Below are 70484 nucleotides of genomic sequence, written 5' to 3'. Positions count from 1 at the left end.
TGCCCGTCTCCCATGGGTGAGTGGACACTGTCAGTTCCACACAGCGCCCTGCCTGCCCGTTTACCATGCGTGAGTGGACACAGCCAGGTCAATACAGTGACCTGCCTGCCCGGTTCCCGTGGTTGAGTGGAAACTGCAAGTTCCACACAGCGCCTTATCTGCCCGTCTCCCGTGGGTCAGTGGACACAGCCAGGTCAACACAGTGACCTGCCTGCCCGTCTCCCTTGGGTGAGTGGACACTGCCAGTTCAGAACAGCGGCCTGCCTGCCCATCTCCCATGTGTGAGTGGACTCAGCAATTTCAACACAGCGCCCTGCATGCCCGTCTCCCGTGTGTGAGTGGACACAGCCAGTTCAACACAGCGACCTGCCTGCCCGTCTCCCGTGGGTGAGTGGACACTGCCAGTTCCACACAGCACCCTACCTGCCCGACACCCGTGGGTCAGTGGACAGAGCCAGTTCCACACAGTGCCCTACATGCCCGTCAGCCGTGGGTGATTGGACACTGCCAGTTCCACACCACGCCCTGCCTGCCCGTGTCCCGGGGGTGAGTGGACACTGCCAGTACAAAACAGCGCCCTGCCTGTCCGTCCCCCGTAGGTGCATGGACAAAGCCAGTTCCACACAGTGCCTTACCTACCCGTCACCCGTGGGTCAGTGGACACAGCCCGTTCCACAGAGCGCCCTACCTGCCTCTCTACCATGGGTGAGTGGACAGCGCCAGTTCCACATTGCGCCCTGCCTGCCCGTCTCCCGTCGGTGAGTGGACACAGCCAGTTCCACACAGCGCCCTATCTGCCCGTCTCCCGTGGGTCTGTGGACACAGCCAGGTCAACACAGTGACCTGCCTGCCCGTCTCCCATGGGTGTTGGACACTGGCATTTCCAAACAGCGCCCTGCCTGCCCGTGTCCCGTGGGTGAGTGGACACTGCCAGTACAAAACTGCGCCCTGCCTGTCCGTCCCCCGTGGGTGAGTGGACAAAGCCAGTTGCACACAGTGCCTTACCTACCCGTCACCCGTGCGTCAGTGGACACAGCCCGTCCCAAAGAGCGCCCTACCTTCCTCTCTACCATGGGTGAGTGTGCAGCACCAGCTCCACACCATGCCCTGCCTGCCCATCTCCCGTGGGTGAGTGAACATTGCCAGTTCCACACAGCGCCCTACCTGCCGGTCACCCGTGGGTCAGTGGACACAGCCCGTTCCACAGAGCGCCCTATCTGCCTGTCTACCATCGGTGAGTGGACAGTGCCTGTTCCACATTGTGCCCTGCCTGCCCGTCTACCGTCGGTGAGTGGACACAGCCAGTTCCACACAGCACACTATCTGCCCGTCTCCCGTGGGTCAGTGGACAAAGCCAGTTCCACACAGCGCCCTATCTGCCCGTATCCCGTGGGTCAGTGGACACAGCCAGGTCAACACAGCGCCCTATCTGCCCGTATCCCGTGGGTCAGTGGACACAGCCAGGTCAACACAGTGACCTGCCTGCCCATCTCCCGTGGGTGACTGGACACTGCCAGTTCCACACAGCGACCTGCCTGCCTGTCACCCGTTGGTCAGTGGACACAGCCAGTTCCACACAGCGCCCTACCTGCCCGTCACCCGTGGGTCAGTGGACACAGCCCGTGCCACAGAGCGCCCTACCTGCCTCTCTACCATGGGTGAGTGGACAGCGCCTGTTCCACATAGGGCCCTGCCTGTCCGTTTCCCGTCGTTGAGTGGACACTGCCAGTTCATCACAGCGAATTGCCTGCCCGACTCCCGTGGGTGAGTGGACACTGCCAGTTCCACACAGCGCCCTACCTGCCCGTCAGCCGTGAGTGAGTGGACACTGCCAGTTCCACACCACGCCCTGCCTGCCCGTGTCCCGTGGGTGAGTGGACACTGCCAGTACAAAACAGCGCCCTACCTGCCCGTCCCAGTGGGTGAGTGGACACTGCCAGTTCCACACAGCTCCCTACCTGCCTGTCAGCCGTGGATCAGTGGACACAGCCAGTTCCACACAGCGCCCTACCTGCCCATCACCCATGGGTCAGTGGACACAGCCAGTTCCACACAGCGCCCTACCTGCCCATCAACCGTGGGTGAGTGGACACTGCCAGTTCCACACAGCGCCCTACCTGCCTGTCACCCGTGGGTCAGTGGACACAGCCAGGTCCACACTGCGCCTTACGTGCCCGTCATCCGTGGGTGAGGAGACACTGCCAGTTCCACACCACGCCCTGCCTGCCCGTGTCCCGTGGGTGAGTGGACACTGCCAGTACAATACAGCGCCCTACCTGCCCGTCCCAGTGGCTGAGTGGACATGCCAGTTCCACACAGCTCCCTACCTGCCTGTCAGCCGTGGATCAGTGGACACAGCCAGTTCCACAAAGCGCCCTACCTGCCCATCAACCGTGGGTCAGTGGACACAGCCCGTCCCACAGACCGCCGTACCTGCCTCTCTACCATGAGTGAGTGGATAGCGCCTGTTCCACATTGCGGCCTGCCTGCCCGTCTCCCGTCGGTGAGTGGACACAGCCAGTTCCACACAGCTCCCTATCTGCCAGTCTCCCGTGGGTCAGTAGACACAGCAAGGTCAACCCAGTGACCTGCCTGCCCGTCTCCCGTGGGTAAATGGACACTGCCATTTCAACACAGCGCCTTGCCTGCCCATCTCTCCTGTGTGAGTGGACACAGCATGTTCAACACAGCACCCTGCCTGCCCGTCCCCCGTGGGTGAGTGGACAAAGCCAGTTCCACACAGTGCCTTACCTACCCGTTACCCGTGGGACATTGGACACAGCCCGTCCCACAGAGCGCCCTACCTGCCTCTCTACCATGGGTGATTGGACAGCGCCAGTTCCACACCGCGCCCTTCTTACCCGTGTCCCGTGTGTGAGTGGACACAGCCAGTTCAACACAGCGACCTGCCTGCCTGTCTCCCGTGGGTGAGTGGACACTGCCAGTTCCACACAGCTCTCTACCTGCCTGTCACCCGTGGGTCAGTGGACAGAGCCAGTTCCAAACAGCGCCCTACCGGCCCGTCAACCGTGGGTCAGTGGACACAGCCTGTCCCACAGAGCGCCCTACCTGCCTCTCTACCATGGGTGAGTGGGCAGCGCCTGTTCCACATTGCGCCCTGCCTGCCCATCTCCCGTGGGTGAGTGGACACACCCAGATCAACACAGCGCCCTATCTGCCCGTCTCCCGAGGGTGTGTGGACACAGCCAGTTCCACACTGCGCCCTGCCTGCCCGTCACCCATGGGTGAGTGGACACAGCCAGATCCACAATGCTCCCTGCTTGCCCATCTCCCTTTGGTGTGTGCACACAGCCTGTTTCACACTGCGCCCTACCTGCCGGTCTCCCGTGGGTGAGTGGACACAGCCACATCCACACTGCACCCGGCCTGCCCGTCTCACTTGGGTCATTGGACACAGCCAGTTCCACACTGCGCCCTGCCTTCCGGTCTACCGGGGTGAGTGGACACAGTCACATCCACACTGTGCCCTACCTGCCCGTCTCCCTTGGGTGTGTGGACTCAGCCCGATCCACTAGGCGCCCAGCCTGCCCGTCCCCCGTGGGTGTGTGGACAAGCCACATCCACACAGCATTCTGCCTGACCGTCTCCCATGGGTGTGTGGATACAGCCACATCCACACTGCGCCCTGCCTGCCCATCTCCCGTGGGGGAGTGGACACAGCCAGATCCACACGGTACCCTGCCTGCCCGTCTCCGAAGGATGTGTGGACACAGCCATTTCCACTCTGCGCCCTGCCTGCCCTTCACCCATGGGTGAGTGGACACGGCCACATCCACACTGCGCCCTGCCTGCTCATCTCCCGTGGGTGTGTGGACACGGCCAGATCTACACAGCGCCCTGCCTGCCCATCTCCCGTGAGTGAGTGGACACAGCCAGATCCACTCAGCGCCCTGCCTACCCATCTCCTGTGGGTGTGCGGACACAGCCAGTTCCACACAGAGCCCTGCCTGCTCGTCTCCCGTGGGTGAGTGGACACAGCCAGATCCACACAGCGCCCGGCCTGCCCGTCTCCCGTGGGTGTGTGGACACGGCCACATCCACACTGCGCCCTGCCTGCCCGTCTCTCGTGGGTGTGTGGACACAGCCAGATCTACATAGCGCCCTGCCTGACCGTCCCCCATGGGCTGTGGACACAGCCAGTTCCACACTGCGCCCTGCCTGCCCATCTCCTGTGGGTGAGTGGACAAGCCAGATCCACAGAGCGCCCTGCCTGCCCGTCTACCGTGAGTGGCCACAGCCAGTTCCACACAGCGCCCTGCCTGACCGTATCCCTTGGGTGTTTGGAGAGAGCCAGATCCACACAGCGCCCAACCTGCCCATCTCCGGTGGTTGTGTGGACACAATCAGATCCACACAGAGCTCTGCCTGCCCGTAACCCATGGGTGAGTGGAAACAGTCAGATCCAAACTGCACCCTGCCTGCCCATCTCCTGTGGGTGAGTAGACATAGTCAGATCCACACTGCGCCCTGCCTGCCCGTCTACAGTGGGTGTGTGGACACGGCCACATCCAGACTGCCCCCTGCCTGACCGTCTCCTGAGGGTGTGTGGACAAGCCAGATCCACACTGCGCCCTGCCTGTCCATTTCCCGTGGGTGTTTGGACACGACAAATCTACACTGCGTCCTGCCAGATCATCTCCCGTGGGTGAGTGGACACAGCCAGATCCACACTGCGCCCTGCGTGCCCGTCTCCCGTGGGAGTGTGGACACGACAAGATCCACACTGCGCTCTGCCAGCCCATCTCCCGTGGGTGAGTGGACACAGCCAGTTCCACACTGCGCCCTACCTGCCTGTCACCCGTCGGTCAGTGGTCACAGTCAGTTCCACACAGCGCCCTAGCTGCCAGTCACCCGTGGGTCAGTGGACACAGCCCGTTCCACAGAGCGCCCTACCTGCCTCTCTACCATGGGTGAGTGGACAGGGCCTGTTCCACATTGCGCCCTGCCTGCCCGTCTCCCGTCGGTGAGTGGACACAGCCAGTTCCACACAGCGCCCTATCTGCCCGTCTCCCTTGGGTCAGTGGACACAGCCAGTTCAACTCAGTGACCTGCCTGCCCGTCTCCCGTGGGTAAGTGGACACTGGCATTTCCAAATAGCGCCCTGCCTGCCCGTGTCCCATGGGTGAGTGGACACTGCCAGTACAAAACGGCGCCCTGCCTGCCCGTTCCCCGTGGGTGAGTGGACAAAGCCAGTTCCACACAGTGCCTTACCGACCGGTCACCCGTGGGTCAGTGGACACAGCCCGTCCCACAGAGCGCCCTACCTTCCTCTCTACCATGGGTGAGTGGACACTGCCAGATCCACACTGCGCCCTGCCTGCCCGTCTCCCGTGGGTGAGTGGACACAGCCAGTTCCACCCAGCGCCCTATCTGCCCATCTCCCTTGGGTCAGTGGACACAGCCAGGTCAACACAGTGACCTGCCTACCCGTCTCCTGTGGGTGAGTGGACACTGCCAGTTCCACACTGCGCCTGCCTGCCAGTATACCGTGCGTGAGTGGACACAGCCAGGTCAACACAGTGACCTGCCTGCACGGATCCCGTGGTTGAGTGGACACTGCCAGTTCCACACAGCGCCCTATCTGCCCGTCTGCCGTGGGTCAGTGGACACAGCCAGGTCAACACAGTGACCTGCCTGCCCGTCTCCTATGGGTGAGTGGACACTGCCAGTTCAGAACAGCACCCTGCCTGCCCGTATTCCGTGTGTGACTGGACACAGCCAGTTCCTAAGAGCGCCCTACGTGCCCGTCACCCGTGGGCAGTGGACACAGCCAGTTCCACACAGCGCCCTACCTGCCCGACAACCGTGGGTGAGTGGACACTGCCAGTTCCACACAGCGCCCTACCTGCCTGTCACCCGTGGGTCAGTGGACACAGCCAGTTCCACACAGCGCACTGCCTGCCCGTCTCCCGTGTGTGAGTGGACACAGCCAGTTCCAAACAGCGCACTACCTGCCCGTCACCCGTGGGACAGTGGACACAGCCAGTTCCACACAGCGCCCTACCTGCCCGTCAGCCGTGGGTGAGTGGACACTGCCAGTTCTACATCACGCCCTACCTCCCCGTGTCCCGTGGGTGAGTGGACAAAGCCAGTTCCACACAGTGCCTTACCGACCCGTCACCCGTGGGTCAGTGGACACAGCCCGTCCCACAGAGCGCCCTACCTGCCTCTCTACCATGGGTGAGTGGACAGCGCCAGTTCCACACCGTGCCCTGCCTGCCCGTCTCCCGTGGGTGAGTGGACACTGCCAGTTCCACATAGCGCCCTACCTGCCCGTCACCCGTGGGTCTGTGGACACAGCCAGTTCCACATAGCGCCCTACCTGCCCGTCAACCGTCGGTGAGTGGACACTGCCAGTTCCACACTGCGCCCTAACGGCCCGTGTCCTGTGCGTGAGTGGACACAGCCAGGTCAACACAGTGACCTGCCTGCCCGTCTCCCGTGTGTGAGTGGACACAGCCAGTTCAACAGAGTGACGTGCCTACCTGTCTCCCGTGGGTGAGTGGACACAGCCAGGTCAACACAGTGACCGGCCTGCCTGTCTCCCGTGGGTGAGTGGACACTGCCAGTACAAAACAGCGCCCTGCCTGTCCATCCCCCGTGGGTGAGTGCACAAATCCAGTTCCACACAGTGCCTTACCTCCCCGTTACCCGTGGGTCAGTGGACACAGCCCGTCCCACAGAGCGCCCTACCTGCCTCTCTACCATGGGTGAGTGGACAGCGCCTGTTCCACATTGCGCCCTGCCTGCACGTCTCCCGTGGGTGAGTGGACACAGCCAGTTCCACACAGCGCCCTATATGCCCGTCTCCCGTGCGTCAGTGGACACAGCCAGGTCAACACAGTGACCAGCCTACCCGTCTCCCGTGGGTGAGTGGACACAGCCAGTTCCACACCGTGCCCTGCCTGCCCGTGTCCCGTGGGTGAGTGGACACAGCCAGGTCAACACAGTGACCTGCCTGCCCGTCTACCGTAGGTGAGTGGACACTGCCAGTTCCACACCGCGCCCTGCCTGCCCGTGTCCCGTGGGTGAGTGGAGACTGCCAGTCCAACACAGCGCCCTGCGTGCCCGTCTTTCCTTGGTGAGTGGACACAGTAAGGTCCACTCAGCCCCCTACCTGCCCGTCACCCGTGGGTCAGTGGACACAGCTCGTCCCACAGAGCGCCCTACCTTCCTCTGTTCCATGGGTGAGTGGACAGCGCATGTTCCACAATGTGCCCTGCCTGCCCGTCTCCCGTGTGTGAGTGGACACAGCCAGTTCAACACAGTGACCTGCCTGCCCGTCCCCCGTGGGTGAGTGGACAAAGCCAGTTCCACACAGTGCCTTACCTACTCGTCACCCGTGGGTCAGTGGACACAGCCCGTCCCACAGAGCGCCCTACCTGCCTCTCTACCATGGGTGAGTGGACAGCGCCAGTTCCACACCGCGCCCTGCCTGCCCGTATCCCGTGGGTGAGTGGACACTGCCAGTACCACACAGCGCCCTACCAGCCCGTCACCCATGGGAAAGTGGACACTGCCAGTTCCACACAGGGCCCAACCTGCCCGTGAACCGTGGGTGAGTGTACCCTGCCAGTTCCACAAAGCGCCCTACCTGCCTGTCACGCATGGGTCAGGGGACACAGCCAGTTCCACACAGCGTCCTACCTGCCCGTCAACTGTGGGTGAGTGGACACTGCCAGTTCCACACCGTGCCCTGCCTGCCCGTGTCCCGTGGGTGAGTGGACACAGCCAGGTCAACACAGTGACCTGCCTGCCCGTCTCCCGTGGGTGAGTGGACACTGCCAGTTCAACACAGCGCCCTGCATGCCCGTCTCCCGTGTGTGAGTGGACACAGCCAGTCCAACACAGCGCCTTGTCTGCCCATCTTGCGTGGGTGAGTGGACAAAGCCAGTTCCACACAGTGCCTTACCTACCCGTCACCCGTGGGTCAGTGGACACAGCCCGTCCCACAGAGCGCCCTATCTGCCTCTCTACCATGGGTGAGTGGACAGCGCCTGTTCCACATTGCGCCCTGCCTGCCCGTCTCCCGTCGGTGAGTGGACACAGCCAGTTACACACAGCGCCCTATCTGCCCGTCTCCCGTGGGTCAGTGGACACAGCCAGGTCAACACTGTGACCTGCCTGTCCGTCTTCCGTGGGTGAGTGGACATTGCCAGTTCCACACCATGCCCTGCCTGCCCATGACCCGTGGGTGAGTGGACACTGCCAGTACAAAACAGCGCCCTGCCTGTTCGTCCCCCGTGGGTGAGTGGACAAAGCCAGTTAAACACAGTGCCTTATCTACCTGTCACCCGTGGGTCAGTGGACACAGCCCGTCCCACCTAGCGCCCTACCTTCCTCTCTACCATGGGTGAGTGGACAGCGCCAGCTCCACACCATGCCCTGCCGGCCCGACTCCCGTGGGTGAGTGGACACTTCCAGTACCACATAGCGCCCTACCTGCCCATCACCCGTGGGTCAGTGGACACAGCCAGTTCCACACAGCGCCCTACCTACCCGTCAACCGTGGGTGAGTGGAAACTGCCAGTTCCACACCGCGCCCTGCCTGCCCGTGTCCCGTGCGTGAGTGGACACAGCCAGATCTACACAGTGACCTGCCTGCCAGTCTCCCGTAGGTGAGTGGACACTGCCAGTTCCAGACAGCACCCTGCCTGCCCGTCACCTGTGGGTCAGTGGTCACAGCCAGTTCCACACAGTGCCCTACCTGCCCGTCAGCTGTGGGTGAGTGGACACTGCCAGTTCCACACCACGCCCTGCCTGCCCATTTCCCGTGGGTGAGTGGACACTGCCAGTAAAAAACAGCGCCATGCCTGCCCGTTCCCCGTGGGTGTGTGGACAAAGCCACTTCCACACAGTGCCTTACCTACCCGTCACCCGTGTGTCAGTGGACACAGCCCGTCCCACAGAGCGCCCTACCTGCCTCTCTACCATGGGTGAGTGGACAGCGCCAGATCCACACCGTGCCCTGCCAGCCCGTCTCCCGTGGGTGAGTGGACAAGGCCAGTTCCACACAGCGCCCTACCTGCCCATCACCCATGGGTCTGTGGACACAGCCAGTTCCACACAGCACCCTACCTGCCCGTCAACCGTCGGTGAGTGGACACTGCCAGTTCCACACCGCGCCCTGACTGCTCGTGTCCCGTGGGTGAGTGGACACAGCCAGGTAAACACATTGACCTGCCTGCCCGTCTCTCGTGAGTGAGTGGACACTGCCAGTTCAACACAGCGCCCTGCCTGACTGTCTCCCGTGTGTGAGTGGACACAGCCAGTTCAACACAGTGACCTGCCTGCCCGTCTCCCATGGGTGAGTGGACACTGCCAGTTCCACACAGCGCCCTACCTGCCTGTCACCCGTGGGTCAGTGGACACAGCCAATTCCACACAGCGCACTGCCTGCCCGTCTCCCGTGTGTGAGTGGACTCAGCCAGTTCAAAACAGTGCCCTGCCTGCCCGTCTCCCGTGTGTTAGTGGACACAACCAGTTCCAAACAGCGCACTACCTGCCCGTCACCCGGGGGACAGTGGACACAGCCAGTTCCACACAGCGCCCTACCTGCCCGTCAACCGTGGGTGAGTGGACACTGCCAGTTCTACATCACGCCCTACCTCCCCGTGTCCCGTGGGTGAGTGGACAAAGCCAGTTCCACACAGTGCCTTACCGACCCGTCACCCGTGGGTCAGTGGACACAGCCCGACCCACAGAGCGCCCTACCTGCCTCTCTACCATGGGTGAGTGGACAGCGCCAGTTCCACACCGTGCCCTGCCTGCCCGTCTCCCGTGGGTGAGTGGACACTGCCAGTTCCACATAGCGCCCTACCTGCCCGTCACCCGTGGGTCTGTGGACACAGCCAGTTCCACATAGCGCCCTACCTGCCCGTCAACCGTCGGTGAGTGGACACTGCCAGTTCCACACCGCGCCCTAACGGCCCGTGTCCTGTGCGTGAGTGGACACAGCCAGGTCAACACAGTGACCTGCCTGCCCGTCTCCCGTGTGTGAGTGGACACAGCCAGTTCAACAGAGTGACGTGCCTGCCTGTCTCTCGTGGGTGAGTGGACACAGCCAGGTCAACACAGTGACCGGCCTGCCCATCTCCCGTGGGTGAGTGGACACTGCCAGTACAAAACAGCGCCCTGCCTGTCCATCCCCCGTGGGTGAGTGGACAAAGCCAGTTCCACACAGTGCCTTACCTCCCCGTTACCCGTGGGTCAGTGGACACAGCCCGTCCCACAGAGCGCCCTACCTGCCTCTCTACCATGGGTGAGTGGACAGCGCCTGTTCCACATTGCGCCCTGCCTGCACGTCTCCCGTGGGTGAGTGGACACAGCCAGTTCCACACAGCACCCTATATGACCGTCTCCCGTGCGTCAGTGGACACAGCCAGGTCAACACAGTGACCAGCATGCCCGTCTCCCGTGGGTGAGTGGACACTGCCAGTTCCACACAGCACCCCACCTGCCCTTCAACTGTGGGTGAGTGGACAGCACCAGTTCCACACCGTGCCCTGCCTGCCCATCTCCCGTGGGAGAGTGGACACTGCCAGTTCCAGACAGCGCCCTACCTGCCCATCATCCGTGGTCAGTGGACACAGCAAGTTCCACACAGCGCCCTACCTGCGCATCAACCGTGGGTGAGTGGACACTGCCAGTTCCACACAGCACCCTACCTGCCTGTCAAACGTGGGTGAGTGGACATTGCCAGTTCCACACAGCGCCCTACCTGCCCGACAACCGTGGTGAGTGGACACTGCCAATTCCACACAGCGCCCTACCTGCCTGTCACCCGTGGGTCAGTGGACACAGCCAGTTCCACACAGTGCCCTACCTGCCCGTCACCCGTTCGTCAGTGGACACAGCCCGTCCCACAGAGCGCCCTATCTGCCTCTCTACCATGGGTGAGTGGACAGCGCCTGTTCCACATTGTGCCCTGCATGTCCGTTTCTCGTTGGTGAGTGGACACTGCCAGTTAAACACAGCGACCTGCCTGCCCGTCTCCCGTGGGTGAGTGGACACTGCCAGTTCCACACAGCGTCCTGCCTGCCCTTCACCCGTGGGTCAGTGGACACAGCCAGTTCCACACAGCGCCCTACCTGCCCGTCAAACGTCGGTTAGTGGACACTGCCAGTTCCACACCACGCTCTGAATGCTCGTGTCCCGTGGGTGAGTGGACACTGCCAGTTCAACACAGCGCTCTGTCTGTCCGTGTCCCGTGTGTGAGTGGACACAGCCAGTTCAACACAGCGACCTGCCTGCCTGTCTCCCGTGGGTGAGTGGACACTGCCAGTTCCACACAGCGCCCTACCTGCCCGTCACCCGTGGGTCAGTGGACACAGCCCGTCCCACAGAGTGCCCTACCTGCCTCTCTACCATGGGTGAGTGGACAGCGCCTGTTCCACATTGCGCCCTGCCTGCCCGTCTCCCGTCGGTGAGTGGACACAGCCAGTTCCACACAGCGCCCTATCTGCCCGTCTCCCGTGGGTCAGTGGACACAGCCAGGTAAACACAGTGACCTGCCTGCCCGTCTCCCCTGGGTGAGAGAACATTGCCAATTCAACACAGCACCCTGCCTGCCAGTCTCCCGTGTGTGAGTGGACACAGCCAGTTCAACACAGCGACCTGCCTGCCTGTCTCCCCGGGGTGAGTGCACAAAGCCAGTTCCACACAGTGCCTTACCTACCCGTCACCCGTGGGTCAGTGGACACAGCCCGTCCCACAGAGCGCACTACTTGCCTCTCTACCATGGGTGAGGGGACAGTGCCAGTTCCACAACGCGCCCTGCCTGCCCGTCTCCCGTGGGTGAGTGGAAACTGCCAGTTCCACACAGCGCCCCACCTGCCCGTCAGTCGTGGGTGAGTGGACACTGCCAGTTCCAAACCACGCCCTGCCTTCCTGTGTCCCGTGGGTGAGTGGACACTGCCAGTACAAAACAGCGCCCTGCCTGCCTGTCCCCCGTGGGTGAGTGGACAAAGCCAGTTCCACACAGTGCCTTACCTACCAGTCACCAGTGTGTCACTGGACACAGCCCGTCCCACAGAGCGCCCTACCTGCCTCTCTACCATGGGTGAGTGGACAGCACCAGTTCCACACCGCGCCCTGCCTGCCCTTCTCCTGTGGGTGAGTGGACACTGCCAGTTCCACACAGCGCCCTACCTGCCCGTCACCCGTGGGTCTGTGGAAACAGGAAGGTCAACACAGTGACCTGCCTGCCCGTCTCCCGTGGGTGAGTGGACACTTCCAGTTCCACACAGCGCCCTACCTGCCCGTCACCCGTGGGTCAGTCGACACAAACAGTTCCACACAGCGCCCTACCTGCCCGTCACCTGTGAGTCAGTGGACACAGCACGTCCCACAGAGCGCCCAACCTGCCTCTCAACCATGGGTGAGTTGACAGCGACAGTTCCACACCGCGCCCTGCCTGCCCGTCACCCGTGGGTCAGTGGACACAGCCAATTCTACACAGCGCCCTACCTGCCCATCAACCGTGGGTGAGTGGACACTGCCAGTTCCACACAGCGCCCTGCCTGCCCGTGTTCCGTGGGTGAGTGGACACTGCCAGTACAAAAGAGCGCCCTGCCTGCCCGTCGCCCGTGGGTGATTGGAGAAAGCCACTTCCACACAGTGCCTTACCTACCCGTCACCCATGGGTCAGTGGACACAGCCCGTCCCACAGAGCGCCCTACATGCCTCTCTACCATGGGTGAGTGGACAGCGCCAGTTCCACACCGCGCCCTGCCTGCCCGTCTCCCGTGGGTTAGTGGACAGTGCCAGTTCCACACAGCACCCTACTTGTCCATCACCCATGGGTCAGTGGACACTGCCAGTTCCACACACGCCCTGCCTGCCCGTGTCCCGTGGGTGAGAGGACACTGCCAGTACAAAACAGCGCCCTGCCTGCCCGTCCCCCGTGGGTGAGTGGAGAAAGCCACTTCCACACAGTGCCTTACCTACCCCTCACCCATGGGTCAGTGGACACAGCCCGTCCCACAGAGCGCCCTACCTGCCTCTCTACCATGGGTGAGTTGACAGCGCCAGTTCCACACCGTGCGCTGCCTGCCTGTCTCCCGTGGGTGAGTGGACACTGGAAGTTCCACACAGCACCCTACCTGCCCGTCACCCGTGTGTCGGTGGACAAAGCGAGTTCCAGAGAGCACCCTACCTGCCCGTCAATAGTCGGTTAGGGGACACTGCCAGTTCCACACAGCGCCCTTTCTGCCCGTCTCCCGTGGGTCAGTGGACACAGCCAGGTAAACACAGTGACCTGCCTGCCCGTCTCCCGTGGGTGAGAGGACATTGCCAATTCAACACAGCACCCTGCCTGCCCGTCTCCCGTGTGTGAGTGGACACAGCCAGTTCAACACAGCGACCTGCCTGCCTGTCTCCCCGGGGTGAGTGTACAAAGCCATTTCCACACAGCGCCCTACCTGCCCATCAACCGTGGGTGAGTGGACAAAGCCAGTTCCACACAGTGCCTTACCTCCCCGTTACCCGTGGGTCAGTGGACACAGCCCGTCCCACAGAGCGCCCTACCTGCCTCTCTACCATGGGTGAGTGGACAGCGCCTGTTCCACATTGCGCCCTGCCTGCACGTCTCCCGTGGGTGAGTGGACACAGCCAGTTCCACACAGCACCCTATATGACCGTCTCCCGTGCGTCAGTGGACACAGCCAGGTCAACACAGTGACCAGCATGCCCGTCTCCCGTGGGTGAGTGGACACTGCCAGTTCCACACAGCACCCCACCTGCCCTTCAACTGTGGGTGAGTGGACAGCACCAGTTCCACACCGTGCCCTGCCTGCCCATCTCCCGTGGGAGAGTGGACACTGCCAGTTCCAGACAGCGCCCTACCTGCCCATCATCCGTGGTCAGTGGACACAGCAAGTTCCACACAGCGCCCTACCTGCGCATCAACCGTGGGTGAGTGGACACTGCCAGTTCCACACAGCACCCTACCTGCCTGTCAAACGTGGGTGAGTGGACATTGCCAGTTCCACACAGCGCCCTACCTGCCCGACAACCGTGGTGAGTGGACACTGCCAATTCCACACAGCGCCCTACCTGCCTGTCACCCGTGGGTCAGTGGACACAGCCAGTTCCACACAGTGCCCTACCTGCCCGTCACCCGTTCGTCAGTGGACACAGCCCGTCCCACAGAGCGCCCTATCTGCCTCTCTACCATGGGTGAGTGGACAGCGCCTGTTCCACATTGTGCCCTGCATGTCCGTTTCTCGTTGGTGAGTGGACACTGCCAGTTAAACACAGCGACCTGCCTGCCCGTCTCCCGTGGGTGAGTGGACACTGCCAGTTCCACACAGCGTCCTGCCTGCCCTTCACCCGTGGGTCAGTGGACACAGCCAGTTCCACACAGCGCCCTACCTGCCCGTCAAACGTCGGTTAGTGGACACTGCCAGTTCCACACCACGCTCTGAATGCTCGTGTCCCGTGGGTGAGTGGACACTGCCAGTTCAACACAGCGCTCTGTCTGTCCGTGTCCCGTGTGTGAGTGGACACAGCCAGTTCAACACAGCGACCTGCCTGCCTGTCTCCCGTGGGTGAGTGGACACTGCCAGTTCCACACAGCGCCCTACCTGCCCGTCACCCGTGGGTCAGTGGACACAGCCCGTCCCACAGAGTGCCCTACCTGCCTCTCTACCATGGGTGAGTGGACAGCGCCTGTTCCACATTGCGCCCTGCCTGCCCGTCTCCCGTCGGTGAGTGGACACAGCCAGTTCCACACAGCGCCCTATCTGCCCGTCTCCCGTGGGTCAGTGGACACAGCCAGGTAAACACAGTGACCTGCCTGCCCGTCTCCCCTGGGTGAGAGAACATTGCCAATTCAACACAGCACCCTGCCTGCCAGTCTCCCGTGTGTGAGTGGACACAGCCAGTTCAACACAGCGACCTGCCTGCCTGTCTCCCCGGGGTGAGTGCACAAAGCCAGTTCCACACAGTGCCTTACCTACCCGTCACCCGTGGGTCAGTGGACACAGCCCGTCCCACAGAGCGCACTACTTGCCTCTCTACCATGGGTGAGGGGACAGTGCCAGTTCCACAACGCGCCCTGCCTGCCCGTCTCCCGTGGGTGAGTGGAAACTGCCAGTTCCACACAGCGCCCCACCTGCCCGTCAGTCGTGGGTGAGTGGACACTGCCAGTTCCAAACCACGCCCTGCCTTCCTGTGTCCCGTGGGTGAGTGGACACTGCCAGTACAAAACAGCGCCCTGCCTGCCTGTCCCCCGTGGGTGAGTGGACAAAGCCAGTTCCACACAGTGCCTTACCTACCAGTCACCAGTGTGTCACTGGACACAGCCCGTCCCACAGAGCGCCCTACCTGCCTCTCTACCATGGGTGAGTGGACAGCACCAGTTCCACACCGCGCCCTGCCTGCCCTTCTCCTGTGGGTGAGTGGACACTGCCAGTTCCACACAGCGCCCTACCTGCCCGTCACCCGTGGGTCTGTGGAAACAGGAAGGTCAACACAGTGACCTGCCTGCCCGTCTCCCGTGGGTGAGTGGACACTTCCAGTTCCACACAGCGCCCTACCTGCCCGTCACCCGTGGGTCAGTCGACACAAACAGTTCCACACAGCGCCCTACCTGCCCGTCACCTGTGAGTCAGTGGACACAGCACGTCCCACAGAGCGCCCAACCTGCCTCTCAACCATGGGTGAGTTGACAGCGACAGTTCCACACCGCGCCCTGCCTGCCCGTCACCCGTGGGTCAGTGGACACAGCCAATTCTACACAGCGCCCTACCTGCCCATCAACCGTGGGTGAGTGGACACTGCCAGTTCCACACAGCGCCCTGCCTGCCCGTGTTCCGTGGGTGAGTGGACACTGCCAGTACAAAAGAGCGCCCTGCCTGCCCGTCGCCCGTGGGTGATTGGAGAAAGCCACTTCCACACAGTGCCTTACCTACCCGTCACCCATGGGTCAGTGGACACAGCCCGTCCCACAGAGCGCCCTACATGCCTCTCTACCATGGGTGAGTGGACAGCGCCAGTTCCACACCGCGCCCTGCCTGCCCGTCTCCCGTGGGTTAGTGGACAGTGCCAGTTCCACACAGCACCCTACTTGTCCATCACCCATGGGTCAGTGGACACTGCCAGTTCCACACACGCCCTGCCTGCCCGTGTCCCGTGGGTGAGAGGACACTGCCAGTACAAAACAGCGCCCTGCCTGCCCGTCCCCCGTGGGTGAGTGGAGAAAGCCACTTCCACACAGTGCCTTACCTACCCCTCACCCATGGGTCAGTGGACACAGCCCGTCCCACAGAGCGCCCTACCTGCCTCTCTACCATGGGTGAGTTGACAGCGCCAGTTCCACACCGTGCGCTGCCTGCCTGTCTCCCGTGGGTGAGTGGACACTGGAAGTTCCACACAGCACCCTACCTGCCCGTCACCCGTGTGTCGGTGGACAAAGCGAGTTCCAGAGAGCACCCTACCTGCCCGTCAATAGTCGGTTAGGGGACACTGCCAGTTCCACACAGCGCCCTTTCTGCCCGTCTCCCGTGGGTCAGTGGACACAGCCAGGTAAACACAGTGACCTGCCTGCCCGTCTCCCGTGGGTGAGAGGACATTGCCAATTCAACACAGCACCCTGCCTGCCCGTCTCCCGTGTGTGAGTGGACACAGCCAGTTCAACACAGCGACCTGCCTGCCTGTCTCCCCGGGGTGAGTGTACAAAGCCATTTCCACACAGCGCCCTACCTGCCCATCAACCGTGGGTGAGTGGACACTGCCAGTTCCACACAGCGCCCTGCCTGCCCGTGTCCCGTGGGTGAGTGTACACTGCCAGTTCAACACAGCGACCTGCCTGCCTGTCTCCCGTGGGTGAGTGGACACTGCCAGTTCCACACAGCGCCCTACCTGCCCTTCACCCATGGGTCAGTGGACACAGCCAGTTCCATACAGCGCCCTACCTGCCGGTCAACCGTGGGTGAGTGGACACTACCAGTTCCACACTGCGCCCTGCCTGCCCGTGTCCCGTGGGTCAGTGGACACAGCCAGTTCCATACAGCGCCCTACCTGCCGGTCAACCGTGGGTGAGTGGACACTACCAGTTCCACACTGCGCCCTGCCTGCCCGTGTCCCGTGGGTGAGTGGACACTGCCAGTTCCCCACCGCGCCCTGCCTGCCCGTGTCCCGTGGGTGAGTGGACACAGCCAGGTCAACACAGTGACTTGCCTGCCATCTCCCGTGGGTGAGTGGACACTGCCAGTTCAACACAGCGCCCTGCCTGCCCGTCTCCCATGTGTGAGTGGACACAGCCAGTTCAACACAGCGACCTGCATGCCCGTCTCCCGTGGGTGAGTGGACACTGACAGTTCCACACAGCGCCCTACCTGCCTGCCACTTGTGTGTCAGTGGATACAGCCAGTTCCACACAGCGCCCTACCTGACCGTCACCCGTGGGTCAGTGGACACAGCCATTTCCACACAGCGCCCTACCTGGCGTCTACCGTGGTTGAGTGGACACTGCCAGTTCCACACCGCGCCCTGCCTGCCCGTGTCCCATGGGTGAGTGGACACTGCCAGTCCAACACAGTGCCCTGCCTGCCCGCCTTTCCTAGGTGAGTGGAAACAGCCAGTTCCACACAGGGCCCTAACTGCCCGTCTACCGTGGCTCAGTGGACACAGCCAGATCCACAACGCGCCCTGCCTGTCCAACCCGTCTAGATGAGTGGAAACTGCCAGTTCCACACCGGGCCCTGCCTGCCCATTACCCGTGGGTCAGTGGACACAGCTCGTTCCACACATCGCCCTTCATGCCCATCTACCGTGTGTGAGTGGACACAACCAGTTCCACATCGCGCCCTGCCTGCCCATCTCCCGTAGGTGAGTGGACACTGCCAGTTCCACACCACGCCCTGCCTGCCTGTGTCCCGTGGGTGAGTGGACACAGCCAGTTCCACACAGCGCCCTACCTGCCCGTCACCCGTGAATCAGTGGACACAGCACGTCCCACAGAGCACCCTACCTGCCTCTGTACCATGGGTGAGTGGACAGGGCCTGTTCCACATTGTGCCCTGCTTGCCCGTCTCCCATCGGTGAGTGGACACAGGCAGTTCCACACAGCGCCCTATCTGCCCGTATCCCATCGGTCAGTGGATACAGCCAGGTCAACACAGTGACCTTCCTGCCCGTCTCCCGTGGGTGAGTTGACATTGCCAGTTCAACACAGCGCCCTGCATGCCCGTCTCCCGTGGGTGAGTGGACACTGCCAGTTCCACACAGCGCCCTACCTGCCCGTCAGCCGTGAGTGAGTGGACACTGCCAGTTCCACACCACGCCCTGCCTGCCCGTCTCACGTTGGTGAGTGGACAAAGCCAGTTCCACACAGTGCCTTACCTACCCATCACCCGTGTGTCAGTGGACACAGCCCGTTCCACAGAGCGCCCTACCTGCCTCTCTACCATGGGTGACTGGACAGGGCCTGTTCCACATTGCGCGCTGCCTGCCCGTCTCCCATGGGTGAGTGGACACTGTCAGTTCCACACAGCGCCCTGCCTGCCCGTTTACCATGCGTGAGTGGACACAGCCAGGTCAATACAGTGACCTGCCTGCCCGGTTCCCGTGGTTGAGTGGAAACTGCAAGTTCCACACAGCGCCTTATCTGCCCGTCTCCCGTGGGTCAGTGGACACAGCCAGGTCAACACAGTGACCTGCCTGCCCGTCTCCCTTGGGTGAGTGGACACTGCCAGTTCAGAACAGCGGCCTGCCTGCCCATCTCCCATGTGTGAGTGGACTCAGCAATTTCAACACAGCGCCCTGCATGCCCGTCTCCCGTGTGTGAGTGGACACAGCCAGTTCAACACAGCGACCTGCCTGCCCGTCTCCCGTGGGTGAGTGGACACTGCCAGTTCCACACAGCACCCTACCTGCCCGACACCCGTGGGTCAGTGGACAGAGCCAGTTCCACACAGTGCCCTACATGCCCGTCAGCCGTGGGTGATTGGACACTGCCAGTTCCACACCACGCCCTGCCTGCCCGTGTCCCGGGGGTGAGTGGACACTGCCAGTACAAAACAGCGCCCTGCCTGTCCGTCCCCCGTAGGTGCATGGACAAAGCCAGTTCCACACAGTGCCTTACCTACCCGTCACCCGTGGGTCAGTGGACACAGCCCGTTCCACAGAGCGCCCTACCTGCCTCTCTACCATGGGTGAGTGGACAGCGCCAGTTCCACATTGCGCCCTGCCTGCCCGTCTCCCGTCGGTGAGTGGACACAGCCAGTTCCACACAGCGCCCTATCTGCCCGTCTCCCGTGGGTCTGTGGACACAGCCAGGTCAACACAGTGACCTGCCTGCCCGTCTCCCATGGGTGTTGGACACTGGCATTTCCAAACAGCGCCCTGCCTGCCCGTGTCCCGTGGGTGAGTGGACACTGCCAGTACAAAACTGCGCCCTGCCTGTCCGTCCCCCGTGGGTGAGTGGACAAAGCCAGTTGCACACAGTGCCTTACCTACCCGTCACCCGTGCGTCAGTGGACACAGCCCGTCCCAAAGAGCGCCCTACCTTCCTCTCTACCATGGGTGAGTGTGCAGCACCAGCTCCACACCATGCCCTGCCTGCCCATCTCCCGTGGGTGAGTGAACATTGCCAGTTCCACACAGCGCCCTACCTGCCGGTCACCCGTGGGTCAGTGGACACAGCCCGTTCCACAGAGCGCCCTATCTGCCTGTCTACCATCGGTGAGTGGACAGTGCCTGTTCCACATTGTGCCCTGCCTGCCCGTCTACCGTCGGTGAGTGGACACAGCCAGTTCCACACAGCACACTATCTGCCCGTCTCCCGTGGGTCAGTGGACAAAGCCAGTTCCACACAGCGCCCTATCTGCCCGTATCCCGTGGGTCAGTGGACACAGCCAGGTCAACACAGCGCCCTATCTGCCCGTATCCCGTGGGTCAGTGGACACAGCCAGGTCAACACAGTGACCTGCCTGCCCATCTCCCGTGGGTGACTGGACACTGCCAGTTCCACACAGCGACCTGCCTGCCTGTCACCCGTTGGTCAGTGGACACAGCCAGTTCCACACAGCGCCCTACCTGCCCGTCACCCGTGGGTCAGTGGACACAGCCCGTGCCACAGAGCGCCCTACCTGCCTCTCTACCATGGGTGAGTGGACAGCGCCTGTTCCACATAGGGCCCTGCCTGTCCGTTTCCCGTCGTTGAGTGGACACTGCCAGTTCATCACAGCGAATTGCCTGCCCGACTCCCGTGGGTGAGTGGACACTGCCAGTTCCACACAGCGCCCTACCTGCCCGTCAGCCGTGAGTGAGTGGACACTGCCAGTTCCACACCACGCCCTGCCTGCCCGTGTCCCGTGGGTGAGTGGACACTGCCAGTACAAAACAGCGCCCTACCTGCCCGTCCCAGTGGGTGAGTGGACACTGCCAGTTCCACACAGCTCCCTACCTGCCTGTCAGCCGTGGATCAGTGGACACAGCCAGTTCCACACAGCGCCCTACCTGCCCATCACCCATGGGTCAGTGGACACAGCCAGTTCCACACAGCGCCCTACCTGCCCATCAACCGTGGGTGAGTGGACACTGCCAGTTCCACACAGCGCCCTACCTGCCTGTCACCCGTGGGTCAGTGGACACAGCCAGGTCCACACTGCGCCTTACGTGCCCGTCATCCGTGGGTGAGGAGACACTGCCAGTTCCACACCACGCCCTGCCTGCCCGTGTCCCGTGGGTGAGTGGACACTGCCAGTACAATACAGCGCCCTACCTGCCCGTCCCAGTGGCTGAGTGGACATGCCAGTTCCACACAGCTCCCTACCTGCCTGTCAGCCGTGGATCAGTGGACACAGCCAGTTCCACAAAGCGCCCTACCTGCCCATCAACCGTGGGTCAGTGGACACAGCCCGTCCCACAGACCGCCGTACCTGCCTCTCTACCATGAGTGAGTGGATAGCGCCTGTTCCACATTGCGGCCTGCCTGCCCGTCTCCCGTCGGTGAGTGGACACAGCCAGTTCCACACAGCTCCCTATCTGCCAGTCTCCCGTGGGTCAGTAGACACAGCAAGGTCAACCCAGTGACCTGCCTGCCCGTCTCCCGTGGGTAAATGGACACTGCCATTTCAACACAGCGCCTTGCCTGCCCATCTCTCCTGTGTGAGTGGACACAGCATGTTCAACACAGCACCCTGCCTGCCCGTCCCCCGTGGGTGAGTGGACAAAGCCAGTTCCACACAGTGCCTTACCTACCCGTTACCCGTGGGACATTGGACACAGCCCGTCCCACAGAGCGCCCTACCTGCCTCTCTACCATGGGTGATTGGACAGCGCCAGTTCCACACCGCGCCCTTCTTACCCGTGTCCCGTGTGTGAGTGGACACAGCCAGTTCAACACAGCGACCTGCCTGCCTGTCTCCCGTGGGTGAGTGGACACTGCCAGTTCCACACAGCTCTCTACCTGCCTGTCACCCGTGGGTCAGTGGACAGAGCCAGTTCCAAACAGCGCCCTACCGGCCCGTCAACCGTGGGTCAGTGGACACAGCCTGTCCCACAGAGCGCCCTACCTGCCTCTCTACCATGGGTGAGTGGGCAGCGCCTGTTCCACATTGCGCCCTGCCTGCCCATCTCCCGTGGGTGAGTGGACACACCCAGATCAACACAGCGCCCTATCTGCCCGTCTCCCGAGGGTGTGTGGACACAGCCAGTTCCACACTGCGCCCTGCCTGCCCGTCACCCATGGGTGAGTGGACACAGCCAGATCCACAATGCTCCCTGCTTGCCCATCTCCCTTTGGTGTGTGCACACAGCCTGTTTCACACTGCGCCCTACCTGCCGGTCTCCCGTGGGTGAGTGGACACAGCCACATCCACACTGCACCCGGCCTGCCCGTCTCACTTGGGTCATTGGACACAGCCAGTTCCACACTGCGCCCTGCCTTCCGGTCTACCGGGGTGAGTGGACACAGTCACATCCACACTGTGCCCTACCTGCCCGTCTCCCTTGGGTGTGTGGACTCAGCCCGATCCACTAGGCGCCCAGCCTGCCCGTCTCCCGTGGGTGTGTGGATACAGCCACATCCACACTGCGCCCTGCCTGCCCATCTCCCGTGGGGGAGTGGACACAGCCAGATCCACACGGTACCCTGCCTGCCCGTCTCTGAAGGATGTGTGGACACAGCCATTTCCACTCTGCGCCCTGCCTGCCCTTCACCCATGGGTGAGTGGACACGGCCACATCCACACTGCGCCCTGCCTGCTCATCTCCCATGGGTGTGTGGACACGGCCAGATCTACACAGTGCCCTGCCTGCCCGTCTCCCGTGAGTGAGTGGACACAGCCAGATCCACTCAGCGCCCTGCCTACCCATCTCCTGTGGGTGTGCGGACACAGCCAGTTCCACACAGAGCCCTGCCTGCTCGTCTCCCGTGGGTGAGTGGACACAGCCAGATCCACACAGCGCCCGGCCTGCCCGTCTCCCGTGGGTGTGTGGACACGGCCACATCCACACTGCGCCCTGCCTGCCTGTCTCCCGTGGATGTGTGGACATGGCCAGATACACACAGTGCCTGCCTACCCATCTCCTGTGGGTGTGTGGACACAGCCAGATCCAACACTGCCCTGCCTGCCCGTCTCCCATGGGTGTGTGGACAGAGCCAGATCTACACAGCGCCCTGCCTGCCCATCTCCCGTGGCTGTGTGAACACGGCAAGATCCACACAGCGCCCTGCCTGCCCGTCTCCCGTGGGTTAGTGGACACAGCCAGATCCACACTGCGCCCTGCCTGCTTGTCTCTGGTGAGTGTGTGGACACAGCAAGTTCCACACAGCGCCCTGCCTGCCCGACTCCCGTGGGTGTGTGGACAAGCCAGATTCACACACCGCCCTGCCTGACCGTCTCCCATGGGCTGTGTAGACAGCCAGTTCCACACAGAGCCCTGCTTGCCCGTCTCCCGTGGGTGAGTGGACACAGCCAGTTCCACACTGCGCCCTGCCTTCCCGTCTCACGTGGGTGAGTGGACATGCCAGATCCACAGAGCACCCTGTCTGCCCATCTACCGTGAGTGAATGGACACAGCCAGATCCACACAGTGCCCTGCCTGACCGTATCCCTTGGGTGTGTGGAAAAGCCAGATCCACACAGCGCCTGCCTGCTCGTCTCCCGTGTGTGAGTGGACTCAGGCAGATCCACACTGCGCCCTGCCTGCTTGTCTCTGGTGAGTGTGTGGACACAGCAAGTTCCACACAGCGCCCTTCCTGCGCGACTCCCGTGGGTGTGTGGACACACCCAGATCAACACAGCGCACGGCCTGCCCGTCTCCCATGGGTGTGTGGACACAGCCAGTTCCACACTGCGCCCTGCCTGCCCATCTCCCTTTGGTGTGTGCACACAGCCTGTTTCACACTGCGCCCTACCTGCCGGTCTCCCGTGGGTGAGTGGACACAGCCACATCCACACTGCGCCCTGCCTGCCTATCTCCCGTGGATGTGTGGACACGGCCACATCCACACTGCACCCTGCCTGCCCATCTCCCGTGGGTGTGTGGATACGGGCAGATCTACACAGCGCCCTGCCTGCCCGTCTCCCGTGGGTGTGTGGACACAGCCAGATCCAACACTGCCCTGCCTGACCGTCTCCCATGGGTGTGTGGACAGAGCCAGATCTACACAGCGCCCTGCCTGCCTGTCCCCCATGGGTAATTGGACACAGGCAGACCCACACAGCGCCCTGCCTGCCCAACTCCCGTGGCTGTGTGAACACAGCAAGATCCACACAGCGCCCTGCCTGCCCGTCCCCCATAGGTTATTGGACACAGCCAGACCCACACAGAGCCCTGCCTGCTCATCTCCTGTGGCTGTGTGGACACGGCAAGATCCACACAGTGCCCTGCCTGCCCATCTCCCGTGGGTTAGTGGACACAGCCAGATCCACATGCGCCCTGCCTGCTTGTCTCTGGTGAGTGTGTGGACACAGCAAGTTCCACACAGCGCCCTGCCTGCCCGACTCCCGTGGGTGACTGGACACAGCCAGTTCCACACTGCGCCCTGCCTGCCCGTCTCCCGTGGGTGTGTGGACACACCCAGATCAACACAGCGCATGGCCTGCCAGTCTCCCATGGGTGTGTGGACACACCCAGATCAACACAGCACACGGCCTGCCCGTCTCCCATGGGTGTGTGGTCACAGCCAGTTCCACACTGCGCCCTGCCTGCCCGTCACCCATGGGTGAGTGGACACAGCCAGATCCACACTGCGCCCTGAATACAAGTATTCAGGTGACATGTGTTGCCCGTGCCCCCCTCTCCCCTGTGTTCTTATTCATTTACCTCGGATGTTGTTCCAGCGTATTGTGGGGGTACCAATGTTAAGGTCGGTAACATTGCCCTCTCCCAACCTCCCCCCTCGGGTCAGAGCTTCAAGTGTGCCCAACCCCCAGTCGGTGCGCACCCACTCCATTCCTAATGGAGGTGTCTGCCCATCCCCTCCCTCCACCCGCCCGACACCCACCCGATGAAGGTGATTCCTCTCTGTCCACTTAGGTGTCCATCCGTTCGTACCAATTTGCTGGTGAGCGCGCTCACGTGGTGCTCATGTGTCCATTCTTGGGATACTTGGCTTACTGGAACGGGTTCCAGCTCTGGCCAGGAGAACCACGAGAGGTGCCCTCTCACCGCTGCCCCTCACAGCCGAATAGCACTCTGTGGTGTCCACGCCCCACATTTTATTAATACACTCCGGGATGGATGGGCACTCGGGTCGCTTCCACATCTTTGCGATTGTGAATTGTGCCCTAACTGTAACCCTAACCCTTACCTAGCCCGTCTCCTCTGCCCCTGCCTGACGCGCTCCTCCCCGGCGAGGCCCGTCACTGTCCTGGGCCCCCGCCTGACCTGCTCCTTCCCACCCGGCCTGTCACCATCCTCTGCCCCTGCCTGACTCGCTCCTCCCCACCAGGCCCGTCACCCTCCTCGGCCCCTGCCTGAGCGACACATTCCCGCCCGGCCTGTCACCGTCCTCTGCCCCTGTCTGACATATTCCTTGCCGCCTGGCCTGTCACCGTCCTCGGCCCCTGCCTGACCGGCTCCTCCGTCTCCTGGGCCTTCCAAGGGCTTGGTGTGGACGCTGCTTCCAGGAAGCCCTCCAGAAACCCGGCAGCAGGGTGGCCGCAGCAGTCTCCAGCAGCCGTCCCTAAGTCGCGTGCGGGGGACGTGCCCCCACTGTGCCTCGGGGACTCAGCCTGGTGTCTTCCCAGAGGCCCTACGGCTGTCAGCTGCCGCTCCCCGCAAGGGGAGAGCCTCGGAGGTGGGGACCGCCTCCTCGTGGGGACGTACACCCAGCTCTCCACGTCGGATTCTGGGGCTCTCTGTCCTGCCAGAAGGCCCAGCTGGCCTGCGGGTCCTTAGAGTGGCAAAAACATCCGAAAACTGAGATTGAGGGTCCGGTGGGTGTCTGCACTTTTGTGCTGGGCACCCCAGGGAGGCCCGGGGGCTGGCTGGACAACGCAGTCTGCTGGGCAGGGGGGGGGTTTGGAGGCGCAACTGATGCCCTTTGCACTTTGGGTAGCAAGTGTCTGAGGTGTCTCTGAGCCCTGCGCCATGTCTGGGGGGGGGTGGGAGGCCGGGGGGGTGGAGGAGCAGGAGGAGGAGGAGGAGGAGGTGGGAAGGGCCGTGGCCTGCAGTCGTGTTCCCAGGGTGGCTTCTGTCACAGGCTGCTTGGCCTGGGCTCCCTGCACCTGGGCCTTTGGAGGACTGGCCCTGTGCTTGCCAACGCTTCCCCTGCAGGGACCCAGAGCTGGGAGGTTGCATCTCTCAGCCCTGGGTCAGGCAGAGCCCCAGCGGGCCATGCCCACAACCTCTCTCAGCACGGGTCCCCCAGAAGGCTCCTTTGGGACCAGGATTCTCTTGCGGGTGACTCTTTAAGGTCTGGCCCCTGGATGGAGGGGCACCAGGAGTAGAGGAGCAGGAAGGGGAAGGGGGTGGCCATGCGAGGGGACACTTTGAGGCCAAGTCTCAGCTTCAGCCTGATCCTCCGGGGAACCCCGGGGTGTACGTCACACCTCCTGGTTGTCCCGCTCTGAGACAAGGAGCCGGGCTTCCCATTCCCACAGAGGCCAGTCGTGGGCTGAGGACACCTGGGGCGTTGGGAACTCCCTGGCTTCTCCTTGGCTTAACATCTGGAGCTGCTTGTGAATCGTGCCGCCACACACACCCGAGTGCAGGTGTCTTCTGCACAGACTGCGGGCCTCGCTCTTCTGAATGCCGCTAGCTCGCCACCCACCCACGGGTGAACCTGGTCAGGGTACTTTCTCTCGGGGGCAGACTCTGATCCTGGCGGGCTACCGGTGTCTCTGTTTGCTCGTTTCTTTCTTCCATTTCGGGAAAGGCTTCCTTACTGGGTGTGGAAATCTCCTATGCCTTTCCTCGCCTATTCTGTCAGCTTTAAAATTCTCTTTTAGTTGCCACCCTCACAGATGGATTAGGAAACTCTTTCCGGTGCACTCATTAGTGAAATGACCTCAATGAAGCTGGAATCCAATATCTAATCGCCGATTTTTAGCGAGTCCACACGCCAGGGTGGTCGGGGTCCAATGCAGCCCCGGCCAGGCCCAGGCCCCTTGGACTGGGCCACAGGAGGACACAGAGGAGGGTCCCGGCCCCCACGGTCGCGTTGCCGGCAGTTCTCCAAGGGCTTGGGCGTTTTCCAGAGGTAGGAGATGGAGGGGACTGATTTCTTCTGCGCCCCACAAACCACGCCACCCCACCCATGGGACACATCCCTAGAGAGAGAGAGAGACGCCCCATACACTCGCTCCCCTCCCCCATGCGCTGTGCCCCAGCCCGGGCCCGAGGGAATAGGCGGCAGCCCACCCACAGGGTGGGGGGCGCAGCTGAAAGGGGTTGTCGGGGAGGGCGGCCCCTGCCTGGGGTCAAAGGGCGGGCGACCCGCGCATGCGCAATCAGGCAGCTGCGGCGGCGGCAGCGGCCACGAGCTGGGGGTGGGGGGCGGGTAGGTGAAGGAGGCCAGGCAAGGAGAGGAAGGGGGCTGGAAGGTCTCCACCTTGGCGAGTCCAGCCGTGGAGGCGCATCTTGTGTGAGTGTGAGTGAGTGAGTGTGAGTGTGTGTGTGTGTGTGTGTGTGTGTGTGTGTGTGTGTATAGAGAGACAGCCCCCCACCCCGGCCCGCCGCTCCCTGCCCGCCCCGCCCTGCCCCGCCTGTCACCCCCGTCCCTCGGAGCCCGCCGGACCCGGCCGGTGAACTCAACATGCCTGCCCGGTGCGGGTCAGCGCCGGCGCGGGGCCTGGGGCGGGAGGAGGCGGCGGGGAAGCGCAGAGAGGCTCGGCTTCTTGAGCGGGGCAGGGGCGCCCTCCGCCGTCTAGGGCCACACCACCCTGACCGCGCCCGATCTCGTCTGATCTCGGAAGCTAAGCAGGGTCGGGCCTGGTTAGTACTTGGATGGGAGACCGCCTGGGAATACCGGGTGCCGTAGGCTTCTTCTTTTTTTTTTTTTTGTTTTGCCTCTTGTTCTGTCCCCTCTCTGGGAGCGAGGCGGCGGCCCGGGGTGGGGGTCACCCCCACCCTCAGCGCCCGCCGCGGTGCCTGGCGCCCCAGCCCGCACCGTGGGGCCTCCTCTTGTCCCAAGCCGCGACACCGCCGTCACGCGGCAGCATGCGTGGCTTCTGGACTGTCAGGTCTCAGACCAAAGGTCTGCTCTGTGGGAACCGACACGCTGGAGGAAACCTTGAGAGTCTGAGAGGGGAGGGAGTTCCAGAAGAAGGCCAGGATGTCATTTTGAGGGAGTATGTGACCAGAACTCGTCCCGTTGCTTTTGGGGTTCTATGGGCTACACGTAGGAATCTTTGGTGGTGGCACCTGATGTTGGGGGATCCGGAGTCACACCCAGACCTGCTCCACAGGCCTCCTTTTACTTTTCTCTTCGGATTCATTATTTTTTAAAAGTGTCTCTTATCTCTATGATTGCATTTTCTTTTCTCTCTCTTTTCAAGCAGATGATGGGAGTCCAAGTATGAAGGTGACATGTGTTGCCCGCGCCCCCCTCCCCCCTGTGTTCTTATTCATTTACCTCTGATGTTGTTCCAGCGTATTGTGGGGGTACCAATGTTAAGGTCAGGTACGTTGCCCTCTCCCAGCCTCCCCCCTCGGGTCAGAGCCTCAAGTGCGCCCATCCCCCAGTCGGTGCGCACTCACCCCATTCCTAATGGAGGTGTATGCCCATCCCCTCCCCCCACCCGCCCGACACCCACCCGATGAAGGTGATTCCTCTGTGTCCACTTAGGTGTCCATCGGTTCGTACCCATTTGCTGGTGAGCACGAGCACGTGGTGCTCGTGTGTCCATTCTTGGGCTACCTGGCTTACTGGAACGGGTTCCAGCTCTGGCCAGGAGAACCACGAGAGGTGCCCTCTCACCGCTGCTCCTCCTAGCTGAATAGCACTCCGTGGTGTCCACGCGCCACATTTCATTTACGCACTCGTGGGTCGATGGGCACTCGGGTCGCTTCCAGGTCTTTGCGATTGTGACTTGTGCCCTGAGTCTAACCCTAACCCTTACCCAGCCCGTCTCCTCCTCGGCCCCTGCCTGACTGACTCCTTCCTGCCCGGCTGTCTCCTGTCACCGTCCTCTGCCCCTGCCTGACACGCTCCTCCCCGCCCGGGCCGTCACCGTCCTCGGCCCCTGCCTGACGGGGCTCCTCCGTCGCCTGGGCCTTCCAAGGGCTTGGTGTGGACGCTGGTTCCAGGACGCCCTCCCAGGAACCCGGTAGCAGGGCGGCCGCAGCGTCTCGTGCCACCCAACCGTCCGCCGGCCGGCGGCCGTCGCTAAGTGGCCTGCGGGGGACGTGCCCCCACTTTGGGGCGGGCGCCCAGCCTGGTGTCTTCTATGAGGCCCCGTGGCTGCTTTTCCCCCCCGCAAGGGGAGCGCCGCGGAGGTGGGGACCGCCTCCTCGTGGGGACGTACACCCAGCTCTCCATGTCGGATTCCGGGGCTCTCTGTCCTGCCAGAAGGCCCAGCTGGCCTGCGGGTCCTTAGAGTGGCAAAAACATCCGAAAACTGAGATTGTGGGTCCGGTGGTTGTCTGCACTTCTGTGCTGGGCAGCCCAGGGAGGCCCGGGGGCTGGCTGGACAACGCGGTCTGCTGGGCAGGGGGGGGGGTTTGGAGGAGCAACTGATGCCCTTTGCACTTTGGGTAGCAAGTGTCTGAGGTGTCTCTGAGCCCTGCGCCATGTCGGGGGGGGGAGGTGGGGGTGGGGGGGGGTTGAGGAGCAGGAGGAGGAGGAGGAGGAGGTGGGAAGGGCCGTGGCCTGCAGTCGTGTTCCCGGGGTGGCTTCTTCCACAGGCTGCTTGGCCTGGGCTCCCTGCACCTGGGCCTTTGGAGGACTGGCCCTGTGCTTGCCAACGCTTCCCCTGCAGGGACCCAGAGCTGGGAGGTTGCATCTCTCAGCCCTGGGTCAGGCAGAGCCCCAGCGGGCCATGCCCACAACCTCTCTCAGCACGGGTCCCCCAGAAGGCTCCTTTGGGACCAGGATTCTCTTGCGGGTGACTCTTTAAGGTCTGGCCCCTGGATGGAGGGGCACCAGGAGTAGAGGAGCAGGAAGGGGAAGGGGGTGGCCATGCGAGGGGACACTTTCAGGCCAAGTCCCAGCTTCAGCCTGATCCTCTGGGAACCCCGGGGTGTACGTCACATCTCCTGGTTGTCCCGCTCTGAGACAAGGAGCCGGGCTTCGCATTCCCCCAGCAGCCAGTCGTGGGCTGAGGACACCTGGGGCGTTGGGAACTCCCTGGCTTCTCCTTGGCTTAACATCTGGAGCTGCTTGTGAATCGTGCCGCCACACACACCCGAGTGCAGGTGTCTTCTGCACAGACTGCGGGCCTCGCTCTTCTGAATGCCGCTAGCTCGCCACCCACCCACGGGTGAACCTGGTCAGGGTACTTTCTCTCGGGGGCAGACTCTGATCCTGGCGGGCTACCGGTGTCTCTGTTTGCTCGTTTCTTTCTTCCATTTCGGGAAAGGCTTCCTTACTGGGTGTGGAAATCTCCTATGCCTTTCCTCGCCTATTCTGTCAGCTTTAAAATTCTCTTTCAGTTGCCACCCTCACAGATGGATTAGGAAACTCTTTCCGGTGCACTCATTAGTGAAATGACCTCAATGAAGCTGGAATCCAATATCTAATCGCCGATTTTTAGCGAGTCCACACGCCAGGGTGGTCGGGGTCCAATGCAGCCCCGGCCAGGCCCAGGCCCCTTGGACTGGGCCACAGGAGGACACAGAGGAGGGTCCCGGCCCCCACGGTCGCGTTGCCGGCAGTTCTCCAAGGGCTTGGGCGTTTTCCAGAGTTAGGAGATGGAGGGGACTGATTTCTTCTGCGCCCCACAAACCACGCCACCACACCCATGGGACACATCCCTAGAGAGAGAGAGAGACGCCCCATACACTCGCTCCCCTCCCCCATGCGCTGTGCCCCAGCCCGGGCCCGAGGGAATAGGCGGCAGCCCACCCACAGGGTGGGGGGCGCAGCTGAAAGGGGTTGTCGGGGAGGGCGGCCCCTGCCTGGGGTCAAAGGGCGGGCGACCCGCGCATGCGCAATCAGGGCGGCGGCGGCGGCGGCGGCAGCGGCCACGAGCTGGGGGTGGGGGGCGGGTAGGTGAAGGAGGCCAGGCGAGGAGAGGAAGGGGGCTGGAATGTCTCCACCTTGGTGAGTCCAGCCGTGGAGGCGCATCTTGTGTGAGTGTGAGTGAGTGAGTGTGAGTGTGAGTGTGTGTGTGTGTGTGTGTGTGTATAGAGAGACAGCCCCCCACCCCGGCCCGCCGCTCCCTGCCCGCCCCGCCCCGCCCCGCCTGTCACCCCCGTCCCTCGGAGCCCGCCGGACCCGGCCGGTGAACTCAACAGGCCCGCCCGGTGCGGGTCAGCGCCGGCGCGGGGCCTGGGGCGGGAGGAGGCGGCGGGGAAGCGCAGAGAGGCTCGGCTTCTTGAGCGGGGCAGGGGCGCCCTCCGCCGTCTAGGGCCACACCACCCTGAACGCGCCCGATCTCGTCTGATCTCGGAAGCTAAGCAGGGTCGGGCCTGGTTAGTACTTGGATGGGAGACCGCCTGGGAATACCGGGTGCCGTAGGCGTCTTCTTTTTTTTTTTTTTTGTTTTGCCTCTTGTTCTGTCCCCTCTCTGGGAGCGAGGCGGCGGCCCGGGGTGGGGGTCACCCCCACCCTCAGCGCCCGCCGCGGTGCCTGGCGCCCCAGCCCGCACCGTGGGGCCTCCTCTTGTCCCAAGCCGCGACACCGCCGTCACGCGGCAGCATGCGTGGCTTCTGGACTGTCAGGTCTCAGACCAAAGGTCTGCTCTGTGGGAACCGACACGCTGGAGGAAACCTTGAGAGTCTGAGAGGGGAGGGAGTTCCAGAAGAAGGCCAGGATGTCATTTTGAGGGAGTATGTGACCAGAACTCGTCCCGTTGCTTTTGGGGTTCTATGGGCTACACCTAGGAATCTTTGGTGGTGGCACCTGATGTTGGGGGATCCGGAGTCACACCCAGACCTGCTCCACAGGCCTCCTTTTACTTTTCTATTCGGATTCATTATTTTTTAAAAGTGTCTCTTATCTCTGAGGACTGAACTCTAATTTTTTGCTAAAAACTCCTTCCTAAGGAGGCTAGCTGGGTTAGGCTGGCAAATGGTAAGGAGGCCAGCAGGGTTAGGCTGACAAACAGTAAATTCCCACTAAGCGGCTTTTGTTAACCAAACGAAGCAGTGGTTTACTTCCTGACCTGATTCTGGTATGGCATTAACATCACCTAAAAAATAAGAAGCCCCTGTCTTAACTCAAGCATCCTAGCAGATGCCTATTCTTAAATTTAAACCATCTTAAAACATCCTAGCAGGCGCCTATTGTAAATTTAAAGTGTCCTCCTGTCTGGACCTCCCAGAGTGCTCATACCCTTATCTTAAAGTAAGCATATCTTTTCTGGTCTTCTAGATAAAGACTAACTCTCTCAGCCAATTGCCAGCCAAAGAATCTTTAAACCCACCTATAACCTGTAAGCCCCCGCTTCGAGATGTCCCACCTTTTTTGGGCCAAACCAATGTATGCCTCTCATGTATTGATTTGTGACTTTGCCTGTAACCCCTGCCTCTCTGAAAATGTATAAAACTGAACTGTAGCCCAGCCACAGCGAGTCCACTTGCCCAAGGCCTCTTGGCAGTGGCTCCGGGTCATGGTCCTCAAATTTGGCTCAGAATAAATCTCTTTAAAATTATTTTACAGAGTTTGGCTTTTTTCCGTCGACAATTTTGGCGTAGCCGGCAGGATCTCAGAGAAGACTCAGGACCGCCTAAGGAGCAGCGCGGACTCGGCGCCAGGTACCGGCACGGCCCTTTTAGGCCTCCGACTCCGAGCTTCTCCTTCAGCGGGACTGGTAAGTCCTCCTGAGATCCGGACCTCCCGCTTTTGGTTGATGGTCTTGGTTTATTCTGAGCTGGTTCTTTTCCTAGGAATTGTTGTTTGGGATCCTAATTTAGGTTTGGAGGTGCACTCTAAAGGGCTTTCTCCGTTGCCTTTTTTTTTCTCTCAAAACTAGTTTCAATTGGCTTGTCTGCGCATTTGGCAAGGAACCCAACTGTCCTATTTGTAGATAGATGAGAGACTGAGTTTCTCAGCTCCGAAGAAAAGGGGCAGCTTTCTCCTCCCAGACCTAAGGCAGCTCTGGGTGACCAGGGCCCTGAATGGGAGTTGCCTGGGGCGATTCCCCAAGGCGTGAGTAGCCCCACAGGGAACCCCCCAACAAATTAATTAAAAAAAGGCTCGTTCAGGAAACGCACATAAGAGCTGATCACTCAGCGTTTTGAGCCCTCTCGGAGGTACTAGACCCCCGAGAGAGAAACTGAGACACGTAAGAGGGTGGGACCGACTCAATGGTGAAACATTGAGGAGCCCCACCCACAAGCAGCACACTGTGATCCAGGACACCAAACCCTAGACCGCAGTTCGGTTCCTTGAAGAAAAAAAAAAGAAGAGGAAGGGCAAGGAAAATGACTCTTTTGGGGGCACCCCAGTTGGTTTGTGGTACCTCTACTTGCAAGTATTTTTGTAAACAAAAAGATTCAAAGGCATGCCAGGTTTTCTAGGGCTCCAGCTGGTTATAGCTAATTCTTGTGCACAAGGTTTTAAGAAAGGGCAAAATTACATCAAGAAAAATTCAGAGCTGAAATGGTCGACCCCCCACTATTAAAATGTCTCAAGCTATCTCTCTTCCTTTCTGGCTACTCTAAAATCTGCTAACTTTTTCTAGTGATGTTAAGATAACTCATTGTTTGTGGTATTTACAATTGAAAGGCTGCCTGGAGACCTTGCAGCCAGTTCTAGCTAAAATGCTAACACAGAATACTCATTTTGCACTGAAGAAAAAAATCAAACTGCCATAGAAACTGCTTTACCCAAAACTTTGATCCACAGGTCTAATTAAGTTACCTATCAGGTCAACTAAAGTTTGCCAGATGTACAAGTTCCAGTCTCATCAGAAGAAATTTAGATCCAGCTTTCTGTTACAGACTGGTGAGTTTGTGTTACCATTTCATGGCTAACATTCTAAGGTAAAATTTATCAGAAACTTTGTGTGTATGTATGCGTCTGAGAGAGTGTATATGTTTGGGTATGTTTTATGTCTGTCCATGTATCACATGTTTGTGCTTATAGGTTTCAGACTGTTTTAAAATTAAGGAAGCGCTCATAAATTAAACCCAAATGCTTCATGTGAATTTAGTAACTGTTGGTAAATAAGCTGTGTTATTATTAATAAATAAGGTGTTATTAGTAAAGTAATAGTAAAAATGCTTTCAAACTGTCAGCATACATTTGTTTTTGCCTGGCTTTTACTGGACATTTTTAAGTTCTTGAGGTGTAAAGGTTTGATAAAAATGTAATGGGTGATTTTTGTTAAGTAAATTTAATATTTGGTCAAATGATATTAACTGAATCTGGGTTACCAACAAAAATACTTATGTGTTTAACTTTAAGGTAAAAATGCAAATGTACCTGAGTCAACAAATTAGAATAAATAAAACACCAAGTATAGGAAAAAAAAATCCAAATTTAATTGTTAAAGGTGTATAAAAAAAAAAAACATTTTGGTTTTGGTCTTTTAATCCTAACTGCAGAAATAGTTTACCTCCACTCATTCAATGCCTGTAGAGAGGTGCACAAGGTGTGTTCAACTCATTTAACAGTACTGTTAGGAATTCAAAGTTGTCCTGAAAGTTGTAAAGAACTTAAATTGAAAGCTTTAGTTTTACCTTGGTCTTGTCCATTTTTGTCCTACTCTTTACAATCTAGCTGGTTATGATTACATTGTGTTACTGTAATAGAGTTTTTGCCTAAAAAAAAATTCTAAATTATTAATTTTTATATAGCAATTTAAGATAAAAAGTGACTGATGGTTAAAATCCATGAGACTCTCAAAGTAATCTTACTCTATAAATGTGCTAAAGTTTATGCACTAAACATTGTTTTGAGATCATTTAGATAGTTTGTTTTTTTTAACAGCTTAATCTTGAACCTCATGTAAAAAGCATGTTACCACTTTGTATCATTGTTTGAGGTGCTAACAAATGGTGCTGAAAGTTTTTTTCCTCAGTCTACAGCCAGGAGATCTTATGTTGATGGGATTTAAAAAAAAAAAAAAAAAACTAGCTTAAAATAAAGGCTTCAAAAGCAAAATTTTCTGACCTTGCTCACCTCTTGTGCCAATTCTTCCCTAAAGCTAGCCATAAAACCTAAAATTATTCATGTAAAATGCCCATAAAGCAATTATCTGACCTACTTTGTTTTTACTTTGTTTTACTGTAAAACCCCATGCCAGAAAGGGCTTTGTCCTACACCCAAAAGGGAAAAATGCACACTCAAGAGGCCAAGCAAAATCTAAATATAAAATGCCTTGCTGGTTCTGCCACTAAGCCTGTTAGAATTAGCTCATATCCTTTTTGTCCAATCATCTTTCTACACAGCTGTCCATACTTTAAACATAAAAAATGGACAATTTCCCCTGCATCTTTGTGTTCATTCTAAAAACGTCCATGTATAAGTTTTAAGTCCTTCTCTTATTAATCCTATTACTTTTAATGTCAGTAGATTTTCAGCAAGCCTTTAGGAGAACAGTGGCCTTTGCTCCCAAACTTTGGGTGCCAGAGACATTCCCCTATGATGCCAATAGATTTTGTTTGGGGATGTGATGTTTTGGAAGGATCTAATTAGCAAATACCTTTAAACAAGATATTCTAAAATGACTACTATGTTTACAAAATTTAGAAGTGATGTTATATTTTGTTTAAAATAACAAGTCTTATTTAAATGCTTATTGTTTCTGATAAGATTTGAGTTTGTATTTTAATCCGTGTTCTGTTATATATATCTAATTTACAGGGTATAAAAATGGTTAATAAAGTAACTTAAACTTTTAATAGCTAGGATCTAAGTAAGCTGCTAATATAGATGAATTACGTAAATACAAATGCAATAAATACAAATAAATCTTAAAGTCATGTTAAGTTAAAAAATAATCATAAAATGTCATTATATGTCCCTTAGAAATGGGTCATTTATAAGGTAAAGTACTAGAACATCAGTTCTTAAATATAAGTTTAAGTTTATACCTTCATAGCCTTATATTTAGGAATACTAATACAATTGGTGACTAATAGTTCAAAGTTAATTTAACTTCCTAAGTTTTTCTAAGAGTTGACATTATGATTAGTACGTGTAATTAAAACTTCTAGATAAAAGAAGAACAACTCTGTACAAAAATTCTTTTAATAAAATGTTATACAGCATAAGTATTAGTTTGTTAAAAGATAATTTTGTTTATAGGCATTTATGGAAACAAACTTTCCTCTCAGGACTGCTTTAGCTGTGTCCCACAGGTTTTGACAACTTGTGTTTGATAACTTGTGTTAAAAAAAAAAAAAAATCTTTTGATTTCCATCTTGATTTCCTCATTTATGAAGTGATCATTTAGTAGAAGGTTGTTTAGTTTCCATGATTTTGTGTAAAAATGAGAGTTCCTGTTAGGGTCGATCTCTACATTTACTCCATTGTGATCTGAAAAAAGACACGGTATAATTTCTATTTTAAAAAAAAAAAAATTGTTTGAGATATGCTTTGTCCTAGGATATGGTCAATCTTAGAGAATGACCTATGAGTTAATGAGAAGAATGTGTATTCAGTGGTTTTGAGGTAGAATGTCCTATAAAATGTAAGTCAGGCCCAATTGTTCTAGAGTTCTGTTTAAGTCCATTATTTTGTTTAATTGGTTTTTTGAAACTACTTATCCAATATGTAAATGATCATTAAAAATTAAGTAGATATAAAAGTTAAAGGTTATAAAAGGTTTATAAAAGTCTTATAGTCTTATAGGTTAAAATTAGATTGATTTGTTTATAAGATTTTATTAAAATTAACTTTGATGATTAGTACACTAACACAATGAAATTTGGCTTTCTCTTTTAAACTAGATTGTCATATGATATTAATAGGAATAACAAGATTTTTTATTCATCTTTTAATAAACTGCAAAAAAGACACAGATTCAGCTTCCTTATTAACTTGTACTGCAGTCTGTCTATTTAGGTCTTATACTTGTTTGAGACACTGAGTCTCCTTTCTCTAAAAAAATAGGATTTTGGCACTTAAAAAAATATATATATATTTGAATTATTAATTTGGCTATAATTTTACAGTAACCTACAATCTTGTTTCATGACAAGTGTCTTAGGATAAACAATTCATGACTTCCTACTTTTTAAAGTTTTCACTAAAATTTAAAGTTACTAAAAATAAAAATTCTAGTCATTGTATGTAATTCTACATATAAGGTGTACCAAAGAATATAAAACAGAATGTTCTTATTAAAATGTGTAACTTTGTCTAATAAGGGCTGAATCAAAATAAATTTAGAAAGAAAATACAAAATTCCACTTGTGTAAGAAAAAGATGTAAAGGGACAATGAATATAGAAATATATTTTGGTAAGAAAGGTTAAACAGAAAGAATAATGTAAAGAAAGGATCTTGCATGAAATTTTTGTCCTAAAATGAATGGTTATTTAGAAAAAGGGAATGTTAGGACAAAATCGAAAGTTTTAAGGTATGTTTTGTAAATGGTTTGTGGTACGTGCAGGTGAGGATGAAGTTTATAAAAAATTTATTAAAAAATTTTGGCTAAAACAAAGATTTCTGTCAATATTAATTTACTCTTAATGAAATAACATGATGTGTACTCATTTTGATTTTATAACATGTTTTTTTTCCTCTTAATATAAAAGGTAGTGTAGTACAAAAGGTTTTTGTTTAATTTTGGTAATTGGCATTTTATGCTTTGGTAAAACATTTTATACTTTGTCAGATAATCTCTGTGCTCTCTTTATTAGGTTTTGACTAACTAGAAAAACTAAAAAAGGGTTAAGATTTGTATCCATATAACTTTATCACCTTTAGATTTATTTGATATCTATCTCTTTGTTAAATTATTTTATAGTGGTTTGTGATTATATATGCACAAATGCTTTAAGCCTTTGATATTTGACAACCTTTCCAAAACTTAAATTCTGAATCCAGCCTTTTGACCTTAAACTAGCTTTTTACACATTAGGATCACCAAAAGTCTAAGACAGACTTTAGATTTATTTTAATGTGTCAAAACTATCCAGGGAACATTATCAAATATAAAATGGTGTTTAACTTTCTTTGGGCTGTACTTATAAGTATATTATTAATATACTAGTATTGTAAAATATTGACATGTCTTGGTATGTGTTATCAGTAATAATTATGGTTATTAGGTAAATTGCTATATGTCACAAAATAACCAATTTGGACTCTCTGTAACCATGGCTGGTCAAGTTTTATCATCTTTTAAGTTATTATTTTACTTTGATTCATCTCAGAAAATGATTCTTTCTGGCTAAGTCTAAAATTGGCTTCTTCAAGTAAAGGCCATGGAAAGGACTGACAAATCCACTTAAATACTGGTTTCTAATAACTTTGGAGATTATATATACCACTGGACTAAAAGAAAACGAAATTCCAAGACTTTAATTAAAAATCTGATATGACCATGAGTATAGCTAATTCAAACCTCATGAGACGGAACTAAATTTTCATATAAAGACTCTTTATTTAAAACATTACTAACTCTTTTATTTTGTTTTCCAGAGTCCTGACAAATTTTAAGTAATTAGCAAGTTTACCTGATCTCTGGGACCTTAAAACCATAGAAATCTGCCAAAGCCCTGTTCAAATGTCCTCCCTCTAAGCCCAGGGAATATCGTGGAAGAGGGGGCGTGCCAGATTGTAAGGGCCAATTCTGAGGGATGGAATTAGTTTAGACCCTCCAGATGAAGGAGGGACACACAAAAGCCTAAAGGAATACTAAATAAGATACTCCGTCTTTTCAGGCCACATGCTGCAGATAGCCATCCCAATCATAAAAGTCTTTCTCTGCTTCCTATAGACTTAGAACTTACTAAGTATAATTTTTATCAGTTATGGATTTATCCAAAAAGAAATATAATAAGTAATTTATCAGCCACCTTACTATAAATTACTAAATTTCCTCCTTAGCTTAATTGTTAATAATGCTTATATTTTGCTACAAGTTGTAGGTAAATTAGTTTTATAACTTTGCCTTTAAAATATTAAAGATCAAATGTTTCTCAAGTTTAATTTATGCCCTCCTCAGGATGTTATACCTATGGAGACTAATTGTCCAGAGGAAAAATTAAATTTATTAGATTCTGAATTGGTATCAGTTTTGTAATCCTCAAATAAAATTTACCATAAAGTTCAATTGACTGTTGATACAGAGGGTAAACGCATTGTAAGTCTGATTAAAAAAAATATGATGATGCATGCAAAGGATTTTTTTGGCTGGTTAGGCTGCTTGTTACCTTCTGATTCTACCTATGACTCTTATTAAGTTTCCTGTAAATGCTATACCAGATACAGGAAAAGGAAAAAAATCAATCAAAGGCCCAGATCATGATAGCTCGCAAAACAGATCTGGTTCAAGATGTTTTTTTTTCAGAGTAGGCCGGAGGCCTGACTCTATCTGGCCCCCTTTAACAATTGGCTATTAAATCAAGTGGAGTCATGTCCCCCCCCTAAGATATAACACCGCCTATTTCACAACACCATGCGACCAGATAGACAACTCTAGGAATGAGCCTTCCTAGCACCGTGGGACCAGACATCTCTAGGAATGAGCCTTCCTAGCACCGTGGGACCTCATGCTAGTTATTGGCCTACATATGCATTCCATGGAATGATCTTTGGCCAACAGGGGGAACTGAGGACTGAACTCTAATTTTTTGCTAAAAACTCCTTCCTAAAGAGGCCAGCTGGGTTAGGCTGGCAAATGGTAAGGAGGCCAGCAGGGTTAGGCTGACAAACAGTAAATTCCCACTAAGCGGCTTTTGTTAACCAAACGAAGCAGTGGTTTACTTCCTGACCTGATTCTGGTATGGCATTAACATCACCTAAAAAATAAGAAGCCCCTGTCTTAACTCAAGCATCCTAGCAGATGCCTATTCTTAAATTTAAACCATCTTAAAACATCCTAGCAGGCGCCTATTGTAAATTTAAAGTGTCCTCCTGTCTGGACCTCCCAGAGTGCTCATACCCTTATCTTAAAGTAAGCATATCTTTTCTGGTCTTCTAGATAAAGACTAACTCTCTCAGCCAATTGCCAGCCAAAGAATCTTTAAACCCACCTATAACCTGTAAGCCCCCGCTTCGAGATGTCCCACCTTTTTTGGGCCAAACCAATGTATGCCTCTCATGTATTGATTTGTGACTTTGCCTGTAACCCCTGCCTCTCTGAAAATGTATAAAACTGAACTGTAGCCCAGCCACAGCGAGTCCACTTGCCCAAGGCCTCTTGGCAGTGGCTCCGGGTCATGGTCCTCAAATTTGGCTCAGAATAAATCTCTTTAAAATTATTTTACAGAGTTTGGCTTTTTTCCGTCGACATCTCTATGATTGCATTTTCTTTTCTCTCTCTTTTCAAGCAGATGATGGGAGTCCAAGTATGAAGGTGACATATGTTGCCCGCGCCCCCCTCCCCCCTGTGTTCTTATTCATTTACCTCTGATGTTGTTCCAGCGTATTGTGGGGGTACCAATGTTAAGGTCAGGTACGTTGCCCTCTCCCAGCCTCCCCCCTCGGGTCAGAGCCTCAAGTGCGCCAATCCCCCAGTCGGTGCGCACTCACCCCATTCCTAATGGAGGTGTATGCCCATCCCCTCCCCCCACCCGCCCGACACCCACCCGATGAAGGTGATTCCTCTGTGTCCACTTAGGTGTCCATCGGTTCGTACCCATTTGCTGGTGAGCACGAGCACATGGTGCTCGTGTGTCCATTCTTGGGCTACCTGGCTTACTGGAACGGGTTCCAGCTCTGGCCAGGAGAACCACGAGAGGTGCCCTCTCACCGCTGCTCCTCCTAGCTGAATAGCACTCCGTGGTGTCCACGCGCCACATTTCATTTACGCACTCGTGGGTCGATGGGCACTCGGGTCGCTTCCAGGTCTTTGCGATTGTGACTTGTGCCCTGAGTCTAACCCTAACCCTTACCCAGCCCGTCTCCTCCTCGGCCCCTGCCTGACTGACTCCTTCCCGCCCGGCTGTCTCCTGTCACCGTCCTCTGCCCCTGCCTGACACGCTCCTCCCCGCCCGGGCCGTCACCGTCCTCGGCCCCTGCCTGACGGGGCTCCTCCGTCGCCTGGGCCTTCCAAGGGCTTGGTGTGGACGCTGGTTCCAGGACGCCCTCCCAGGAACCCGGTAGCAGGGCGGCCGCAGCGTCTCGCGCCACCCAACCGTCCGCCGGCCGGCGGCCGTCGCTAAGTGGCCTGCGGGGGACGTGCCCCCACTTTGGGGCGGGCGCCCAGCCTGGTGTCTTCTCTGAGGCCCCGTGGCTGCTTTTCCCCCCCGCAAGGGGAGCGCCGCGGAGGTGGGGACCGCCTCCTCGTCGGGACGTACACCCAGCTCTCCATGTCGGATTCCGGGGCTCTCTGTCCTGCCAGAAGGCCCAGCTGGCCTGCGGGTCCTTAGAGTGGCAAAAACATCCGAAAACTGAGATTGTGGGTCCGGTGGTTGTCTGCACTTCTGTGCTGGGCACCCCAGGGAGGCCCGGGGGCTGGCTGGACAACGCGGTCTGCTGGGCGGGGGGGGGGGTTTGGAGGAGCAACTGATGCCCTTTGCACTTTGGGTAGCAAGTGTCTGAGGTGTCTCTGAGCCCTGCGCCATGTCGGGGGGGGGTGGGAGGTGGGGGGGGTGGAGGAGCAGGAGGAGGAGGAGGAGGAGGTGGGAAGGGCCGTGGCCTGCAGTCGTGTTCCCGGGGTGGCTTCTTCCACAGGCTGCTTGGCCTGGGCTCCCTGCACCTGGGCCTTTGGAGGACTGGCCCTGTGCTTGCCAACGCTTCCCCTGCAGGGACCCAGAGCTGGGAGGTTGCATCTCTCAGCCCTGGGTCAGGCAGAGCCCCAGCGGGCCATGCCCACAACCTCTCTCAGCACGGGTCCCCCAGAAGGCTCCTTTGGGACCAGGATTCTCTTGCGGGTGACTCTTTAAGGTCTGGCCCCTGGATGGAGGGGCACCAGGAGTAGAGGAGCAGGAAGGGGAAGGGGGTGGCCGTGCGAGGGGACACTTTGAGGCCAAGTCCCAGCTTCAGCCTGATCCTCCTGGGAACCCCGGGGTGTACGTCACACCTCCTGGTTGTCCCGCTCTGAGACAAGGAGCCGGGCTTCGCATTCCCCCAGCAGCCAGTCGTGGGCTGAGGACACCTGGGGCGTTGGGAACTCCCTGGCTTCTCCTTGGCTTAACATCTGGAGCTGCTTGTGAATCGTGCCACCACACACACCCGAGTGCAGGTGTCTTCTGCACAGACTGCGGGCCTCGCTCTTCTGAATGCCGCTAGCTCGCCACCCACCCACGGGTGAACCTGGTCAGGGTACTTTCTCTCGGGGGCAGACTCTGATCCTGGCGGGCTACCGGTGTTTCTGTTTGCTCGTTTCTTTCTTCCATTTCGGGAAAGGCTTCCTTACTGGGTGTGGAAATCTCCTATGCCTTTCTTCGCCTATTCTGTCAGCTTTTAAATTCTCTTTCAGTTGCCACCCTCACAGATGGATTAGGAAACTCTTTCCGGTGCACTCATTAGTGAAATGACCTCAACGAAGCTGAGGGGTCCAATGCAGCCCCACAAACCACGCCCCACAAACCACGCCACCCCACCCATGGGACACATCCCTAGAGAGAGAGAGAGACGTCCCATACACTCGCTCCCCTCCCCTATGTGCTGTGCCCCAGCCCTGGCCATGGAGAATAGGCGGCAGCCCACCCACAGGGTTGGGGGCGCAGCTGAAAGGGGTTGTGGGGGAGGGCGGCCCCTGCCTGGGGTCAAAGGGCGGGCGACCCGCGCGTGCGCCATTGGCGGTGGCGGCGGCCAGGAGCTGGGGGTGGGGGGCGGGTAGGTGAAGGAGGCCAGGCGAGGAGAGGAAGGGGGCTGGAAGGTCTCTACCTTGGCGAGTCCAGCCGTGGAGGCGCATCTTATGTGAGTGTGAGTGAGTGAGTGTGAGTGTGTGTGTGTGTGTGTGTATAGAGAGAGACACCCCCCACCCCGGTCCGCCGCTCCCTGCCTGCCCCGCCCCTCCCCGCCTGTCACCCCCGTCCCTCAGAGCCCGCCGGACCTGGCCTGTGAACTCAACAGACTGGCCCGGCGCGGGGCCTGGGGCGGGAGGAGGCGGCGGGGAAGCGCAGAGAGGCTCGGCTTCTTGAGCGGGGCTGGGGCGCCCTCCGCCCTCTAGGGCCACACCACCCTGAACGCGCCCGACCTCGTCTGATCTCGGGAGCTAAGTAGGGTCGGGCCTGGTTAGTACTTGGATGGGAGACCGCCTGGGAATACCGGGTGCCTTAGGCTGCTTCTTTTTTGTTGTTGTTGTTTTGCCTCTTGTTCTGTCCCCTTTCTGGGAGCGAGGCGGCGGCCCGGGGTGGGGGTCACCCCCACCCTGAGGGCCCGCCGCGGTGCCTGGCGCCCCAGCCCGCACCGTGGGGCCTCCTCTTGTCCCAAGCCGCGACACCGCCGTCACGCGGCAGCACGCGTGGCTTCTGGACTGTCAGGTCTCAGACCAAAGGTCTGCTCTTTGGGAACCGACATGCTGGAGGAAACCTTGAGAGTCTGAGAGGGGAGGGAGTTCCAGAAGAAGGCCAGGATGTCATTTTGAGGGAGTATGTGACCAGAACTCGTCCCGTTGCTTTTGGGGTTCTATGGGCTACACGTAGGAATCTTTGGTGGCGGCCATGGCTAAGTGGCCTGCGGGGGACGTGCCCCCGCTGTGCCGTGGGCGCCCAGCCTGGTGTCTTCTCTGAGGCCCCGCGGCTGCTTTTCCCCCCGCAAGGGGAGAGCCGCGGAGGTGGGGACCGCCTCCTCGTGGGGACGTACACCCAGCTCTCCACATCGGATTCCGGGGCTCTCTGTCCTGCCAGAAGGCCCAGCTGGCCTGTGGGTCCTTAGAGTGGCAAAAACATCCGAAAACTGAGATTGAGGGTCCGGTGGATGTGGCTGCTTGGCCTGGGCTCCCGGCACCTGGGCCTTTGGAGGACTGGCCCTGTGCTTGCCAACGCTTCCCCTGCAGGGACCCAGAGCTGGGAGGTTGCATCTCTCAGCCCTGGGTCAGGCAGAGCCCCAGCGGGCCATGCCCACAACCTCTCTCAGCACGGGTCCCCCAGAAGGCTCTTTTGGGACCAGGATTCTCTTGCGGGTGACTCTTTAAGGTCTGGCCCCTGGATGGAGGGGCACCAGGAGTAGAGGAGCAGGAAGGGGAAGGGGGTGGCCATGCGAGGGGACACTTTGAGGCCAAGTCCCAGCTTCAGCCTGATCCTCCTGGGAACCCCGCTCTGAGACAAGGAGCCGGGCTTCGCATTCCCACAGCAGCCAGTCGTGGGCTGAGGACACCTGGGGGGTTGGGAACTCCCTGGCTTCTCCTTGGCTTAACATCTGGAGCTGCTTGTGAATTGTGCCGCCACACACACCCGAGTGCCGGTGTCTTCCGCACAGACTGCGGGCCTCGCTCTTCTGAATGCCGCCAGCTCGCGACCCACCCACAGGTGAACCTGGTCAGGGTACTTTCTCTCAGGGGCAGACTCTGATCCGGGGGGCTAACTGTGTCTCTGTTTGCTCGTTTCTTTCTTCCATTTCGGGAAAGTCTTCCTTTTTGGGTGTGGAAATCTCCTATGCCTTTCCTCGCCTATTCTGTCAGCTTTAAAATTCTCTTTCAGTTGCCACCCTCAGAGATGGATTAGGAAACTCTTTCCGGTGCACTCATTAGTGAAATGACCTCAATGAAGCTGGTATCCAATATCTAATCGCCGATTTTTAGCGAGTCCACACGCCAGGGTGGTCGGGGTCCAATGCAGCCCCGGCCAGGCCCAGGCCCCTTGGACCGGGCCACAGGAGGACACAGAGGAGGGTCCCAGCCCCCAGGAAGCGGTGCCGGCAGTTCTCCACGGGCTTGGGCGTTTTCCAGAGGTAGGAGATGGAGGGGACTGATTTCTTCAGCGCCCCACAAACCACGCCACCCCACCCCACCCCACCCATGGGACACATCCCCAGAGAGAGTCCCCATACACTGGCTCCCCTCCCCCTTGCGCTGTGCCCCAGCCCTGGCCCGGTGGAATAGGCGGCAGCCCACCCACAGGGCGAGGGGGGGGCGCAGCTGAAAGGGGTTGTGGGGGAGGGCGGCCCCTGGCTGGGGTCAAAGGGCGAGCATCTGGCGCGGCGCGCTGTGGGCAGTCAGTGGTGGCGACGGGCTGGGGGTGGGCAGCGGGTAGGTGATGGAGGCCGGGGGAGGAGACGAGGGGGGCTGGAAGGGCTCCACCTTGGCGAGTCCAGCCATGGAGGCGCATCTTGTGTTAGTGTGAGTGTGTGTGTGTGTATAGAGAGACAGCCCCCCACCCTGCCCCCCCCGCCCATCACCCCCTTCCTTCCCTGGGAGCCCACGGGGCCTGGGGCTGGAGGAGGCGGCGGGGAAGCACAGAGGGTGGCCACACCACCCTGAATGCCCCTTATCTCATCTGGTCTTGGAAGCTAAGCAGGGTCGGGCCATCGTTAGTACCTGGATGGGAGACCGCCTGGGCATACCGGGTGCCACAGGCTTCTTCTTCTTCTTCTTCTTTTTTTTGCCTCTTGTTCTGTCCCCTTTCTGGGAGGGCGGCAGCGGCCCGGGTGGGGGTGACCCCCACCCTCGGCGCCCGCCGTGGTGCCTGGCGCGCCAGCCCTCACCGTGGGGCCTCCTCTTGTCCCAAGCCGCGACACCGCTGCCACGCGGCAGCATGCGTGGCATCTGGACTCTCAGGTCTCAGACCAAAAGTCTGGCACCCTGTCTGACCGTCCCCCATGGGTGTGTGGACACAGCCAGATCCACACCGCGCCCTGCCTGCCCGTCTCCGGTGGGTGTGTGGACACAGCCAGATCTACACAGCGCCCTGCCTGCCCGTCTCCGGTGGGTGAGTGGACACAGCCACATCCACACAGCACCCTTTCTGGCCAGATCCAAACAGCACACTCTCTGCGCGTCTCCCGTGGGTGTGTTGACACAGCCACATCCACACAGCACCCTTCCTGCCCGTCTCCCATGGGTGAGTGGACACAGCCAGATCCACACCGCGCCCTGCCTGCCCGTCTCCGGTGGGTGAGTGGACACAGCCACATCCACACAGCACCCTTTCTGACCATCTCCCATGGATGTGTGGACACAGCATGTTCCACACAGCGCCCTGCCTGCCCATCTGCCGTGGGTGAGTGGACAGAGCCAGATCCACATAGCGCCCTCCCTGCCCGTCTCCCGTGAGTCAGTGGAAACAGCCAGATCTACACTGCGCCCTGCCTACCCATCTCCCATGGGTGAGTGGACACAGCCACATCCACACTGCAACCTGCCATCCCGTCTCCCGTGGGTGTGTGGACACGGCAAGATCCACACTGCGCCCTGCCTCCCCGTCTCCCGTGGCTGTGTGGACACGGCAAGATCGACACTGCGCCCTGCCTCCCTGTCTCCTGTGGGTGAGTGGACACAGCCAGTTCCACACAGCGCCCTGCCTGACCATATCCCATGGGTAAGTGGACACACCCAGATCCAAACAGCGCCCTGCCTTCCCGTCTCCATTGGGTGTGTGGACAAAGCCAGATCCACACAGAGCTCTGCCTGCCCATCACCCATGGGTGAGTGGACACAGTCAGATCCACACTGCGCCCTGCCTGCCCGTCTCCCGTGGTTGAGTGGAAACAGCAGGATCCACACTGCGCGCTGCCTGCCCATCTCCAGTGGGTGAGTGGACAGAGCCAGATACACACGGCGCCCAGCCTGCCCGTCTCCCATTGGTGAGTGGACACAGCCACATCCACAAAGCACCTTGCCTGACCATCTCCCATGGGTGTGTGGACACAGCAAGTTCCACACTGCGCTCTGCCTGCCCATCTCCCGTGGGTGAGTGGACACAGCCACATCAACACTGCGCCCTGCCTCCCGTTTCCCGTGGGTGTGTGGACACACCAGTTCCACACTGCACCCTGTCTGCCCGACACCCCTGGGTGAGTGGAACCAGCCAGTTCAACACTGGGCCCTGCCTGCCCGTCTCCCATGAGTGTGTGGACACGGCAAGATCCACACTGTGCCCTACCTGCCCGTCTCCTGTGGTTGAGTGGACACAGCCAGTTCCACACTGCGCCCTGCCTGCCCTTCTCCCGTGGGTGAGTAGACACAGGCAGATCCATACAGCGCCCTGCCTGCCCGTCTCCCGTGGCTGAGTAGACACAGGCAGATCCACACAGCGCCCTGCCTGCCCGTCTCCCGTGGGTGAGTAGACACAGCCAGATCCACACAGCGCCGCGACCTGCCTGCCCGTCTCCCGTGGGTTAGTGGACATAGCCAGATCCACACAGTGCCCTGCCTGTCCGTCTCTCATGAGTGTGTCGACACAACCAGATCCACACGGCGCCCAGCCTGCACGTCTCCCATGGGTGTGTGGACACAGCCAGATACAGCGCCCTGTCTGCCCGTCTCCCGTGGGTGAGTGGACACAGCCAGATCCACACTGCACCCTGCCTGCCCGTCTCCCGTGGGTGAGTGGACACAGCCAGATTGTCACGGTGCCCAGCCTGCCCATCTCGTGTGGGTGAGTGGACACAGCCACATCCACACAGCACCCTTCCTGCCAGTCTCACGTGGGTGAGTGGACACAGCGAGATCCACACTGCGCCCTGCCTTCCCGTCTCCCGTGGGTGAGTGGACACAGCCAGTTCTACACTGTGCCCTGTGTGCCCGTCACCCATGGGTGAGTGGACACAGCCAGTTCCACACTGTGCCTTGCCTGCCCGTCTCCCGTGGGTGTGAGGACACGGCAAGATCCACACTGCACCCTACCTGCCTGTATCCCGTGGGTGAGTGGACACAGCCGGTTCCACACTGCGCCCTTCCTGCCCATCTCTTGTGGGTGAGTGGACACAGACACATCCACAATGTGCCCTGCCTGTCCGTCTCCCGGGAGTGTGTGGACACAGCCAGATCCACACGGCGCCCAGCCTGCCCATCTCCCGTGGGTGTGTGGACACAGCCACATCCACACAGCACCCTGCCTGACCGTATCCCATGGTTGTATGGAAACATCTAGATCCACAAAGCGCCGTGCCTGCCCGTCTCCTGAGGGTGTGTAGACACAGCCAGTTCCACACTGCTCCCTGCCTGCCCGTCTCCCGTGGGTGTGTGAACACAGCCAGATCCACACAGCGCCCTGCCTGCCCGTCACCCATGGGTAATTGGACACAGCCAGACCCAGACAGCGCCCTGCCTGCCCATCTCCCGTGGCTGTGTGGACACGGCAAGATCCACACAGCGCCCTGCCTGCCCGTCTCCCGTGGGTTAGTGGACACAGCCAGATCCACACTGCGCCCTGCCTGCTTGTCTCTGGTGAGTGTGTGGACACAGCAAGTTCCACACAGCGCCCTGCCTGACCGTCTCCCATGGGCTGTGTAGACAGCCAGTTCCACACAGAGCCCTGCTTGCCCGTCTCCCGTGGGTGAGTGGACACAGCCAGTTCCACACTGCGCCCTGCCTGCCCGTCTCCCGTGGGTGTGTGGACACACCCAGATCAACACAGCGCACGGCCTGCCAGTCTCCCATGGGTGTGTGGACACACCCAGATCAACACAGCGCACGGCCTGCCGTCTCCCATGGGTGTGTGGTCACAGCCAGTTCCACACTGCGCCCTGCCTGCCTGTCACCCATGGGTGAGTGGACACAGCCAGATCCACTGCGCCCTGCCTGCCCGACTCCCGTGGGTGTGTGGACACACCCAGTTCCACACTGCGCCCTTCATGCCCATCTCTAATCGGTGTGGGGACACATCCAGATCAACTCAGCGCCCAGCCTGCCCGTCTCCCATGGGTGAGTGGACACAGCCAGATCAACACAGCGCACGGCCTGCCCGTCTCCCATGGGTGTGTGGACACAGCCAGTTCCACACTGCGCCCTGCCTGCCCATCACCCATGGGTGAGTGGACACAGCCAGATCCACACTGCACCCTGCCTGCCCGTCTCCCGTGGTTGAGTGGACACAGCCAGATCCACACTGCACCCTGCCTGCCCGTCTCCCGTGGGTATGTGGACATAGCCATTTCTATACAGAGCCCTGCCTGCCCCTCTCCGGTGGGTGTGTGGACACAGCCAGTTCCAAATTGTGCCCTGCCGGCCCATCACCCATGTTTGAGTGGACACAGCTAGTTCCACACTGCGCCCTACCTGCCCGTCTCCCATGGGTGAGTGGATACAGCCACATCCACACTGCGCCCCGACTGCCCGTCTCCCGTGGGTGTATGGACACAGCAAGATGCACACTGCGCCCTGCCTGCCCGTCTCCTGTGGGTGTGTGGACACAGCCAGATCCACACGGCACCCAGCCTGCCCGTCTCCCGTGAGTGAGTGGACACAGCCAGATCCACACTGCGCCCTGCCTGCCCGTCTCGCGTGCGTGTGTGGTCACAGCAAGTTCCACACAGAGCTCTGCCTGCCCGTCTCCTGTGCTTGTGTGGACACAGCTAGTTCACTCTGTGCCCTGCCTGCCCATCACCCATGGGTGAGTGGACACAGCCAGATCCACACGGCACCCAGCTTGCCCGTCTCCCATGGGTGAGTGGACACAGCCACATCCACACAGCGCCCTGCCTGCCCGTCTCCCATGGGTGAGTGGACACAGCCACATCCACACAGCGCCCTGCCTGCCCGTCACGCATGGGTGTGTGGACACAGCCCGATCCACACTGCACCCTGCCTGCAAGTCTGCCGTGGGTGTGTGGACAGGGCAAGATCCACACTGTTCCCTGCCTGCCCGTCAGGCATGGGTGAGTAGACACAGCCCGATCCACACTGCGCCCTGCCTGCAAGTCTCCCGTGGGTGAGTGGACATAGCCACATCCACACTGCGCCCTGTCTGCCCGTCACCCATGGGTGAGTGGACAAAGCCAGTTCCACACTGCGCCCTGCCTGCCCATCCTCGGTGGGTGTGTAGACACGGCAAGATCCACACTTTGCCCTACCTGCCCGTCGCCCATGTGTGAGTGGACATAGCAAGTTCCACACTCTGCCCTACCTTCCCGTCTCCCGTGGGTGAGTGGAAACAGCCACATCCACACTGCGCCCTGCCTGCCTGTCTCCCGTGGGTGTGTGGACACGGCAAGATCCACACTGCACACTGCCTTCCCGTCTCCCGTGGGTGAGTGGACACAGGCACATCCACACTGCGCCCTGCCTGCCTCTCTCCTTTGGGAGAGTGGACACAGCCACGTCCACAGAGCGCCCTGCCTGCCTGTCTCCCGTGGGTCAGTGGAAACAGCCATGTACACAAAGCGCCCTTCCTGCCAGTCTCCAGTGGGTATGTGGACACAGCAAGTTCCACACTGTGCCCTGACTGCTCGTCTCCCGTGGGTGTGTGGACACGGCCAGATCCACACAGCACCCTGCCAGACCGACCCCCATGGGAGCGTGGACACAGCCAGTTCCATACTGAGCCATGCCTGCCCGTCTCCTGTGGGTGAGTGGACACAGCCAGTTCCACACAGCGCCCAGCCTGCCCATCTCCCTTGGGTGTGTGGACACAGCCAGATCCACACAGCAACCTGCCTGACCGTTTTCCAAGGGTTTGTGGACACAGCCTGTTCCAACTGCGCCCTGCATGCCCGTCTCCCGTTGGTGTGTGGACACACCCAGATCCACACAGCGCCCTGCCTGCCTGTCTCCTTTGGGTGAGTGGACACAGCCAAGTCCACAGAGCGCCCTGCCTGCCCATCTCCTGTGGGTCAGTGGAAAAAGCCATGTCCACACAGCGCCCTTCCTGCCAGTCTCCGGTGGGAGTGTGGACACAGCAAGTTCCACACTGTGCCCTGCCTTCCCGTCACCCATGGGTGTGTGGACACAGCCAGTTACACACAGCGTCCTGCCTGCCCGTCTCCCGTGGGTGTGTGGACTCAGCCAGATCAACACAGCGCACGGCCTGCCAGTCTCCCAAGGGTGTGTGGACACACCCAGATCAGCACAGCGCACGGCCTGCCCGTCTCTCATGGGTGTGTGGACACAGCCAGTTCCACACTGAGCCCTGCCTGCTCATCTCTCGTGAGTGTGTGGACACAGCCAGTTCCACACTGCGCCCTGCCTGCCCGTCACCCATGGGTGAGTGGACACAGCCAGGTCCACAATGCGCCCTGCTTGCCCGTCTCCCTTTGGTGTGTGCCGACAGCCAGTTTCACACTGCACCCAGCCTGCCGGTCTACCGGGGGTGAGTGGACACAGTCACATCCACACTGTGCCCTACCTGCCCGTCTCCCTTGGGTGTGTGGACTCAGCCCGATCCACTAGGCGCCCAGCCTGCCCATCTCCCGTGGGTGTGTGGACAAGCCACATCCACACAGCATTCTGCCTGACCGTCTCCCGTGGGTGTGTGGATACAGCCACATCCACACTGCGCCCTGCCTGCCCATCTCCCGTGGGTGAGTGGACACAGCCAGTTCCACTCAGAGCTCTGCCTGCCCGTCTCCCATGGGTGAGTGGACACAGCAACATCCACACTGAGTCCTGCCTGCCCGTCTCATGGGTGAGTGGACACAGCCGGATCCACACCGCGCCCGGCCTGACCGTATCCCATGGGTGTGGGGAAACAGCCAGTTCCAACTGCGCCCTGCCTGCCCGTCTCCCGTGGGTGTGTGGACACACCCAGATCCACACAGCGCCCTACCTGCCCGTCTGCCGTGAATCAGTGGAAACAGCCATGTCCACACAGCGCCCTTCCTGCCCATCACCAGTGGGTGTGTGGACACAGCAAGTTCCACACTGTGCCCTGCCTGACCATCACCCATAGGTGTGTGGACACAGCCAGTTCCACACACGACCCCGCCTGCCTGTCTCCCGTGGGTGTGTGGATACGGGAAGATCCTCACAGCGTCTGCTCTTTGGGAACCGACACGCTGGAGGAAACCTTGAGAGTCTGAGAGGGGACGGAGTTCCAGAAGAAGGCCAGGAGGTCATTTTGAGGGAGTATGTGACCAGAACTCGTCCCATTGGTTTTGGGGTTCTATGGGCTACACGTAGGATTCTAGAGTGGTGGCACCTGATGTTGGGGGATCCGGAGTCACACCCAGACCTGCTCCACAGGCCTCCTTTTACTTTTCTCTTCGGATTCATTATTTTTAAAAAGTGTCTCTACCTCTATCATTGATTTTCTTTTCTCTCTCTTTTCAAGCAGATGATGGGAGTACAAGTATTCAGGTGACATGTGTTGCCCGTGCCCCCCTCCCCCCTGTGTTCTTATTCATTTACCTCTGATGTCGTTCCAGCGTATTGTGGGGGTACCAATGTTAAGGTCGGGTACATTGCCCTCTCCCAACCTCCCCCCTCAGGTCAGAGCTTCAAGTGTGCCCATCCCACAGTCGGTGCACACCCACTCCATACCTAATGGAGGTGTATGCCCATCCCCTCCCCCCACCCGCCCGAAACCCACCCGATGAAGGTGATTCCCCTCTGTCCACTTAGGTGTCCATCCGTTCCTACCAATTTGCTGGTGAGCGCACTCACGTGGTGCTCGTTTGTCCATTCTTGGAATACTTGGCTTACTGGAACGGGTTCCAGCTCTGGCCAGGAGAGCACGAGAGGTGCCCTCTCACCGCTGCTCCTCCTAGCTGAATAGCACTCCGTGGTGTCCACGCGCCACATGTTATTAATGCACTCCTGGATGGATGGGCACTCGGGTCGCTTCCACATCTTTGCGATTGTGAATTGTGCCCTAACTGTAACCCTAACCCTTACCCAGCCCGTCTCCTCTGCCCCTGCCTGACGCGCTCCTCCCCGGCCAGGCCCGTCACTGTCCTGGGCCCCTGACTGACCGGCTCCTTCCCGCCCGGCCTGTCACCTTCCTCTGCCCCTGCCTGACACCCTCCTCCCCGCCCGGCCCCTCACCTCGGCCCCTGCCTGACTCGCTCCTCCCCACCCGGCCGGTCACCGTCCTGGGCCCCTGCCTGACCGGCTCCTTCCCGCCCGGCCTGTCACCGTCCTCTGCCCCTGCCTTACACGCTCCTCCCCGCCCGTCACCCTCCTAGGACCCTGCCTGACCGGCTCCTCCATCGCCTGGGCCTTCCAAGGGCTTGGTGTGGACGCTGCTTCCAGGAAGCCCTCCGGGAACCCGGCAGCAGGGCGGCCTCAGCAGTCTGGCTCAGGTGCCCCGCTGTGCCGCGGGGGCCCAGCCTGGTGTCTTCCCTGAGGCCCTGCAGCTGCTGCTCCCCGCAAGGGGAGAGCCGGGGAGGTGGGGACCGCCTCCTGATGGGGACGTACACGCAGCTCTCCACGTCGGATTCCGGGGCTCTCTGTCCTGCCCGAAGGCCCAGCTGGCCTGCGGGTCCTTAGAGTGGCAGAAACATCCTCAAACTGACATTGCGAGTCCGGTGGTTGTCTGCACTTTTGTGTGGGCACCCCAGGGAGGCCCAGGGGCTGGCTGGACAACGCGGTCTGCTCGGGTGCTTTGGAGTAGCAACCGATGCCCTGTGGACTTTGGTAGCAGCGTCTGAGGTGTCTCTGAGCCCTGCGCCATGTCGGGGGTGGGGAGGAGGAGGTGGAGGAGGAGGAGGAGGAGGAGGAGGAGGAGGAAGAGGAGTGGGGGGAGGGAGGGGCCGTGACCTGCAGTCGTGTTCCCGGGGTGGCACGGCATGTGGCTTCTTGCACAGGCTGCTTGGCCTGGGCTCCCTGCACCTGGGCCTTTGGAGGACTGGCCCAGTGCTTGCCAACACTTCCTGCAGGGACCCAGAGCTGGGAGGTTGCATCTCCCAGCCCTGGGTCGGGCAGAGCCCCAGCGGGCCATGCCCACAAGCTCTCTCTGCACGGGTCCCCCAGAGGGCTTCTTTGGGACCAGGATTCTCTTGCGGGTGATTTTTTAAGGTCTGGCCCCTGGATGGAGGGGCACCAGGGGTAGAGGAGCCGGAAGCGGAAGGGGGTGCCCATGCGAGGGGACACTTTCAGGCCAAGTCCCAGCTTCAGCCTCATCCTCCTGGGAAGCCCCGGAGTGGACATCACACCTCCTGGTTGTCCCGCTCTGAGACAAGGAGCCGGGCTTCGCATTCCCACAGCAGCCAGTCGTGGGCTGCGGACACCTGGGGCGTTGGGAACTCCCTGGCTTCTCTTTGGATTACCATTTGGAGCTGCTTGGGAATTGTGCCGCCACACACACCCGAGTGCAGGTGTCTTCTGCACAGACTGCGGGCCTCGCTCTTCTGAATGCCGCTAGCTCGCCACCCACCCACGGGTGAACCTGGTCAGGGTACTTTCTCTCAGGGGCAGACTCTGATCCGGGCGGGCTACCGGTGTTTCTGTTTGCTCGTTTCTTTCTTCCGTTTCGGGAAAGGCTTCCTTACTGGGTTTGGAAATCTCCTATGCCTTTCCTCGCCTATTCTGTCAGCTTTAAAATTCTCTTTCAGTTGCCACCCTCACAGATGGATTAGGAAACTCTTTTCGGTGCATTCATTAGTGAAAAGACCTCAATGAAGCTCGAATCCAATATCTAATCGCCGACTTTTAGCAAGTCCACACCCCAGGGTGGTTGGGGTCCAATGCAGCCCCGGCCAGGCCCAGGCCCCTTGGACTGGGCCACAGGAGGACACAGAGCAGGGTCCCGGCCCCCACGGTCGCGGTGCCGGCATTCTCCAAGGGCTTGGGGGTTTTCCAGAGGTAGGAGATGGAGGGGACTGGTTTCTTCAGCGCCCCACAGGCCACGCCACCCCACCCCACCCATGGGACACATCCCGAGAGACGCCCCTACACTCGCTCGCCTCCCCCATGCGCTGTGCCGCAGCCCTGGCCCGGGGGAATAGGCGGCAGCCCACCCACAGGGCTGGGGGCGCAGGTGAAAGGGGTTGTGCGCGAGGCCGGCCCCTGGCTGGGGGCAAAGGGCGAGCGCCCCACGCGTGCGCAGTCAGCGGCGGCCGGCGCCCTGGGAGTGGGGAGCGGGTAGGTGAAGGAGGCGAGGTGAGGAGAGGAGGGGGGCTGGAAGGTCCCCACCTTGGTGGGTCCAGCCGTGGAGGCACATCGTGTGTGTGTGTGTGTCTGTGTCTGTGTGTCTGTGTGTGGAGAGACAGCCCCCCACCCCGCCCCGTCCCTCACCTCAGTCCCGCGAACTCAACAGGCCCTGTCCGACCGGCGAACTCAACAGGCCCGGCCCGGCGCGGGGCAGAGCTATCGCGGGGAAGTGCAGTGAGACTCGGCTTCTTGAGCGGGGCAGGGGCGCCCTCCGCCGTCTAAGGCCACACCACCCTGAACGCTTCCCATCTCTTCTGGTCTCCGAAGCTAAGCAGCTTCCGTCCTGGTTAGTACTTGCATGGGAGACCGCCTGGGAATACCGGGTGCCGGAGGCTTTTTTTTTTTCTTTACTTTTCTTTTTTTTTTGCCTCTCATTCTGTCCCCTTTCTGGGAGTGCTACTGCGGTGGCGGCGGCGGGTCCCGCGGATCGCCCCCACCCTCAGCGCCCCCCGGGGTGCCTGCCACCACAGCCCACACCGTGGGGCCTCCTCTTGTCCCGAGCCGCGGCACCGCCGCCACGCGGCAGCATGCGTGCCATCTGGACTGTCAGGTCTCAGACCAAAGGTCTGGTCTGTGGGAACCGACACGCTGGAGGAAACCTTGAGAGTCTGAGAGGGGAGGGAGTTCCGGAAGCATTCCAGGATGTAATTTGAGGGAGTATGTGACCAGAACTCGTCCCGTTGCTTTCGGGGTTCTATGGGCTACACCTAGGAATCTTTGGTGGTGGCACCAGATGTTGGGGGATCCGGAGTCACACCCAGACCTGCTCCACAGGCCTCCTTTTACTTTTCTTTTCGGATTCATTTTCTTAAAAAGTGTCTCTTATCTCTATTATTGCATTTTCTTTTCTCTCTCTTTCCAAGCAGATGATGGGAGTCCAAGCATTGAGGTGACATGTATTGCCCCTGCCCCCCAGCCCCTGTTTTCTTATTCATTTATTTCTCATTTTCTCCCAGCCTATTGTGAGGGTACCAAGGTTAAGGTCAGGTGCATTGCTCTTTCCCCGCCTCCCCCCTCGGGTCAGAGCTCCAAGCGCGCCCATCCCCCAGTTGGTGCGCACCCACCCCCTCCCTAATGGATGTGTATGTCCACCCCCTCCCCACGCCCGCCCGACACCCACCCGATGAAGGTGATTCCCCTCAGTCCACTTAGGTGTCCATCCGTTCCTACCAATTTGCTGGTGAGCGCGCTCACGTGGTGCTCGTGTGTCCATTCTTGGGATACTTGGCTTACTGGAACGGGTTCCAGCTCTGGCCAGGAGAGCACGAGAGGCGCCCTCTCACCGCTGCTCCTCATAGCCGAATAGCACTCCGTGGTGTCCACGCGCCACATGTTATTAATGCACTCCTGGATGGATGGGCACTCGGGTCGCTTCCACATCTTTGCGATTGTGAATTGTGCCCTAACTGTAACCCTAACCTTTACCCAGCCCGTCTCCTCTGCCCCTGCCTGACGCGCTCCTCCCCTGCCAGGCCCGTCACTGTCCTGGGCCCCTGCCTGACCGGCTCCTTCCCGCCCGGCCTGTCACCGTCCTCTGCCCCTGCCTGACACCCTCCTCCCCGCCCGGCCCCTCACCTCGGCCCCTGCCTGACTCGCTCCTCCCCACCCGGCCGGTCACCGTCCTGGGCCCCTGCCTGACCGGCTCCTTCCCGCCCGGCCTGTCACCGTCCTCTGCCCCTGCCTTACACGCTCCTCCCCGCCCGTCACCCTCCTAGGACCCTGCCTGACCGGCTCCTCCATCGCCTGGGCCTTCCAAGGGCTTGGTGTGGACGCTGCTTCCAGGAAGCCCTCCGGGAACCCGGCAGCAGGGCGGCCTCAGCAGTCTGGCTCAGGTGCCCCGCTGTGCCGCGGGGGCCCAGCCTGGTGTCTTCCCTGAGGCCCTGCAGCTGCTGCTCCCCGCAAGGGGAGAGCCGGGGAGGTGGGGACCGCCTCCTGATGGGGACGTACACGCAGCTCTCCACGTCGGATTCCGGGGCTCTCTGTCCTGCCCGAAGGCCCAGCTGGCCTGCGGGTCCTTAGAGTGGCAGAAACATCCTCAAACTGACATTGCGAGTCCGGTGGTTGTCTGCACTTTTGTGTGGGCACCCCAGGGAGGCCCAGGGGCTGGCTGGACAACGCGGTCTGCTCGGGTGCTTTGGAGTAGCAACCGATGCCCTGTGGACTTTGGTAGCAGCGTCTGAGGTGTCTCTGAGCCCTGCGCCATGTCGGGGGTGGGGAGGAGGAGGTGGAGGAGGAGGAGGAGGAGGAGGAGGAGGAGGAAGAGGAGTGGGGGGAGGGAGGGGCCGTGACCTGCAGTCGTGTTCCCGGGGTGGCACGGCATGTGGCTTCTTGCACAGGCTGCTTGGCCTGGGCTCCCTGCACCTGGGCCTTTGGAGGACTGGCCCAGTGCTTGCCAACACTTCCTGCAGGGACCCAGAGCTGGGAGGTTGCATCTCCCAGCCCTGGGTCGGGCAGAGCCCCAGCGGGCCATGCCCACAAGCTCTCTCAGCACGGGTCCCCCAGAGGGCTTCTTTGGGACCAGGATTCTCTTGCGGGTGATTTTTTAAGGTCTGGCCCCTGGATGGAGGGGCACCAGGGGTAGAGGAGCCGGAAGCGGAAGGGGGTGCCCATGCGAGGGGACACTTTCAGGCCAAGTCCCAGCTTCAGCCTCATCCTCCTGGGAACCCCCGGAGTGGACATCACACCTCCTGGTTGTCCCGCTCTGAGACAAGGAGCCGGGCTTCGCATTCCCACAGCAGCCAGTCGTGGGCTGCGGACACCTGGGGCGTTGGGAACTCCCTGGCTTCTCTTTCGATTACCATTTGGAGCTGCTTAGGAATTGTGCCGCCACACACACCCGAGTGCAGGTGTCTTCTGCACAGACTGCGGGCCTCGCTCTTCTGAACGCCGCTAGCTCGCCACCCACCCACGGGTGAACCTGGTCAGGGTACTTTCTCTCAGGGGCAGACTCTGATCCGGGCGGGCTACCGGTGTTTCTGTTTGCTCGTTTCTTTCTTCCGTTTCGGGAAAGGCTTCCTTACTGGGTTTGGAAATCTCCTATGCCTTTCCTCGCCTATTCTGTCAGCTTTAAAATTCTCTTTCAGTTGCCACCCTCACAGATGGATTAGGAAACTCTTTTCGGTGCATTCATTAGTGAAAAGACCTCAATGAAGCTCGAATCCAATATCTAATCGCCGACTTTTAGCAAGTCCACACCCCAGGGTGGTTGGGGTCCAATGCAGCCCCGGCCAGGCCCAGGCCCCTTGGACTGGGCCACAGGAGGACACAGAGCAGGGTCCCGGCCCCCACGGTCGCGGTGCCGGCATTCTCCAAGGGCTTGGGGGTTTTCCAGAGGTAGGAGATGGAGGGGACTGGTTTCTTCAGCGCCCCACAGGCCACGCCACCCCACCCCACCCATGGGACACATCCCGAGAGACGCCCCTACACTCGCTCGCCTCCCCCATGCGCTGTGCCGCAGCCCTGGCCCGGGGGAATAGGCGGCAGCCCACCCACAGGGCTGGGGGCGCAGGTGAAAGGGGTTGTGCGCGAGGCCGGCCCCTGGCTGGGGGCAAAGGGCGAGCGCCCCACGCGTGCGCAGTCAGCGGCGGCCGGCGCCCTGGGAGTGGGGAGCGGGTAGGTGAAGGAGGCGAGGTGAGGAGAGGAGGGGGGCTGGAAGGTCCCCACCTTGGCGGGTCCAGCCGTGGAGGCACATCGTGTGTGTGTGTGTGTGTGTCTGTGTCTGTGTGTCTGTGTGTGGAGAGACAGCCCCCCACCCCGCCCCGTCCCTCACCTCAGTCCCGCGAACTCAACAGGCCCTGTCCGACCGGCGAACTCAACAGGCCCGGCCCGGCGCGGGGCAGAGCTATCGCGGGGAAGTGCAGTGAGACTCGGCTTCTTGAGCGGGGCAGGGGCGCCCTCCGCCGTCTAAGGCCACACCACCCTGAACGCTTCCCATCTCTTCTGATCTCCGAAGCTAAGCAGCTTCCGTCCTGGTTAGTACTTGCATGGGAGACCGCCTGGGAATACCGGGTGCCGGAGGCTTTTTTTTTTTCTTTACTTTTCTTTTTTTTTTGCCTCTCATTCTGTCCCCTTTCTGGGAGTGCTACTGCGGTGGCGGCGGCGGGTCCCGCGGATCGCCCCCACCCTCAGCGCCCCCCGGGGTGCCTGCCACCACAGCCCACACCGTGGGGCCTCCTCTTGTCCCGAGCCGCGGCACCGCCGCCACGCGGCAGCATGCGTGCCATCTGGACTGTCAGGTCTCAGACCAAAGGTCTGGTCTGTGGGAACCGACACGCTGGAGGAAACCTTGAGAGTCTGAGAGGGGAGGGAGTTCCGGAAGCATTCCAGGATGTAATTTGAGGGAGTATGTGACCAGAACTCGTCCCGTTGCTTTCGGGGTTCTATGGGCTACACCTAGGAATCTTTGGTGGTGGCACCAGATGTTGGGGGATCCGGAGTCACACCCAGACCTGCTCCACAGGCCTCCTTTTACTTTTCGGATTCATTTTCTTAAAAAGTGTCTCTTATCTCTATTATTGCATTTTCTTTTCTCTCTCTTTCAAACAGATTATGTGAGTCCAATCATTGAAGTGACGTATATAGCCCGTGTCCCCATACCCCCTGTTTTCTTATTCATTTATTTCTCATTTTTTCCCAGCCTATTGTGGGGGTACCAAGGTTAAGGTCAGGTGCCATGCTCTTTCCCCGCCTTCCCTCTCAGGTCAGAGCTTCAAGTGCGCCCATCCCCCAGTTGGTGCGTACCCACCCCCTCACTAATGGATGTGTATGCCCACCCCATCCCCACGCCCGCCTGACACCCACCCGATGAAGGTGATTCCTCTCTGTCCACTTTGGTGTCCATCTGTTCCTACCAATTTGCCCTGCGAGCGCGCTCACGTGGTGCTCGTGTGTCCATTCTTGGGATACTTGGCTTACTGGAATGGTTTCCAGCTCTGGCCAGGAGAGCACGAGAGGCGCCCTCTCACCGCTGCTCCTCATAGCCAAATAGCACTCCGTGGTGTCCACGCGCCACATGTTATTAATGCACTCCTGGATGGATGGGCACTCGGGTCGCTTCCACATCTTTGTGATTGTGAATTGTGCTCTAACTGTAACCCTTTCCCTTTCCCAACCCCTCTCCTCTGCCCCTGCCTGACGCGCTCCTCCCCGGCCAGGCCCGTCACTGTCCTGGGCCACTGCCTGACCGGCTCCTTCCCGCCCGGCCTGTCACCGTCCTCTGCCCCTGCCTGACACCCTCCTCCCCGCCCGGCCCCTCACCTCGGCCCCTGCCTGACTCGCTCCTCCCCACCCGGCCGGTCACCGTCCTGGGCCCCTGCCTGACCGGCTCCTTCCCGCCCGGCCTGTCACCGTCCTCTGCCCCTGCCTTACACCTCCTCCCCGCCCGTCACCCTCCTAGGACCCTGCCTGACCGCCTCCTCCATCGCCTGGGCCTTCCAAGGGCTTGGTGTGGACGCTGCTTCCAGGAAGCCCTCCGGGAACCCGGCAGCAGGGCGGCCTCAGCAGTCTGGCTCAGGTGCCCCGCTGTGCCGCGGGGGCCCAGCCTGGTGTCTTCCCTGAGGCCCTGCAGCTGCCGCTCCCCGCAAGGGGAGAGCCGGGGAGGTGGGGACCGCCTCCTGATGGGGACGTACACGCAGCTCTCCACGTCGGATTCCGGGGCTCTCTGTCCTGCCCGAAGGCCCAGCTGGCCTGCGGGTCCTTAGAGTGGCAGAAACATCCTCAAACTGACATTGCGAGTCCGGTGGTTGTCTGCACTTTTGTGTGGGCACCCCAGGGAGGCCCAGGGGCTGGCTGGACAACGCGGTCTGCTCGGGTGCTTTGGAGTAGCAACCGATGCCCTGTGGACTTTGGTAGCAGCGTCTGAGGTGTCTCTGAGCCCTGCGCCATGTCGGGGGTGGGGAGGAGGAGGTGGAGGAGGAGGAGGAGGAGGAGGAGGAGGAGGAAGAGGAGTGGGGGGAGGGAGGGGCCGTGACCTGCAGTCGTGTTCCCGGGGTGGCACGGCATGTGGCTTCTTGCACAGGCTGCTTGGCCTGGGCTCCCTGCACCTGGGCCTTTGGAGGACTGGCCCAGTGCTTGCCAACACTTCCTGCAGGGACCCAGAGCTGGGAGGTTGCATCTCCCAGCCCTGGGTCGGGCAGAGCCCCAGCGGGCCATGCCCACAAGCTCTCTCTGCACGGGTCCCCCAGAGGGCTTCTTTGGGACCAGGATTCTCTTGCGGGTGATTTTTTAAGGTCTGGCCCCTGGATGGAGGGGCACCAGGGGTAGAGGAGCCGGAAGCGGAAGGGGGTGCCCATGCGAGGGGACACTTTCAGGCCAAGTCCCAGCTTCAGCCTCATCCTCCTGGGAAGCCCCGGAGTGGACATCACACCTCCTGGTTGTCCCGCTCTGAGACAAGGAGCCGGGCTTCGCATTCCCACAGCAGCCAGTCGTGGGCTGCGGACACCTGGGGCGTTGGGAACTCCCTGGCTTCTCTTTGGATTACCATTTGGAGCTGCTTGGGAATTGTGCCGCCACACACACCCGAGTGCAGGTGTCTTCTGCACAGACTGCGGGCCTCGCTCTTCTGAATGCCGCTAGCTCGCCACCCACCCACGGGTGAACCTGGTCAGGGTACTTTCTCTCAGGGGCAGACTCTGATCCGGGCGGGCTACCGGTGTTTCTGTTTGCTCGTTTCTTTCTTCCGTTTCGGGAAAGGCTTCCTTACTGGGTTTGGAAATCTCCTATGCCTTTCCTCGCCTATTCTGTCAGCTTTAAAATTCTCTTTCAGTTGCCACCCTCACAGATGGATTAGGAAACTCTTTTCGGTGCATTCATTAGTGAAAAGACCTCAATGAAGCTCGAATCCAATATCTAATCGCCGACTTTTAGCAAGTCCACACCCCAGGGTGGTTGGGGTCCAATGCAGCCCCGGCCAGGCCCAGGCCCCTTGGACTGGGCCACAGGAGGACACAGAGCAGGGTCCCGGCCCCCACGGTCGCGGTGCCGGCATTCTCCAAGGGCTTGGGGGTTTTCCAGAGGTAGGAGATGGAGGGGACTGGTTTCTTCAGCGCCCCACAGGCCACGCCACCCCACCCCACCCATGGGACACATCCCGAGAGACGCCCCTACACTCGCTCGCCTCCCCCATGCGCTGTGCCGCAGCCCTGGCCCGGGGGAATAGGCGGCAGCCCACCCACAGGGCTGGGGGCGCAGGTGAAAGGGGTTGTGCGCGAGGCCGGCCCCTGGCTGGGGGCAAAGGGCGAGCGCCCCACGCGTGCGCAGTCAGCGGCGGCCGGCGCCCTGGGAGTGGGGAGCGGGTAGGTGAAGGAGGCGAGGTGAGGAGAGGAGGGGGGCTGGAAGGTCCCCACCTTGGTGGGTCCAGCCGTGGAGGCACATCGTGTGTGTGTGTGTGTCTGTGTCTGTGTGTCTGTGTGTGGAGAGACAGCCCCCCACCCCGCCCCGTCCCTCACCTCAGTCCCGCGAACTCAACAGGCCCTGTCCGACCGGCGAACTCAACAGGCCCGGCCCGGCGCGGGGCAGAGCTATCGCGGGGAAGTGCAGTGAGACTCGGCTTCTTGAGCGGGGCAGGGGCGCCCTCCGCCGTCTAAGGCCACACCACCCTGAACGCTTCCCATCTCTTCTGGTCTCCGAAGCTAAGCAGCTTCCGTCCTGGTTAGTACTTGCATGGGAGACCGCCTGGGAATACCGGGTGCCGGAGGCTTTTTTTTTTTCTTTACTTTTCTTTTTTTTTTGCCTCTCATTCTGTCCCCTTTCTGGGAGTGCTACTGCGGTGGCGGCGGCGGGTCCCGCGGATCGCCCCCACCCTCAGCGCCCCCCGGGGTGCCTGCCACCACAGCCCACACCGTGGGGCCTCCTCTTGTCCCGAGCCGCGGCACCGCCGCCACGCGGCAGCATGCGTGCCATCTGGACTGTCAGGTCTCAGACCAAAGGTCTGGTCTGTGGGAACCGACACGCTGGAGGAAACCTTGAGAGTCTGAGAGGGGAGGGAGTTCCGGAAGCATTCCAGGATGTAATTTGAGGGAGTATGTGACCAGAACTCGTCCCGTTGCTTTCGGGGTTCTATGGGCTACACCTAGGAATCTTTGGTGGTGGCACCAGATGTTGGGGGATCCGGAGTCACACCCAGACCTGCTCCACAGGCCTCCTTTTACTTTTCTTTTCGGATTCATTTTCTTAAAAAGTGTCTCTTATCTCTATTATTGCATTTTCTTTTCTCTCTCTTTCCAAGCAGATGATGGGAGTCCAAGCATTGAGGTGACATGTATTGCCCCTGCCCCCCAGCCCCTGTTTTCTTATTCATTTATTTCTCATTTTCTCCCAGCCTATTGTGAGGGTACCAAGGTTAAGGTCAGGTGCATTGCTCTTTCCCCGCCTCCCCCCTCGGGTCAGAGCTCCAAGCGCGCCCATCCCCCAGTTGGTGCGCACCCACCCCCTCCCTAATGGATGTGTATGTCCACCCCCTCCCCACGCCCGCCCGACACCCACCCGATGAAGGTGATTCCCCTCAGTCCACTTAGGTGTCCATCCGTTCCTACCAATTTGCTGGTGAGCGCGCTCACGTGGTGCTCGTGTGTCCATTCTTGGGATACTTGGCTTACTGGAACGGGTTCCAGCTCTGGCCAGGAGAGCACGAGAGGCGCCCTCTCACCGCTGCTCCTCATAGCCGAATAGCACTCCGTGGTGTCCACGCGCCACATGTTATTAATGCACTCCTGGATGGATGGGCACTCGGGTCGCTTCCACATCTTTGCGATTGTGAATTGTGCCCTAACTGTAACCCTAACCTTTACCCAGCCCGTCTCCTCTGCCCCTGCCTGACGCGCTCCTCCCCTGCCAGGCCCGTCACTGTCCTGGGCCCCTGCCTGACCGGCTCCTTCCCGCCCGGCCTGTCACCGTCCTCTGCCCCTGCCTGACACCCTCCTCCCCGCCCGGCCCCTCACCTCGGCCCCTGCCTGACTCGCTCCTCCCCACCCGGCCGGTCACCGTCCTGGGCCCCTGCCTGACCGGCTCCTTCCCGCCCGGCCTGTCACCGTCCTCTGCCCCTGCCTTACACGCTCCTCCCCGCCCGTCACCCTCCTAGGACCCTGCCTGACCGGCTCCTCCATCGCCTGGGCCTTCCAAGGGCTTGGTGTGGACGCTGCTTCCAGGAAGCCCTCCGGGAACCCGGCAGCAGGGCGGCCTCAGCAGTCTGGCTCAGGTGCCCCGCTGTGCCGCGGGGGCCCAGCCTGGTGTCTTCCCTGAGGCCCTGCAGCTGCTGCTCCCCGCAAGGGGAGAGCCGGGGAGGTGGGGACCGCCTCCTGATGGGGACGTACACGCAGCTCTCCACGTCGGATTCCGGGGCTCTCTGTCCTGCCCGAAGGCCCAGCTGGCCTGCGGGTCCTTAGAGTGGCAGAAACATCCTCAAACTGACATTGCGAGTCCGGTGGTTGTCTGCACTTTTGTGTGGGCACCCCAGGGAGGCCCAGGGGCTGGCTGGACAACGCGGTCTGCTCGGGTGCTTTGGAGTAGCAACCGATGCCCTGTGGACTTTGGTAGCAGCGTCTGAGGTGTCTCTGAGCCCTGCGCCATGTCGGGGGTGGGGAGGAGGAGGTGGAGGAGGAGGAGGAGGAGGAGGAGGAGGAGGAAGAGGAGTGGGGGGAGGGAGGGGCCGTGACCTGCAGTCGTGTTCCCGGGGTGGCACGGCATGTGGCTTCTTGCACAGGCTGCTTGGCCTGGGCTCCCTGCACCTGGGCCTTTGGAGGACTGGCCCAGTGCTTGCCAACACTTCCTGCAGGGACCCAGAGCTGGGAGGTTGCATCTCCCAGCCCTGGGTCGGGCAGAGCCCCAGCGGGCCATGCCCACAAGCTCTCTCAGCACGGGTCCCCCAGAGGGCTTCTTTGGGACCAGGATTCTCTTGCGGGTGATTTTTTAAGGTCTGGCCCCTGGATGGAGGGGCACCAGGGGTAGAGGAGCCGGAAGCGGAAGGGGGTGCCCATGCGAGGGGACACTTTCAGGCCAAGTCCCAGCTTCAGCCTCATCCTCCTGGGAACCCCCGGAGTGGACATCACACCTCCTGGTTGTCCCGCTCTGAGACAAGGAGCCGGGCTTCGCATTCCCACAGCAGCCAGTCGTGGGCTGCGGACACCTGGGGCGTTGGGAACTCCCTGGCTTCTCTTTCGATTACCATTTGGAGCTGCTTAGGAATTGTGCCGCCACACACACCCGAGTGCAGGTGTCTTCTGCACAGACTGCGGGCCTCGCTCTTCTGAACGCCGCTAGCTCGCCACCCACCCACGGGTGAACCTGGTCAGGGTACTTTCTCTCAGGGGCAGACTCTGATCCGGGCGGGCTACCGGTGTTTCTGTTTGCTCGTTTCTTTCTTCCGTTTCGGGAAAGGCTTCCTTACTGGGTTTGGAAATCTCCTATGCCTTTCCTCGCCTATTCTGTCAGCTTTAAAATTCTCTTTCAGTTGCCACCCTCACAGATGGATTAGGAAACTCTTTTCGGTGCATTCATTAGTGAAAAGACCTCAATGAAGCTCGAATCCAATATCTAATCGCCGACTTTTAGCAAGTCCACACCCCAGGGTGGTTGGGGTCCAATGCAGCCCCGGCCAGGCCCAGGCCCCTTGGACTGGGCCACAGGAGGACACAGAGCAGGGTCCCGGCCCCCACGGTCGCGGTGCCGGCATTCTCCAAGGGCTTGGGGGTTTTCCAGAGGTAGGAGATGGAGGGGACTGGTTTCTTCAGCGCCCCACAGGCCACGCCACCCCACCCCACCCATGGGACACATCCCGAGAGACGCCCCTACACTCGCTCGCCTCCCCCATGCGCTGTGCCGCAGCCCTGGCCCGGGGGAATAGGCGGCAGCCCACCCACAGGGCTGGGGGCGCAGGTGAAAGGGGTTGTGCGCGAGGCCGGCCCCTGGCTGGGGGCAAAGGGCGAGCGCCCCACGCGTGCGCAGTCAGCGGCGGCCGGCGCCCTGGGAGTGGGGAGCGGGTAGGTGAAGGAGGCGAGGTGAGGAGAGGAGGGGGGCTGGAAGGTCCCCACCTTGGCGGGTCCAGCCGTGGAGGCACATCGTGTGTGTGTGTGTGTGTGTCTGTGTCTGTGTGTCTGTGTGTGGAGAGACAGCCCCCCACCCCGCCCCGTCCCTCACCTCAGTCCCGCGAACTCAACAGGCCCTGTCCGACCGGCGAACTCAACAGGCCCGGCCCGGCGCGGGGCAGAGCTATCGCGGGGAAGTGCAGTGAGACTCGGCTTCTTGAGCGGGGCAGGGGCGCCCTCCGCCGTCTAAGGCCACACCACCCTGAACGCTTCCCATCTCTTCTGATCTCCGAAGCTAAGCAGCTTCCGTCCTGGTTAGTACTTGCATGGGAGACCGCCTGGGAATACCGGGTGCCGGAGGCTTTTTTTTTTTCTTTACTTTTCTTTTTTTTTTGCCTCTCATTCTGTCCCCTTTCTGGGAGTGCTACTGCGGTGGCGGCGGCGGGTCCCGCGGATCGCCCCCACCCTCAGCGCCCCCCGGGGTGCCTGCCACCACAGCCCACACCGTGGGGCCTCCTCTTGTCCCGAGCCGCGGCACCGCCGCCACGCGGCAGCATGCGTGCCATCTGGACTGTCAGGTCTCAGACCAAAGGTCTGGTCTGTGGGAACCGACACGCTGGAGGAAACCTTGAGAGTCTGAGAGGGGAGGGAGTTCCGGAAGCATTCCAGGATGTAATTTGAGGGAGTATGTGACCAGAACTCGTCCCGTTGCTTTCGGGGTTCTATGGGCTACACCTAGGAATCTTTGGTGGTGGCACCAGATGTTGGGGGATCCGGAGTCACACCCAGACCTGCTCCACAGGCCTCCTTTTACTTTTCGGATTCATTTTCTTAAAAAGTGTCTCTTATCTCTATTATTGCATTTTCTTTTCTCTCTCTTTCAAACAGATTATGTGAGTCCAATCATTGAAGTGACGTATATAGCCCGTGTCCCCATACCCCCTGTTTTCTTATTCATTTATTTCTCATTTTTTCCCAGCCTATTGTGGGGGTACCAAGGTTAAGGTCAGGTGCCATGCTCTTTCCCCGCCTTCCCTCTCAGGTCAGAGCTTCAAGTGCGCCCATCCCCCAGTTGGTGCGTACCCACCCCCTCACTAATGGATGTGTATGCCCACCCCATCCCCACGCCCGCCTGACACCCACCCGATGAAGGTGATTCCTCTCTGTCCACTTTGGTGTCCATCTGTTCCTACCAATTTGCCCTGCGAGCGCGCTCACGTGGTGCTCGTGTGTCCATTCTTGGGATACTTGGCTTACTGGAATGGTTTCCAGCTCTGGCCAGGAGAGCACGAGAGGCGCCCTCTCACCGCTGCTCCTCATAGCCAAATAGCACTCCGTGGTGTCCACGCGCCACATGTTATTAATGCACTCCTGGATGGATGGGCACTCGGGTCGCTTCCACATCTTTGTGATTGTGAATTGTGCTCTAACTGTAACCCTTTCCCTTTCCCAACCCCTCTCCTCTGCCCCTGCCTGACGCGCTCCTCCCCGGCCAGGCCCGTCACTGTCCTGGGCCACTGCCTGACCGGCTCCTTCCCGCCCGGCCTGTCACCGTCCTCTGCCCCTGCCTGACACCCTCCTCCCCGCCCGGCCCCTCACCTCGGCCCCTGCCTGACTCGCTCCTCCCCACCCGGCCGGTCACCGTCCTGGGCCCCTGCCTGACCGGCTCCTTCCCGCCCGGCCTGTCACCGTCCTCTGCCCCTGCCTTACACCTCCTCCCCGCCCGTCACCCTCCTAGGACCCTGCCTGACCGCCTCCTCCATCGCCTGGGCCTTCCAAGGGCTTGGTGTGGACGCTGCTTCCAGGAAGCCCTCCGGGAACCCGGCAGCAGGGCGGCCTCAGCAGTCTGGCTCAGGTGCCCCGCTGTGCCGCGGGGGCCCAGCCTGGTGTCTTCCCTGAGGCCCTGCAGCTGCCGCTCCCCGCAAGGGGAGAGCCGGGGAGGTGGGGACCGCCTCCTGATGGGGACGTACACGCAGCTCTCCACGTCGGATTCCGGGGCTCTCTGTCCTGCCCGAAGGCCCAGCTGGCCTGCGGGTCCTTAGAGTGGCAGAAACATCCTCAAACTGACATTGCGAGTCCGGTGGTTGTCTGCACTTTTGTGTGGGCACCCCAGGGAGGCCCAGGGGCTGGCTGGACAACGCGGTCTGCTCGGGTGCTTTGGAGTAGCAACCGATGCCCTGTGGACTTTGGTAGCAGCGTCTGAGGTGTCTCTGAGCCCTGCGCCATGTCGGGGGTGGGGAGGAGGAGGTGGAGGAGGAGGAGGAGGAGGAGGAGGAGGAGGAAGAGGAGTGGGGGGAGGGAGGGGCCGTGACCTGCAGTCGTGTTCCCGGGGTGGCACGGCATGTGGCTTCTTGCACAGGCTGCTTGGCCTGGGCTCCCTGCACCTGGGCCTTTGGAGGACTGGCCCAGTGCTTGCCAACACTTCCTGCAGGGACCCAGAGCTGGGAGGTTGCATCTCCCAGCCCTGGGTCGGGCAGAGCCCCAGCGGGCCATGCCCACAAGCTCTCTCTGCACGGGTCCCCCAGAGGGCTTCTTTGGGACCAGGATTCTCTTGCGGGTGATTTTTTAAGGTCTGGCCCCTGGATGGAGGGGCACCAGGGGTAGAGGAGCCGGAAGCGGAAGGGGGTGCCCATGCGAGGGGACACTTTCAGGCCAAGTCCCAGCTTCAGCCTCATCCTCCTGGGAAGCCCCGGAGTGGACATCACACCTCCTGGTTGTCCCGCTCTGAGACAAGGAGCCGGGCTTCGCATTCCCACAGCAGCCAGTCGTGGGCTGCGGACACCTGGGGCGTTGGGAACTCCCTGGCTTCTCTTTGGATTACCATTTGGAGCTGCTTGGGAATTGTGCCGCCACACACACCCGAGTGCAGGTGTCTTCTGCACAGACTGCGGGCCTCGCTCTTCTGAATGCCGCTAGCTCGCCACCCACCCACGGGTGAACCTGGTCAGGGTACTTTCTCTCAGGGGCAGACTCTGATCCGGGCGGGCTACCGGTGTTTCTGTTTGCTCGTTTCTTTCTTCCGTTTCGGGAAAGGCTTCCTTACTGGGTTTGGAAATCTCCTATGCCTTTCCTCGCCTATTCTGTCAGCTTTAAAATTCTCTTTCAGTTGCCACCCTCACAGATGGATTAGGAAACTCTTTTCGGTGCATTCATTAGTGAAAAGACCTCAATGAAGCTCGAATCCAATATCTAATCGCCGACTTTTAGCAAGTCCACACCCCAGGGTGGTTGGGGTCCAATGCAGCCCCGGCCAGGCCCAGGCCCCTTGGACTGGGCCACAGGAGGACACAGAGCAGGGTCCCGGCCCCCACGGTCGCGGTGCCGGCATTCTCCAAGGGCTTGGGGGTTTTCCAGAGGTAGGAGATGGAGGGGACTGGTTTCTTCAGCGCCCCACAGGCCACGCCACCCCACCCCACCCATGGGACACATCCCGAGAGACGCCCCTACACTCGCTCGCCTCCCCCATGCGCTGTGCCGCAGCCCTGGCCCGGGGGAATAGGCGGCAGCCCACCCACAGGGCTGGGGGCGCAGGTGAAAGGGGTTGTGCGCGAGGCCGGCCCCTGGCTGGGGGCAAAGGGCGAGCGCCCCACGCGTGCGCAGTCAGCGGCGGCCGGCGCCCTGGGAGTGGGGAGCGGGTAGGTGAAGGAGGCGAGGTGAGGAGAGGAGGGGGGCTGGAAGGTCCCCACCTTGGTGGGTCCAGCCGTGGAGGCACATCGTGTGTGTGTGTGTGTCTGTGTCTGTGTGTCTGTGTGTGGAGAGACAGCCCCCCACCCCGCCCCGTCCCTCACCTCAGTCCCGCGAACTCAACAGGCCCTGTCCGACCGGCGAACTCAACAGGCCCGGCCCGGCGCGGGGCAGAGCTATCGCGGGGAAGTGCAGTGAGACTCGGCTTCTTGAGCGGGGCAGGGGCGCCCTCCGCCGTCTAAGGCCACACCACCCTGAACGCTTCCCATCTCTTCTGGTCTCCGAAGCTAAGCAGCTTCCGTCCTGGTTAGTACTTGCATGGGAGACCGCCTGGGAATACCGGGTGCCGGAGGCTTTTTTTTTTTCTTTACTTTTCTTTTTTTTTTGCCTCTCATTCTGTCCCCTTTCTGGGAGTGCTACTGTGGTGGCGGCGGCGGGTCCCGCGGATCACCCCCACCCTCAGCGCCCCCCGGGGTGCCTGCCACCACAGCCCACACCGTGGGGCCTCCTCTTGTCCGGAGCCGCGGCACGGCCGCCACGCGGCAGCATGCGTGCCATCTGGACTGTCAGGTCTCAGACCAAAGGTCTGGTCTGTGGGAACCGACACGCTGGAGGAAACCTTGAGAGTCTGAGAGGGGAGGGAGTTCCGGAAGCATTCCAGGATGTAATTTGAGGGAGTATGTGACCAGAACTCGTCCCGTTGCTTTCGGGGTTCTATGGGCTACACCTAGGAATCTTTGGTGGTGGCACCAGATGTTGGGGGATCCGGAGTCACACCCAGACCTGCTCCACAGGCCTCCTTTTACTTTTCTTTTCGGATTCATTTTCTTAAAAAGTGTCTCTTATCTCTATTATTGCATTTTCTTTTCTCTCTCTTTCAAACAGATTATGTGAGCCCAATCATTGAAGTGACGTATATAGCCCGTGTCCCCATACCCCCTGTTTTCTTATTCATTTATTTCTCATTTTTTCCCAGCCTATTGTGGGGGTACCAAGGTTAAGGTCAGGTGCCATGCTCTTTCCCCGCCTTCCCTCTCAGGTCAGAGCTTCAAGTGCGCCCATCCCCCAGTTGGTGCGTACCCACCCCCTCCCTAATGGATGTGTATGCCCACCCCATCCCCACGCCCGCCTGACACCCACCCGATGAAGGTGATTCCTCTCTGTCC

At 59.2% G+C, this 70484-nt stretch overlaps 2 non-coding genes and 2 pseudogenes across 2 annotated transcripts; all 4 read left to right on the top strand.

The window, feature by feature from the left end:
- The first annotated feature begins 27344 nt into the window (after positions 1-27344).
- LOC142866332 (5S ribosomal RNA) lies at positions 27345-27463 on the top strand. The gene has a single exon (XR_012916339.1). It is a non-coding gene; the product is annotated as a 5S ribosomal RNA (ribosomal RNA).
- A 3520-nt stretch (positions 27464-30983) lies between these two features.
- Positions 30984-31102, top strand: LOC142866290 (5S ribosomal RNA). The gene has a single exon (XR_012916328.1). It is a non-coding gene; the product is annotated as a 5S ribosomal RNA (ribosomal RNA).
- Positions 31103-42814: 11712 nt separating this feature from the next.
- Positions 42815-42933, top strand: LOC142866322 (uncharacterized; annotated as a pseudogene).
- Positions 42934-45048: 2115 nt separating this feature from the next.
- On the top strand, positions 45049-45168 carry LOC142866324 (uncharacterized; annotated as a pseudogene).
- The last annotated feature ends 25316 nt before the right edge of the window (positions 45169-70484 follow it).

The sequence above is a fragment of the Microcebus murinus genome, unplaced genomic scaffold (assembly GCF_040939455.1).
Source record: "Microcebus murinus isolate Inina unplaced genomic scaffold, M.murinus_Inina_mat1.0 scaf002_hap2_Mmur4.0, whole genome shotgun sequence".
NCBI classification, from domain to species: Eukaryota; Metazoa; Chordata; class Mammalia; order Primates; family Cheirogaleidae; genus Microcebus; species Microcebus murinus.
Note: the sequence above shows the minus strand (reverse complement) of the source record. Positions and strands in the feature narration are given on the sequence as shown.